The 62,821-nt window shown below is 38.1% G+C and overlaps 6 protein-coding genes and 1 long non-coding RNA gene across 7 annotated transcripts in view; 3 read left to right on the forward strand and 4 right to left on the reverse strand.

Annotated features, from left to right (window-relative positions):
• LOC139140068 (negative elongation factor A-like) overlaps nucleotides 1–2,069 on the forward strand; it is a 21,743-nt gene extending 19,674 nt beyond the window's left edge. The window contains exon 11 of the mRNA XM_070709075.1: nucleotides 101–2,069. Coding sequence (XP_070565176.1) covers nucleotides 101–258 — 158 coding nt within the window. The 3' untranslated portion in view covers nucleotides 259–2,069. The remainder of the gene's footprint in view (nucleotides 1–100) is intronic.
• Nucleotides 2,070–10,015: 7,946 nt separating this feature from the next.
• Nucleotides 10,016–21,270, forward strand: LOC139141177 (uncharacterized). Its single transcript, XM_070710800.1, has 4 exons — nucleotides 10,016–10,126; nucleotides 10,813–10,981; nucleotides 12,725–12,903; nucleotides 19,191–21,270. The coding sequence occupies exons 1-4, from the start codon at nucleotides 10,016–10,018 to the stop codon at nucleotides 19,428–19,430; spliced, it is 699 nt and encodes a 232-aa protein (XP_070566901.1). The 3' UTR covers nucleotides 19,431–21,270.
• A 1,695-nt stretch (nucleotides 21,271–22,965) lies between these two features.
• On the reverse strand, nucleotides 22,966–28,432 carry LOC139140069 (uracil-DNA glycosylase-like). The gene is given in 6 exon segments (XM_070709076.1): nucleotides 22,966–23,419; nucleotides 25,669–25,816; nucleotides 25,819–25,840; nucleotides 26,356–26,403; nucleotides 27,190–27,386; nucleotides 28,098–28,432. Coding segments are annotated over 6 exon segments (900 nt in total). The 5' UTR covers nucleotides 28,300–28,432; the 3' UTR covers nucleotides 22,966–23,136.
• A 2,726-nt stretch (nucleotides 28,433–31,158) lies between these two features.
• LOC139140070 (uncharacterized) lies at nucleotides 31,159–32,440 on the reverse strand. The gene is made up of 2 exons (XR_011553941.1): nucleotides 32,088–32,440; nucleotides 31,159–31,544 (listed from the first exon to the last, which is right to left on the reverse strand). It is a non-coding gene; the product is annotated as an uncharacterized lncRNA (long non-coding RNA).
• A 1,089-nt stretch (nucleotides 32,441–33,529) lies between these two features.
• Nucleotides 33,530–37,848, reverse strand: LOC139140071 (elongation factor 1-beta-like). The gene is made up of 7 exons (XM_070709078.1): nucleotides 37,687–37,848; nucleotides 36,792–36,914; nucleotides 36,054–36,192; nucleotides 35,541–35,610; nucleotides 35,051–35,176; nucleotides 34,637–34,704; nucleotides 33,530–33,801 (listed from the first exon to the last, which is right to left on the reverse strand). The coding sequence occupies exons 1-7, from the start codon at nucleotides 37,764–37,766 to the stop codon at nucleotides 33,715–33,717; spliced, it is 693 nt and encodes a 230-aa protein (XP_070565179.1). The 5' UTR covers nucleotides 37,767–37,848; the 3' UTR covers nucleotides 33,530–33,714.
• A 2,406-nt stretch (nucleotides 37,849–40,254) lies between these two features.
• Nucleotides 40,255–53,035, forward strand: LOC139140072 (NADH-ubiquinone oxidoreductase 75 kDa subunit, mitochondrial-like). Its single transcript, XM_070709079.1, is given in 16 exon segments — nucleotides 40,255–40,324; nucleotides 43,284–43,463; nucleotides 43,943–44,050; nucleotides 44,578–44,736; nucleotides 45,457–45,599; nucleotides 45,993–46,056; nucleotides 46,399–46,453; nucleotides 47,281–47,447; nucleotides 47,960–48,169; nucleotides 48,498–48,583; nucleotides 49,164–49,359; nucleotides 49,972–50,068; nucleotides 50,071–50,195; nucleotides 50,752–51,017; nucleotides 51,591–51,789; nucleotides 52,418–53,035. Coding segments are annotated over 15 exon segments (2,196 nt in total). The 5' UTR covers nucleotides 40,255–40,324; nucleotides 43,284–43,292; the 3' UTR covers nucleotides 52,568–53,035.
• Nucleotides 53,036–53,071: 36 nt separating this feature from the next.
• Nucleotides 53,072–60,523, reverse strand: LOC139140073 (potassium/sodium hyperpolarization-activated cyclic nucleotide-gated channel 2-like). The gene is made up of 11 exons (XM_070709080.1): nucleotides 60,383–60,523; nucleotides 59,747–59,936; nucleotides 58,935–59,086; nucleotides 58,425–58,500; nucleotides 57,823–57,972; nucleotides 57,013–57,231; nucleotides 56,589–56,735; nucleotides 55,507–55,747; nucleotides 54,893–54,988; nucleotides 54,494–54,602; nucleotides 53,072–53,503 (listed from the first exon to the last, which is right to left on the reverse strand). Exons 1-11 carry the CDS (start codon nucleotides 60,481–60,483, stop codon nucleotides 53,293–53,295), a joined length of 1,692 nt encoding a protein of 563 aa, XP_070565181.1. The 5' UTR covers nucleotides 60,484–60,523; the 3' UTR covers nucleotides 53,072–53,292.
• Nucleotides 60,524–62,821: the final 2,298 nt, after the last annotated feature.

Raw genomic sequence — 62,821 nt, forward strand, 5'->3', positions numbered from 1 at the left:
ATGCAGTCCTGGTTGTAGAATTTCTTCCACTGCTATTGTTCAAGGAAAGCTTCATGGTAGATGTGTGCTATAACTCTTTGTTTTGCATGTCTGTTCACAGAAAATCCATGTCCTCAACAAGGAGACATTGTCACTATAAAACTCAGTGAAAACCATGAGAACAGCAGTGATGGAACACCGATGACCGTTGACAGCTATTTTGAAATGAATTACAGCAATGGACAATGGAAGCGATACAAAACGCAGAGACCATTGTGATGTGCATCGGTATATTTATTGTGGCAAGATACACACACCATGAAATTCCAGACTGACAGTTTGTTGTCATCTGTACTGAGCAGTCTATAATGTCTGAAATATTTGTAGTGAAAAAGCCCTCAGAAGATAGGGGCTGTCATTTTTTGGTTACAGGTGCATAATTTGCTGCCTTTGAAAGGCATCCATGTGTACAACTAGAGAGTCACAAAATGATCATTATCATCAGTTATCACTATTTCTTTAATTTTCTGTCAATGTATGGCTTGTCAGATAAGATTTTTTTCCTTCTGTATTGAGATTCCATCCTTAAATGAAAGCATATTTCTCACCATGGTTATGTGCTGAGAATAGAAAACGAACCTTCAAATGAAACTCTTGCATTCTTGTGAAAATGCAGTGTTGTTCAGTTTTATAGCTTTTTGTGTAGACTTTCAGTCATGATACAATAACTGTTGCAGCAGTCAACATATTGCTGTAGCCCATGTCAATGAAAGCAACCCATTTGCTGAGGGCCAAGAGCACGCCGGTTGCTAAAATGACTGGCAAGTATCAATGTATCACTCCCATCTCAATATTTGACCTATGTATGTTTAGAACATCCATTCATATGACTGTAGAACCTGGTATATTTGACAGATACTTGTTCCGGGAACTCAAATTATATACAGACATACTGGCCATGTGCATCACCATTTACATGTTGCATTTTCTGTATTGGCGACTGCACTTGTCATAATATCTGAGAAACAATACTTTGATGTCAAATGGTCTTTCTTTGGTGGAGAAGATGCAGATAAATTATTATGGTAAATTATTATGGTTGACAAAATTCAAAATCAAATAATAACTAAGGTCTTTCACTGAAATCAAATCTTTCAAATAATCGTTTTCATGACATACACTCCTTTGATGAAAATTACATGATCAAGTGTTGATTTTGTGTTTTCCAGGTGTTTTAGAATGTATACACAATTTATAGATATTAGCAAGGGTTTAATATGTGTCAAGACATATTTATTTATTAAGCCTGTGATCATTTGTTGTTGACAGGTTATTCAGGATTAATTTGCTTCATAGTGATAAGACTTTTGCTGAAAATAAAGCATAATACTTAAAAAGTACCGGTAGTGTTAGAATTGAAAGTCAGTCACCAAAGTAGCCGACTTACGTCAGAGAAAATTTTATGAAAATCTGTATATGTAAATCAGAAAAAGGTGATAAAGCTTTTTCTGAGAGAATGGCTTTTATCATCAAATTTTTATTTTTTGTTTATTTTCAAATCAAGTAAATATAGTTAACATTGTTCCTGTTTGTTGTCAGAGAATATCCAAAGAAGGAGAAGAAATGAGACCCCATCCTGTCATAAATTTCACTCCAGTTCTGTATTTAACCATTGAAAACGACAGAAATTGCCCTTACAAAGAGGGAAATATGTTTAAACATGGCAAAATTTATTTCAGTTTGTGTCATTAATTTTGAAAGGAGCCATGTATTGACTTTTAGGTTGTATATGCAATGTAAAATTGCAAAGTGCTGAGAGTGATCAGGAATGGGTAGGGAGCCCTCACAGTCCAAACTTGATGAAAACTGCTGCAAAGTCTCATGTGAACCTTGCTTGCACAGACTCTGATCAGTAGATGAATTGAATAACTTTAGCTTCACTGTGAAATCATAAGTTAGATAGTACTTGAAATTGTAAAAAAAATTCATTATCATTGATGAAAGTTGTATTTATTCACTCTGCTGAGAGAGCTATCCTGCAGTCATGTGTGCTATTCAGAGAATAAAACATCATTGAATTTATCAAAGAAGGGATAACTTACATGAGTCCCTTTTTTTAACAAAAATGAGAAAGTTTAATAATTTTTGGTTAAGACATTTTCTTCCAGTCACTGTCCCTATTTCATGTACTCCCTTCTTCATAAATAGAAATTATTTCATACATTAATGAAATGATTGCCCAATACTTTCAATATTTGAATGTGATTGTAACAAATGACTTCACTACTCACTGAAGCCTTTGAATTGGAGCAATATTATTGAATTTTGCTGCGCATGTGTATAATAAGGCTGTATTAAGGTTTGCAGCGCACATTTTGTTCTTTTCTGCAAATGCTATCAACAACAACAAAAACAACAAATTTACTGAGTCCAAATGTATTTTTATTTTTCTTCATTTTTAGCTACTATAGACTATAGTCTATGGAAGCTATTTGGATGGTTATTGGCATCTGTCATCAGTCTGTATGTATGTATGTCCGTTTGTGAGGCGTCCGTCCACTCAAATATCTTGAGAACCGCAGTACTTACAGATTTGATATTTGTTGTGTAGATGAAAAATATGATTATGAGAGTTTTTAATTTTTTGATGTTGAAAATATGCAAATTAGCACCAAAAATGGTTGTTTTTGGTAAAAAATTGTCTTTTTCATAACCGCTGGTCAGACAGCTTTTTGTCAATTTTGGTCAAAACTTTACTTCATCAAAAATGCTCGTCTAACAGCTTTGATATTTGGTATACAGGTTACTACAGGTGAACTAAATATGATATATTGAATATATGATGAAATCTGCAATTTTGTAGTTTTGGTGCAATTTTTGCCATATTTGGTCAAAAAATGTGTTTCTCAAAAACTACTTGTCTGATGCCTTTGATATTTGGTATACAGGTTTCTAGGGGTTGTCTTTGTGTGATATATTGAAATTTGATGAAATCTTCAATTTCTGTATTTTGGGGTCGACTTTTGCCATTTTTTGTCAAAATATTTGTTTCTCAAAAGTTACTCATCTGATAGCTTTGATATTTGCTTAATGTAATATATTGAAATTATGATGACATCTTCAATTTTGTATTTTTGCAGCTAATTTTGCCAATTTTGGTCAGGCCATCCTGAAATGAGCTATCAAAGATATCCACCTTCTGCATCAATGCATGTGTCACAGAAAGTTATTATCTACATAACACAGCAGGCTCTGTCGACTGTTGGGTCGCTTCTTTTTTCAAAACCGGAGGTCAGACAGCTTTAATATTTGGTTTACAGGTCCCCATGGATAATACGTGATTTGTGCGATACTTTCCCGGGTAGCTCGCACAGATTTTGTTACGTTAACGTGAGACCACTACTGGGTATGGGGTAGCGCCATGCTGTTGCCGTAAAAAGGCGTGTGTTTACCACGATGCCAATGAACAGTTAACCAAGAACTTTATTGTATTGTTGTTATTGGTTAGTGAAACGAATTCTTTCAACTATTTCAATCAAATTCTGGGTCCTTGTCTATCACAAATTTATGAAGTAAAATATTAATCCAGCATATTAAACAATACACTAATTATGCAAGCCGCCAAGGGCAAACTATTTTCCCTGTCATTCATTTTTAGTCGGTAACTTCACGTGTACACCAAATTTAAGTTGTAATTTTCCTCATGTAACGGAGCCAATAGACAGACTTGGTGACAAAAAGACACACATACAGACAGACACACATACAGACTAGTGGACAGACAGGAGTGAAGCATCAGTGCTAATGCACTTAACACCTACATGCACTTCTCAGGTGCCGCCAACTAAGCTGTTCGTGCAAAAAGGTGTTCGTGCGCAGTTTTTCAGCGGGCGGGCAAATTTCAAAATTAATCAGCGGGCGGGGAAAAAATCGATATTTACTGTGGGCGGGGAAGAAATTTCATTATTTTCAGTGGGTGGGGAGAAAAATGTTGACAGTGGGTATCGGAAAATACGTAGAGGGAGGGAAAAGCCGTGGTTAATAGAACTAACTTAGAGGGGAGCAATGTTCCTAGGTATACTGCTAACTGCTCGCAAAGTTTTGTGTTGATCTGGGTTGCCTATTGGGTATCTTGTGGGCAATGCTGAATTTCAGTCGTGGGAGAGGGCAGTGGGGAGCTTGAATTGTTGCGGGGAGAGGGGAGCGGGCAGAACATAGATGCTGGAGGGCAGTCGGCATCAAAATTTAGTGGGGGGCACATTTTCCGTGTATGCCAGTGGGAGGGCAGTTACTAACAGCTCTATTTTCCCCCTCCAAATTTTGGGTCAAGGTCAAAAATAAATAAAATTTGTATATCAGCCTTCAAAACATGTTATTTGATGATTTTGCGAAATTGATGAAATTTACCAGTGGGCGGCACCTGACTTCTATTATTCTATTATTATCCCATTAGGATTGATATGAAACGTGAATTAAAGACAGGCGTTTGATCCAATGAGCTCTCATACATTTAGTGTCGGGAACTTTCTTACTTATCATTCATTGAGTGTATTCAAACTCACGATGGCCAGAGATATTGTTTACAAGACCAAGCAACGCATACATTGGACAACCTACAAACAATTCACAAAACTAACATATTAAGCACAGCCAAATCGATGAAATAAATGTATAATTTCTGAAATCAAGAAGAGATGCCAGGTAATTTGAAAAAAATGTTCGCATGTGTCAACCTCCTCATATCAAAGGATATAACAAATGGTCGCCCAATGTGCAATGTAATGGTGGGATCGAATTCGGTATTATTTGATGAACACATATTGTACGCGTATTAATCCACCTGCCTTTATAACATGTCAATTACGGGGACGGCGCTCATTCCTCTTTCAAGTATCAATTAAACGTGATTAATGATAATGAAATAGTTGCCATCTTATCGAAGTGTTACGAACAGAAACATACGTTGTATTTCTTAAACAACATAACACAAAAACATGTACATGAGAATTGTGCTGCACTGCATACTACGTTACCTCTGAGGGTGATAATCGGCCAATAATACAGACTTATGATAAACAACATAGAGTGTAGATTTAAGCTCACAGGTTTTCGATTAATAATGACTAAGCCTTTGTGTTCATTGTAGCCATTGAAAATGAACGCTGTTTTTTTTTGCGTGACAACATCTTAGCTTTTGTCGTATAAAAAGTAGGGGATGATAACTCTGTCGCGCCTGATCTGCTCTGAACCACATTTACAAGTTCGATTGATGACGAGCTTCGAATGCATTGTAAAGGAACACAGTGCTTGGGCACGGGTGACCTTTAATATAGCTAAATGTAACATGTATCAATCAAAGGAAGGGGATTTGTTATCTTGCTAATGACCATACACGTAATATGGAACTTCAAAAGGCCCTGAACTAAAAAGGCCCTAAACTATAAGCTTAGAATCAGTTCCTTTTCAGTGTATTTATACGATTGACAAGATAATTTTTGGTCAGATATGTTTACCCGATGACATTTAGGCCGCGTTCAAAAAAAATGGTGAGGGGGGCTGGAGGAATTCAGGGGGGGATTCGAAAATTTTTGGGGTAGTCGAGGGGGGAACTTGAAAGTTTTGCTCTGCCTATGGGGGGGACCTGAAAATATTTTGACTCCCAACATTTTGATGTCGTCCAATGGTTCTAATGTTAGTAATATTTAAACAAAATCTAGAACCGTTTTGTCATATTTTATGTCTTTAATCTCGAAAAAGTCTAAAAAAGTATGAATGCCATTAAATTTTCGTAGAACAAGTTGGCCTTGTAATGGGGCAGGAGCTACAACTGTTGATAATTTTTCAATATTTCTATGCAATGTATCAAACACAGTTTCTTGTATCTCTCTACAGCATGCTGCTGAAAAACACAATATTCAGTTTGTCAACAAAGCCCGTTTGCCTAAATATTGGTGATAATTGAATGATGCAAATGCACGGTACACGGAGGCTGTGTTGGCAAGCTGAATACTGGACAGCTCAACATGCTGTAGGGAGTAGGAAAGAACGCAATTGTATAAACTGAACAAAAATATTGTCAAAATAAAAAGTTAATACAACTACTGCCCTGCTACTACATACTGGTACTGTAGCTCTGACTCTGATGTAGTTTAAGAAGAGTTTCGGTCATAGGACATTCAATTTACAGTGAAACATACATCTACTTGTACACAAGATCCAGCCAGAGAGCAACACATAGAAGACTAGGGGACTAACAGTTACCATGGATTTTTGAATTCTGGCATATGAGAACAATCAAATATTAGAAAAAAAAGATGGGGTCACCATACTTGATCTTACACAAATGTACGATGAAAAGTCAGTTTTTCTAAAATCACTTAAAATCAATATATAAAACCATTCATTTCAAGTTCATGCAGTGAATGAAATTTTCACATCTCATTGTACCAATAACACAAAAGTAAAACTTTGAACAGTAAAGACTCTAATTTAAATGGAAAAATGTGTGACTAAATTGAATCTTTTATTTTTTATCAAATTTGCCGTTATTACACCCAAAATTTCTGAGATTAAAACATTAATTTCATGGAATATTTTAACCTTCCAGTATTGTCAATTTTGTAAAACATTTATAAGTGGCATCTAAGTTGTATATGTCTTGTACTTTTGCAAAAAAAATTCTGTAGGTCACTGTGCTCATTTTTTCACAATTTAGTTAAACATAGCTAGAAATACACAATTTTCATACTCTCATGACTGTCATTTTGTGTGCTTTTCAGCTGGTGCCATTGAACTGGCCAGAGTTGGATAAACTAAAGTCGGCTTAGACTGAGAAATCCAAAAAGTTCACTGATGCATTTAAAAATTAATCAATTTAAGAACTTGCCCTAGGTATATGGCTCTACAACCTGCTGATAAGAGGTAGTGTTGAACATCTGCGTGCAGAACGACACATTACATGTTTTTTTTTACTCTGCATGCATTCCTAATAAATATGCGGCTATTTGGTAATTGGGGGGGGACTTGAAAATTTTTGAGGGTATTGAGGGGGGACTTGAAAATTTTTGAGGGTATTGTGGGGGGGTCTGAAAAAAAATAAGATTTCAATCGCGATTCCTCCAGCACCCCCACCATTTTTTTTGAACGCGGCCTTTAACGTTCAGTTTACTGACATGCGCGACCCCATGTCTCGTCCACTGTACCATTCTATCGACTTTTTGAACTTTTAATCTTTACGGCCCTGATACGGCTTTTGCGGCCCGAGGTCGTACGGCGGAAGGGCCCGAGCGTGCGAGGGCCCGTACGCCGTACGACCAAGGGCCGCAAAAGCCGTATCAGTGCCGTAAAGGTTTTATCTTTACGGCCCTGATACGGCTTTTGCGGCCCGAGGTCGTACGGCGGAAGGGCCCGAGCGTGCGAGGGCCCCTACGCCGTACGACCAAGGGCCGCAAAAGCCGTATCAGGGCCGTAAAGGTTTTATCATATACCTTATGGAATGATAAATATGTAGTTGACATAATATTCAACGTTGTTGTGGAGATAAAAATGCGTGCGATATCAAAAATTCATCGCCATTTGATTAAATATTTAGAAAAGCGATGGCCGCTTCCCGTCGCGGATTGACATACATAATGACGTCATTTGTTTACCTGTAGAATTCTAGAACGCGCAGAGCAACGTTCGTAGGCTACTAGGCCTCAGTATAACTTACAATAAATTGACATACGCTTTTCTTACACCTCGATTTCAGCCTTGATCACAGGCACGCATGTAGTATTTAGTATACACAGGGTTTCACTAGAATTTAGAAATATAAGCCGATGTCACCAGCGCGGACCCACTGTCGGCGGCCACGCGCCACTACGATCTGAGCGAGCAGACGTTTTCCTAATCTCGCGCTGGCTTTGTGTACGAATGGAACGTTTGCGGATAGCAACGCGCGTAGTAACCAGAATCGAGTTAGTTCAGAAATGCACGCGATTGCCCATATTTGGGCACCGGGCCGGGCGTGATACGTAAAAAAAATGCACGGATCTGAGGGCGCTTCCTCCATAGGTTTACACAGGCACGTGAATGTAGGTATGATAATATCATATACCTTATGGAATGATAAATATGTAGTTTACATAATATTCAACGTTGTTGAGGAGATAAAAGTGCGTGCGATATCAAAAATTCATCTCCATTTGTGTCAGTTTTCATAAATACGATGGCCGCTTCTCGTCGGGGATTGACATACATAATGACATCATTTGTTTACCTGCTGAATTCTAGAACGCGCAAAGCAACATCCGTACTGTACGTGACCAACAGGGATCAAGGCTGAAATCAAAGTGTAATATGGACAAAAGCGTGATGTCAGTTTCTTGTAATTTATCCTGAACAGGTACGCACTTACTATACACAGGATTTCACTAGAATTTAGAAATAAAAGCCGATGTCACCGGCGCGGCTCCACTGTCACCACGCGCAACTACGATCTGAGCGAGCAGACGTTTTCCAAATCTCGCGCTGGCTTTGTGTACGAATGGAACGTTTGCGGATAGCAACGCGCGTAGTAACCAGAATCGAGATAGTTCAGAAATGCGCGCGGTTGCCCATATTTGGGCACCGGGCCGGGGCGTGATACGTAAAAAAAATGCACGGATCTGAGGGCGCTTTCTCCCATAGCTTTACACAGGCACGTGAATGTAGGTATATGATAATAGTTCTTAAAGCTTTCCGGAGACGTTCACCTTATATTTACTTCATTAACAGTATTGTTCTTACCGCCTTTACACTGATGCATGTGACGTATTTTCGTTACACTTGAGTTTATATTTATGGTGTTGGTCATTTATTCATTTACAATCATATGAAAAATGGACCTGATGTTACTATTCAGATTTTTTCTCCGTTTCCACTTTCCCAGACCTGTTCCATTGATCAGACGTCTGTTTGCCGCAGTGTCCATTCACAGAAGAAAACGTAGTTTAGACCATTTCCATTTACTATATTAATTGATATGAATCTTATCTTTGGCAATAGAAATACAGCGTACATGATGTACGATCATGAAAGTTGGGCTAGATAAACTAACTTTATCAAAATCAAAAAAGTATTTTCTTTTAGTGATAAAATGTATTGAAGATGGGTATAGGTAGTTTTGTCAAGAGAATCAAGGAGAATACTGGCCTTGGTTAAAGTCGGTTAATTAAAAATCATTTGCAATAGTTTTTCTTGTGTCTCTCCTATGGCAGGGCGCATTTGGCGAAACAAGATCAGGTGTTACTTACAAGTCTGCGCAGTGGTGAGTTTGTTTCTCCCGGATGTGATTCCGAATGAAAATCCCCTGTATTCTATGTTCATACAAAGTCACTTGCGTCAGTAAAATCTCTTAAACTACCACTTTAGCTACTCTTCCTCTTTCAGTGCGAATCTCTGAGTGTAATCGCTGGTACTATTATCGGTGAATTTGTGATCAATAGTGATCAGTCTTTTCATAACCTTCCTATGAGATGATTTGTCCAGCTCCATTATCAGTAACTTTTGATGTGGTTATCATCAATTTTTATAATGTTCGTGAAAAACACTCTTGCTCTACTGCCTATAGCATGCTGAAATGCAGTGTTCAACGTGTTTTCACAGTCTGTATATACGTGTAGTGTCCGACGCGTCATTGTTGAACTGAATTTCGGTACGGACGATTTATTTACCTTCGATAATAGCACGTATCATATTATGTTTGCAAAGCAGTGTAACATTTTGTATTTAAAAGTGCCTTAGTATAACAATAAAAATTAACATGATTGGAAGCATTTTGGGATAATAGGATCTTCATATTTTTCAAATTTCTCATAAGTGTTAAGACATTGTGTTCATTGTAGCCATTGAAAATGAACGCTGTTTGTAGCAATACTACAAATTACTCATAAAAACAAGTGAGAAAAGCAGATGAGATTACATTTGTAGATTAAATCGGCATTACTTAACCATCCAATTATCCCAAATTAGTTCCAATCGTGTTATCAGTAAGCATTGATTCTATCTATAGTCTATGGTGTCAGCACCACTCTCTAGGTCTACTATATTCAACTGTGTGTTGAAATACCCTGTACTCTGCTTGCCGACACTGACCGTGGACGAGTGTGCTGCATTGATAGTGTTGGTGATAAAATTCACTTGTCCTCAATGATAATGTGTGTCACCGTGTCACACACTGACTCGTGACGCTGCATTGACGAACCAAATACTGGGTATTTCAAAATGCTATGAGAAGTAGATCAATATACACTAAAGTACTGAAAATAAATACTGAAAACATTGTAAAAAGTTACACATGCCATCTACCCCTGACAAGCGACACAGACACTGAAAGAATCTTTAAGGATGAAATAATTTCTGTGAATTGTCAAGGTATAGAATCACGGTCCCTCCACAAGGGAGGGACCGTGAAAGAATTTATAGCTTTTGATGAATAATTTGCTGAAGACGTAAGTGTAGTTATTAAGAAGTACTGAGCATGCCAACAAGCTGTCAAGGGGAAGATGTATAGCAAACTAAACAGAAAAACACAGAGCGAAGGCAAGGCCGACCTAGTGAATTTTCTGCATGACTGGTAGCTCCTCAGATGCGATTAACATCATTCTGAGTTTGTAATGATTGCTGTCCGAGTCTTCACTGTGTGCCGATAACAATACCAACAATAGCTTCGCCTTCCCAACAGTTGAAATTTATTCTTTTTGTTCGCTTCTTTTATTATGTATGAGGCATAAAGACAAGGCCGCATTCAGCCTGGGGTTGAATGCACGTTTGTTGTGTGGTTGAATAGCTTAGGCAACCGTTTACCCATAGCTATCGGCAGCGCTCGGCGACAGATGTGTCCGCTCTACGGGAGCACAAACGCACACACTGAACTCCAATCAGGAGCGACGGGATCAAATATATGAAAAATCAACATGGCCGTCCAAACGCTGTCGTCTGTTCGGTGGTTTGACGGTGTTTTTGTTGTCGTCTCACGAAGGTGAGTGTCTGTTTCGTATACGGTGAATATCAGTAGTGCTTAAGCGATCTTATGTCCCATAATCCCCTGGTATTGACGAAACAATGCCTCACTAATTACTGTTAAGTCACCGAGAGACCCTTGTAATTCAACTCCGTAAAGGTGATAAGTGTTTGATTTCTACGACTGTCAAACCATGAACCAAAGAAAATTACGGAATGTTATTTTCGGGTGTGACATCGCATCTTTGGATTGAGGTTATACGAAGGAATGGGAACAAATACTGCATTTAGACGTTCGTGTACAGTATCCACAGTGAAAAGTAGGAAAGTGGTTTTTTGGCTTGCGAAACGTAACCTTTTGAACCCGGTAACAACCCTGAACGCTGTCTAACTGACACGGTTGTATTCCGTATATTACTCTGAAAAACCTTACCCTTGAAATGAAAAATCCCGCGGGTGATGGGATTTTAAACAAACAAAAATACGACACAGACTTCGGCTGACATTGGTACCCAAATTCATCTAGTTTCATGCAATTTTCATTCAATCAACTCCGAAGCTTTCAGTAGAAAATTGCTTTTGAATTAGGGATGATAGTCCGTGTCTTCTCGTAAAATGGAGACTGAACGAGCTATTTACTGTCGCCGAACAATAAGATGCCATTGTTTGCATAGGCGACGCTGAAAAATACAGTTAGCAACAAAAATGGCGGAGGTCGCTCCTACAGAGAACGGTCCCGCTAGCTTTCTTTACGGCAAAGAAGCGATGTAGTGTTTGCGAGACACTTTAATCGGCATTTTTCGAGTGGGCTTTCATAACTAAAAAGATGACACCCATGATTTTGGTGGAGAATGCGAGGCATCATCATGGGCTACTACGTTTTTCATTTTATACAGATTCGTATGCACTTGGTGTCAACAGTATAATGAATGGCACATACGGTAAAATCGAACAAAATGCATTTGATTTGATCATTGAAGCGCGAAAATCGCACACGTCATGTACATATTAATCGTTCGCAACCTCCTTTGAAAAGATATCCCATAAATTAAAGGAGGTATTCGCTTGGCCCCTAACGAGTGATATCAAAATGCAACGGTGAATTAATATTCGACTTACTTGCATCGGAAAGGGTTTATTTTTTGGACAATAATAATTGAGAAATTAAAATTGAAGAGACCGGCTTGTGTAAACATACAGGGAGTCAAATACGCATACGCATGTTTTTTTTATTTTAGTTTTAGTCTTTGTTTTTGTTTTGTTTTGTTTGTTTGATTGTTTTGTTTTTTCTGTTACTGTCATGTGCAAAAGCTAAGAAATATACACAGCCAGACCGGGGTAGATGTGGACAAACAGGTGAACAGACCAACAGATACACATCAGAACAAAGGTTCAATCAATAAGATGCACAGTAGGGGATAGATAGAGGGTATAGGATGGAGGCGTTCATGGAATAATGACCAAAGTGGGCAGTAGAGGAATGAAATATATTTTAGCAATTCAAGGATGTGAAGATCATGATCATGAAAGACATTTATCGGTGATGCCGTTGACAAAGTGAACAGCAAAGACAGTGCTCAGTCCCTGCATGGGTGATGGACTGACAGTGAACAATAAAACCCTATCGCATAACTGTATCGCTGTCAATTCACGCTGAGGGTTTGTATGAGATGATTGATAATTCATCGACTTGAGTGAACCTCAAGGGCAGAGAAGACAATGAAATCTCGGTACATCTCAAACATACTCGTTCCTGTTTCAGGGTTAGTGGAAGGCAACTCGGATTTCGAGGTCATCACAGAAGATGCGTTGAGCTGCTATGACTGCAGAGGTTACGACTCTTCGTCAATCGACAGATGCCTCAACAACCCAGCCAGTGTTTCGACGAAAGAGGTCTGCCCAACGGAGGTGGCTGGTACCCAAGTCTTCCCATCGTGCCATGTGAGTATTCCCCACTGTAACCATATATTTAACATTATTAAATGTAAAACTCCCCTACTGTCATTCTGCCCCCGTGTGGTTACGCCTAATTGATTCAAAAGGTGTGGCTGAACGTTGCAAACAAATTTCGGTGTCGATGCGTTAAACCTTGTTTAAAGCCTGCAGATAGAAGCAGTGCCTTAGATAAGTGCATGAGGAAATTTTTAAAGTTCATTTCTGTCGCCACAAAGAAGAATTGACACTCCCTTCCATCAAACGTCACCAAACAAGAGTAGAAAATCTCTTAATTTTGAAATTACGTTGACTGATGAATAAAACTGAGAAATTTCTACTTCTGCTGGTGAGACATTGCGCCTCTAAGGTTCTGCTGGCTTTTCGTTGAACATAGGAAAATCGATTCCATGATCTGCAGGCACGAATAGACGAACTTTTGCGTTTCTGTGAACATAATTTGCAAAATGCTGGCTTTCAACTTCTATCAATTCTATTCTGATCTACTACTTGTGGGGGTTCATTTAAAGCTCTTGGTGAAAGAAGAGTTTTCGCCGTCTTATTTTTTCGAAAATCGAAAATTTTATTTTTCCTTATGGACTTAGGTAATTTGTCTCTCTAGTATCAAATTTTGCACAGTGACCCCGAATCTTATTCTTCATTGGGTAAGAGAATAGTTAGGATTTTCACTGAGGAAAGTTTGAACAAAAGTTTAAGTCTTTCACTTCCGAGGTGCATTCTACCGTAACCAGATGCGCGCTTTTTAGAACACTTGAGTTAAAAACAAGTCATGAGTTTGAGTCGTGCGTCAATTTATTATGACGGGAAACACTACGATAATGCATTTGCATACACATTCATGATGATAGGACAAAGTGGTTAAACCATATACAGTAGAGGGGGAAGTGTCTTCCCCCTCTACTGTATATGGTTTAACTCACTGTTGACTGAATTCTCAATTATCACATTACAAATATCTATAGTACCGATGTTCTCAACTGAATGCTGTACTTTTTCCGTTCCTTCAACACTTATCTATTTACTTGTCGTTAAAAGTGGCACTCCCACTTGGTAACTTTTTAAAACACACTTTTTAATACCAACGGTCGATATTTGACGTGGCGACTGCGCGCGGATCGCGAGATATCGATAAAAACATGTCCTCAAAAACGTAAAAGTTTGAATTCCGGTGGCCCACCTAAATTCAGCTTCCGAACATCGAACGTTCGGCACTGGGGCCATTGTAAACTAAGCTGCTGGCACTGATCGGTCATGCCCTCTGGGAGAAAGCCGAGTCTTACTGACTCGGCAAAATAACGAAAAAGAAAGTTTGCTGATTCCACCAGAATTCGCATAGGTGACTAGTATAGCCGCTGGGGAAACTATCGGGAGCGCCTCTGCATTCTTACCTATTGATAATCGATGCATCGATGGTCTGTGACTCAATTCTGGTCGCACACAGATTAACCCTTTCTACAGGAAAACTGTCTAAATATTTAGAGTACATTTGACTTGAAAAAACCAACATTTCATCACGGAAACACCCTGGATAATCGCGGTCGGCACACCTAAGTATAACACATCTTTGCCTTGCTAAGAGCGCACTGCACGGATAGCCGACTCGAGTCGACAATGCAATACAATACAGTGGCAATGGACATTGACAGGATTTCAACATTTTGAAAAGTGAATATGGCAAAAAACTACCTTGACGCGGTAGGAGATGATATCAGTGATATAAATCTTAACTGTACATTTTCTTGCATATTCAAATTGGAAACATTTTCACGAAACGGAACTTAGTTTCGGCCGACAGGCGGTCTCAGCACTAGCAGACGACAAAATGTAGTCACCAGAGGCGGCTAATATTTTACTCGTAAAAACTAATATCTATGTGGTATTGATTAAAAATAGAATACAACTGATTGAGAACAATGAAAACGACAAAAACTAAGTAGAAGTTTAAAAATAAACTTACCTGAGGTAAAAGCATAATGCTGTATATAAAATCTTCGCAGAGGGAGGTAAAAAATTGCGTCATTCGAACTTATTTTGGACTCCCTAGAATATCGTCAATCAGCATTACAAGAACAAACTTTCGGGGGATTTCGGGTAATAATCAGAAACGATCGTAAAACTTTGGGATGTGAAATATCTCGCGATCCGCGCGCAGTCGCCAAGTCAAATATCGACCGTTGGCGTTAAAAATGTGTTAAAAATGTTACCAAGTGGGAGTACCACTTTAAAGTTCGATTAAAAAAAGAAAACTCGCGTAAAGTATGTGACTGAACAAAAACTAAGCGAGCAAAATCCAAATTAGATGACCGCGTGTTACAGGGTTTACGGCCATTTGACTTTCAGTCTCGGTAAGTTAAAGGTAATTTATCTTCTCTAGACAAACCGTTTTCAAGGTAACCCTGGTTTTTACTTTTGGTCATGAAAGAGAATAGTCTGAAGTTTTGGTTTTGAAGTTTGCGCAAAACTTAAAAGCTTCTTACTCTGAAGCGCGTATTACTATTATCTTAAAGGTCAGAAGCTGTAACTTGCGATGATGTTTTTCACTAATTTTTTTTTTAAGTTCAACCACGTTTTCTTGTAACTACTCCACAAAGCATAGTGAAACACTTTCTATTTTAGCTTGTCAGCACAACGTATATACGTGTAAAATGAAATAATTGTTTACGTTTGAATTCCAGTCCGGACCAGAATTCACTTGATAAGTCAACAATAACTAAATGCAGTTCGCACATGTTAAGACTCGGAGTTGACAAGCTGAATACTGTGTGTTTTGTCACCTTTAGAAAATATACTCCAGTCAATTTTTTCCAGATTTTTGTCAAAATTTTGATAACAAACTGTAGCCAATGAAATGTGATGTCCATTTGATCCAAAATTATCAAAAATTTACAGAAAAATTCATAAAAATTGGTAAAAATGTTTCACTAAAATTTTGATGGGAACAATTACAGCAGTCAAAGGGTTAAAGCTACTAGCCTCTACCACAGAGTAACATCAGAGACAGAGTGGCAACAGCTCTTGTTTAAGGCGTGAAGCGGTTACGTAAGCAATCCATGTTTGCCTCGCCTCACGAAGCTCTTGGCTCTCTTTTCCGTAGAGTGCCGACCATGCACCCGTCGGTAATTTTCGGATTTTCACCAATTGTTAATCGAAAGTATGTTCGACAAAGTTTGTGTTGTTGTTGTCGTGTGGTGCTGATCGGAATTGATGTGCTGGCAAAAACGGGAGTGTTTTGAGCTTCAAGAAAGTGGGTTTTGCCGTTTTAAAAATTCCTCTCATATTTTTATGAATATATAATGAGTGTGTTTGAACCAAATTTGAAAGTCTTTTATCGATACTGTCTGGTTTTACTCAATGGTTTACGGTAAGTCATACCGTCTTTTACACGTGCGTCAAGGAAGAACATGTTTATGAAACTGCTGGCGTGTTATGTTTTGATTGGCGTGAAGCAGTGTTTCTGGCCTGAGAGCTCACAAAGTAACTATGGTTGCTACGCGACTGGCAGTACGATGCCATCTCGTCGTATTTTTCGCATAATCTCGTGTAATTATTAACCACAAACAAAACCTCCAAAAAGTTTAACACCTTTGAAGCTCATTTTATATGAAAAGCTAATAGTCTACCGAGACGACCATGGAACAAAAGGCATGCAATTGTTGCCACTCTGTCTATCTTACTCTGTGGCCTCTACCAAGCAAGGTTCCGTCAATGATCTCTGTGACCAAACAAAGGAGCCATTCTTTGCGGAAAAAAACTCATCATACTTTGTCTGATCGGCTTTCCGATGAAATAATTATCGAGGGGTTAATGCTGTTGTTTATTGTCGTGTTAGATGTAATCAAAATTGAAAATGCAAATTATTCAATTAAATGCGAGTCGTAACAGGAGCAACAAGTCTGTACGGAATTGATAGCCTTGAAGTTGCGCAATCGTGGAAGTTATTACATGTAATGAGCTACGCTAAAATTAGGTGTTTTTTCTATCGCAGTTTGTTGACATCTTCTTTAAGGGACCGTCTAAGGTTGTCGCATAAGTTCAAAAAGCGAAATTAATTCGTTTACAGGGGAGGGGGTTTGACCTCTATTCAATTATTGAACTTCACTTTCGCATTTTTATTTTGTGATTACAAGTTCTCTTTAAATTATGTGTAAAAATAAACAAAAGCTGCACACTCTTACTAACAAATTTTGTTGTAACTGTTTCCAACTCGTTCGTTTCAGGCTACGGTTAGTACTCAAAGTTGGCCGATTACTTGATGATGTAATGTAGTCAGGGGATACATATTCTTCAGTAGCTAAAGCAAAATGCTACATTGTTCTCTCAGGCAGACATCAACATTTCGCACTTCTGCGATGACGTCTTTAATGTTTTTGTTCCTTTAATATGTATGATACGTTTTTCTGGAAATGTTGTGGCCAGTGTTTAATCGCCCCGAGCCCCTGAAAAGTGCATATTTGAAAATAAAAATATTCTGAAAAAAACATGCCGATCTACCTACCCTATTGTGGAAAACCATGTTATCAGAATAGCACAATTTATTTTTTGGCCTTAAATATAGCCAGACATTAGTTTTTATGGTGATAAAACAACTGTATTTTTTATATAGGTGACGCAGTTTTCTGTACATTAATACTAGTAACTTCAATTTCAAATATCATAAATAATGCAAAGTAACAATTAGCTGACATGGAACTGCAAAATGTCTTTCACTGCTTCCATAACTTAGCTGTAGTATCTGCAATACGTGTGTCAAATTTCATCAACTTCCGTAGAGTCCTTCTACGTATCTTCACTCATATGCAATCACAGGGTAGCCAGGCAGAAAAAACAAACAAACAAACAAACAAATAAAATAAACAAAAATATACAAACATACAAATAGGCATACAAATACATAAATAAATTACAAACAAAAATACAGACAAAAATAAACAAACAAACAATATCATGAATAAACAACAAACACACAAACAGATAGACATCTATATTATATTCTATCTATCCATAAAATATATATATATATATATATATATATATATATATATATATATATATATATATATATATTGTGTGTGTGTGTGTGTGTGTGTGTAAGAGACAACAGCATATCGAAAAAAAGACTGAAATAATTAACTGAACCGCTCATGCCAAATATTCTACCATGGCGGTATCACTCTTCCCTATGATACCGCCGTGGTAGAATATTTGGCATGAGCGGTTCAGTTAATTATTTCAGTCATTTTTTCGATATGCTGTTGTCTCTTACACACACATTATATATATATATATATATATATATATATATATATATATATATATATATATATATATATATATATATATATATATATATATATATGGAGAGATAGAATATAAATATAGATGTTTATCTGTGGGTATGTTTATTTATTCATGATATTGTTTGTTTATGTTTGTCTGTATTTTTGTTTGTTATTTATTTATGTATTTGTATGCCTATTTGTATGTTTGTATATTTTTGTTTATTTTGTTTGCTTGTTTGTTTGTTTGTTTGTTTTTTCTGCCTGGCTACCTGTGATGCAATAAGCATTATATGAACCGACTTATCATTTAGCTAGGTACAGTCGTAATTCGATTTATATTTTTGACTAAAATATTATTAAATATGCAAATTTGCTATCAGCTGACATGAAACTCCCACGTGTCCTTCAGTACTCATATCTTTATGATCTATCATCGGTATTCATTAGCCGTTTTTAATAAAATTAGGCAAAGTTCTTCCAAATACACATTCCCTTGTTGAGAAAGTTAGTTATAAAACATGCAAATCAGCAGTATCATTGATAGGAACTGTCTGTAGCAAGATTCATCAGATCTGATGCAGTCGTTCTGAGAATATCGGACTTTTGGATAATTACTCAAATTACTGATTATGCTAGCAGAGCCATTAAAATAGCAAACAGAATCTATATGTTTACCAGATTTGATTCGAAAGTAACGAACCGTTCTTGAGATATTGCGCCAACCGACATGCAGACGAACAGACACCATTACGATAATACCTCACCCGTGCGAATACGGGAGCTAAAATGTTCGGTGGAAATAATATTTTTTTTTTGGGGGGGGGGAATGAGGGTGCGATTATAATACAAATACGATTGTGACACACAATGCACCACGACACAGTCTCCGTTGTCTCTATATCTGGCATATGAAACGCTCATTATCTACGATGTCGCTTTTTTGATGTACCCCTTGAGGATTAATTAATTCCATTTCTCACTTCATTAAATTTTCAGAAAACCAAACAGACAGCGGCTGGTAAAATCACCAGTGTAACCAGGGGATGCCTCTACCATTACAACTGCACAGAGATTACTTCGTGCCTCAACAATAACGAAACGGGGGTGTGCGTAAACTGCTGCAACGATGTGGATTTGTGCAACACAGCATCGACGTCACAGAACGTACAGTTGGTCGTCATGGCAACATCGCTCTCTCTCTTCATTGCGGCCACAAGACTCGTTTGTGCGCAGTAGAAATATTGTGAACCCAGACAGTACTCAAATATCGCAATGTCGTCCAATTTCTTGTCGGGTAGTTTTATCTTGCCACCAAAGTATTAGATTTTTGTATTAATCCTCGCGAAAGCGAAGTATCCTACGTTATATAACCTTAGATACGCCATCGTATCTGATTATTTTCCTGCGAGAAGGACGAAATTTTCCAGTAGCTTATTTTACATTTAACTGAGCTATAGTTCAATAGAAGGTCACATCATAAAATGTATGAGGATTGTATTACGTTCCATTAATTTATTAATCTGTTATAGCGTACTCAGCGTGTAAAAACAAAACTTAAAGAAATCATCTCACTTATTCCAGCTGGCAATCTTTTAATGTCACTTAATTATACAAGCAGTTGAATAGTCGATAAGCAGCTCTGTAGAGCAGTCCTTGTGCCCAGGAAGATGTTATCTGTATGGAAAGGAAAAAATACCTGCCAGAACAGCGTAATGTTGGGCGAAGATATTAAATGAAGGCTTACAAATGCATAACTTTTAACAAGTGAGACTTTAAAGTGGAACATGATACTACATCTTAGTGACTTAGTATCGACCATCAGTAGTAGGAGTGATGGTCTAAATGTATAATTAAAACCGTCCCAAAATAAACAAATCCGGGCTGCCTTTTCTGAAAGTGTTGCCATGGCAGGACAGAAGGAGTGTGGAATCCTGGAGCAAAAGCATGCATGCCCCGCCCTGTCCGAAGAAGCTCTATCAATTTTTTGAACACCAGAAATTTTACGTCCATATTCATAACACACCCACAAGCATGAAATGGTCACATCATTCGAGTTTGTCAGCTGAATTTTTTAAAGCTTTTGCGGCATACAAACACATGGAGAAATACAGAGAATCGATCTAATAGTGCTGGGCGCTAAAGCAAATTCGATATTACTTTGGAAATACCCTACGCCATGTATTTTCATTATATTTTCATTTCTCAATATCATCAGCGAACTTGCTGGGTAATTAGCAAGTTTGGTGTCCGGATAAATCGTAAAAACACAGTAGGCCTATATCTACGCGTGAAGGTACCCTGATTATCAACCAACAATCCCAAATCTTTTAATATGCTGCATATGGGCCATGATTCATCATATGAAACTCATTTTAGGGCAAACTCTACCGTCATTCAGACCGAATGTACTTACTCACTGTATGTCAAATATTTGGGGTTTTATTTTATCACAAAAATGACTTGTGTCACGTGATTGTCGTACTTATCTTGCGATGGAGTTACTGTACTCAGTGGGAACTGTCCGCGTCTGTGTTAAGCTGATAAAAAAAAGCAACATCGGTGTTGAAGGCCGGATTTCCAGCTCATTTTTGTAGAACCGCACGCGCAAATGTGACTTTTATCTCATACATGTACAGAAAATTACTAGTCTTATGAACCGTAGAATATTTTACATTTCGACTTAAATTGACGGTCTGATACCAACACCAGCGTGATCCAAAAACATCACGACATCTCTTCCTTCTGAGGGGTCCTTTTCAACACTATGCCCCTCTTACTTGCTAACCAATTTCCTTAAATTTTGTAGCACAAACTGTAATATAGATTCCAACACAAGTCTCTGTGCCTATATTAAGCCTATGAATACGATCCTATGATCCTTGTAATAACATTGCCGTATATGTTGTCTTAGCTTGTGGAAATGCACTTTCTCCTTGTATATATAAAACCTAGGACTGTTGGTTTATAAACAAGCATTTTCATGACCATGTACTGATGTACATAAATATTATTTCTGTAAATATATTAACGTTATTTTACGCTCATATGACAAGACAATAAATACATTATAACATTATTTTGGTTTTCTGTCTGGTAATTTTGGTTTTCTGTCTGATATGGAGAAAAGGTTTCCCCTAGGAATACGGTATCCCAGCTGTCTTGGTATAAAAACGTGTAGTTACAAAATAAAAGTCTGAGATGACTATCCGATTTGCATAACGAGTAAAAAATAATTTTATGTAGACAAACTCACGCACACGGAATCCATCACCGTATCATCGATCATGTACAATTTAGCATTTCCCATGGGGCAATCCATTTTCTGGTCTACGTAACAGGAATATTAAAACAGCATCTGTTTGCCAGACATCTCAACATAGCAACCACCGATTCAATTTTCTTATTTTACTGAGGCAACCACTTAGTCAAACTAACAGTCATGCCACACTGTTAGTATACACCAGTAACGTGACAGATGGCTATTTTTACAGTTGAGGTCACTTTGGGGTCACACCACAGTCACTCACAGCTGGAGAAACACATGACAAAGCAATATTTTTTTTCTCCTGATAGTCATACTTTTATTAAGTATTTACACCTAAAGTGTGATAATTTATTATGTACACTATTAAAACTGCAGCTATGAATTTGATTTGCCAGATTCTAATAAATACTAAAAGTATACATTACATGAAGGTGATAGATCTCTATGTATTTATAAATTTATTTGTATCTAGAAAGTAGAGTTGCAACATACAAGAGTAATCTACATGGCATAAAACTTATAAATCTTTAGTTCATTTACAAACAAAACGAACACATTTCCCTCTTATCTTTTCATTGTAAAGTTTGAGTTTTGTCCTATAGTACTGAGCAGCATGGATAGGTTTCTACTATCAAACTAACATTAGTCCTTGCTTCAGATAAGAAAATAGACTCTTCTCTTACCAACTGTTTATGTCAGCTTCCACATTTACAAAATTATGACAAAAGCTTTTGTTCCTAAACTCCTAGAGTATTTCTAAACTGGTGAAGCTGTACAGCTGTGTTTCAGTTTCCAGCATCAGGTAATCAAAAGAATATTCAGACGTAGGATGTGACTGGATCACCGAGGAGAAGCAAAATATGATGTCAGCCTGTCTGTCCACGGTCCCTCCACAGTCCTTGCTTCAGATAAGAAAATAGACTCCTCTCTTACTAACTGTTTATGTTAGCTTCCACATTTACATAATTATGACAAAAGCTTTTGTTCCTAAACTCCTAGAGTATTTCTAAACTGGTGAAGCTGTACAGCTGTGTTTCAGTTTCCAGCATCAGGTAATCAAAAGAATATTTCAGACGTAGGATGTGACTGGATCACCGAGGAGAAGCAAAATATGTCAGCCTGTCTGTCCACAGTCCCTCCACTCCTGGGAGGGACCGTGGTCTGTCATAAATCTGTCTATCACTCTTTCTAGTCTTTCCACAGGGGTTATTGAAATGATACTGGGAAGTGAATGTGTTCTGTTCTCCATTTTCAATCAGTGATGTGTCCAGTGAAGACCTGTATTTGCCACAAACATCTTCTCTCCTTGACACTTTCATTGCAATCCTTGACAACGCACTACTGTTATCAGTCCTTAAACATTACAGAATCACCTATCCTGTTGACCTTATCAGAGCACTGTATCAATCAGTATAGTGCCACAGACTGGGGAAGTGACAAGAGAGTGTATACATGGATTTAATCCTGATGAGGTCAATAGTCAGATGATCCTGGGGCGATGTTTGTTGACTGATAATGGAAGTATGTGATCATGTGATCAAGGATCGCAATTACAGTATTGAGTATAGGGGGAGAAGACTATTGGAAGCAAATACATGTCTATATAGCACAGATTGAAAAAGGGAAAACAGAGCACCCTGGGTAATTTTCACTAAACCCCTGACCCCTTTCCCAAATCTATAAGTCAGTCCAATCAATCTGGCTTTGACCTGCTTTCTTCAGGGCCTTATTTGCCTGGACGAAGCATCCGCAGTTCAAGAACTTATTCAGTGACAGGGGTGAGGGGTGAGCTGTGTTGATGACGTGGTGTTTTGCCTGGTCGATTATTTTGCCTTTCTTTTGAGCAAAGCCACCCCAGAGTATGAAGGCAATATCTCTGCAGTTGTTGTTGATGATCTTGATGACCGCATCAGTGAACTTCTGCCATCCTATCTTGGAATGGGAATTCGGTTGATGTGCTCTGCGAATAAAACAAGATTGGTCATGAATTTTTTACATTTAGTGAATGGACAGAGTTTGAGAAGAGAGCTTTTACACTCTTTGGATTCTTGCTAATCTGGCAAACATTCATTTCTGAAGGCCAATGAACTGCATTTCTTTGTAATTACTTGACATCAAAATATTGCTCAACTTTGTCAGCTTTTCTTTGAATTCTACCCATCAAGGAAGATAGCCTTTTGCAGCAGCGCATCAACATTTATTTGTAAAAGAATACTCAGGTACATTTGAGGTTTCAACTTCATTGCAAATTTTCCACCTAGTCCCCCTCCCCCCAAAAAACTAGCCAAATTACACAGACAACTGAGAATCAGCATCTGAGAGGGAACATTCAGTGCCGTGTATTCGAAAGGATGACATTGTGTTGTTTCTGTGGAAATCCCAATGCCTGTATGCACCACATTTACTTTCTTAACAAATAAACAAGGGCGCGGCCATATGTGAATTAGGCACCTGTTTTATTAATCTTGTTCAAAGTTGCACCTGCTGTTCTAGTCTGTGGTTGATACTACATGTACATACGGACACATCTTTCAGTATGTTTACACATTGACTAATTTTACTTTGAAAGTTAAATCCAGAAAATAACACAAAAAAGATGCAACTGAATATACATCAGGCCATATATGTCCCTCTCTCTATTTAATTCACTTAGCTTTAGATCTATTGGGACACTACAGAGTGTTAAAATGTGTGTCCCTCATACAAAGTATGGTTTGTACATGATATGAAAAGGAGGTTGTTCAGAGGTAGTACCCTATACATTGATGAGAAAATTTGGATTGACAGACAGCCTACCAAATTCAGTAAATGGCTCAATTTGACCTGTGTCTTGCTAAACCATGAACACATTCAGAGCTCTAACCTGTGGTACCTTTACCAGCAATTCTGTACCACAAGGCAAGTGTTGCAATCCTCTTGGTAAAGGATGAGGAACATATTTGACATTGTGTACAGATGTACAAAGTAAGATATAACTGTGATATCTTACAGGTGCAGCCAACGGAGCTATTCATTGAAAAAGCTATTCCTTGAGCACTTTTGAGGGCAGGGGAAATTTTAATTTTGCTTGGGCAGGGGACATATTTTTGGGTTGCAGGGGAGCAAATTTTAGATTTTTTTGCCGGGCAGGGCAGATATCGGTTGATTGTCCTGGGGACAGGGCTTGGCGAAAAACAAGGAGAGAGGGGAAGCTACAGGAGAAGTTGAGCCATGGTGTTTCCGGTAGAAGGCCACTGCAGTATGTGTCTGCATGCATAGAAATGTTAATTTTTAGGGGAAATTTTTTCACAGGGCAGGGAAAAATGGACAGGTTTTCACATCTCGGGGTAGGATAGCTTTATGTCTGCAGGGGAAATGGAATGACAAATATTGAGGGGAATTTTTTGGAGGGAAGGGGAAATCGGCAAGTTTTTTTCGCCACAGGGCAGTGGAGCTTCAAAAATTGACAGTGGGGAGGGGAAACAGGCAAAAATAAGTGGGGAGTGGGTAAAAATGAAGTTTGAGTGCGGGAGGGTAAGTCGAAAAATTTTCAGTGGGAGGGCAAATTATGAACAGCTAATTAATTACCCCCATGACTTAAAATTAGTCAGTTCACATTACTTGTCATGCACAATATATCTTGTCATAGTAAAGACCACTTTAAAAGTGCATTGTTGGTTGGCTGCACCTGATCTTACTTTGTACATTGCTAATCATACCTATCTTTCATGCATGAGAGTACACAGCCTGATTTGCTATAATGCAAAACAAATCATAGTATACAAATTCTGTTGATTATTATCGTGTTTCAGACTGTAGAATCAGTGATCTAACCTACCTTACAAAGGGTATTGTTCATTAAGCTAAGTGTACAAATTAAAATCCAATCATTTGTCTCAGAAATTCCAATAATTACAACTGTGAAATAGGATCACAGGCATAGAAATTTGCAAGCAGACGGTTTTGTCAAACCTTGTCTCCCATAGGAATTTAATCCACAAATTCTGATCTGAGCTTCATAAATTACAGTATTGATGTATACCTATGCAAAATATTGGTATGTCCGACATGGGTTTAGATCTAGGATCTAGATTCAAGCATATCCTATATGGAGTAAGGAGAATTGGAGATTGTACATGATTTCAGATCATTGCAAGAGAGCTGCAATATTTGGGATGTTATTGCTTTTTTAAATGATCAATATTCTTCCAAATCATAGTAATTACTCACTCTACTGTCAGTGTCGCATTTAGGAGTAACACCCCCTGTTCTGCCCATCTTTCCAAGGAGCCATGGTCAGGAGCAGTGAATGTAGGATATTCAATTTTTAACTCCTTGTAGATGTTTTTCAACGACGGGGGAGGAGGTACACCTTTGGAACGGAGAATGCCAATCCCATGGCCTGCAATAATGGAAGAAATACAATTATCATGATGGTTGAAATAAAGAACATATTTCTGTTAATCTTAAGTAAACATGTTCATTCCAACATGCACATCTTTGAATATGTTTGTCCCTGTGAGCTTTTATTGACTGCAGAATATTTCACCATTGGTTGCCCTGTCTTTATAAGCCTGCAGGAGTGGCACAGTTTATTGATCTAAATATTTGATTGTATTAAGCAAGATGTCACACTTTTCCTAAATAATATAAATTTGTAGGATCGTGTAATGATTCAGGTGGCCAAGAACACTAAATGGAGTTTCTGACGGTTAAAGTTTTGCGCTATGAACAGATGTACTATGCGTAGGATTAGAAATGATCAAAAAGCAGGTGTCAAAGTGCGCCCTCTATAGGAAAGGTCCGCAGCTTATGATGATGTCTTCCCAACCACTATCTCCAATGGTGATCCAAGTGCACAGGTGGCAGGTTCACAGACTCTGAGATATTAGTATTTATCAGTTCGAAAACCTTTACCTGTCCGTCATCATGGTAGGGATCTTGACCAAGGATAACCACTTTCAACTGTAAAAAAATAGGGGAAATTCATAAATGTTAAAGTCTTATTTGGCTTTGAGAGTTTCAAAATATATGCGAAATTAATTGGGATATAATCTTGAGCTATAACAAATCTGAGAACACACTAGATTGGAATTCTCAGTAGGGATGTAGTTCAAAAGAAGTTTTTCAGTAAAGTTAAAAAAGCAAAGAGGATATAGATGGTGAGGTGATTTATTGATGAGTCGACAATGTTGTTTTCAGAAGTATCAAAAATCCACTTCATCCACCAGTTATATGATTGGAACTAATTTGGGATAATTGGATGGTGAAGTGATGTCCGTTTAATCTGCAAATGTAAGCTCATCTGCTTTTCTTTTTAAAGGGACATTATCTTTTGACCTTTTTTCACCAATATTGTTGCAAACAAGCAGTTGATGTTGTAGCCTACCTGAAACCCCTGACCCGAGGTTTTTCTACACAATGTAGGCAAGATGGGATGGAAGTTGTCTATGGTTGACCATTTTTTAGATATCTTTCAATAAGTCGAACAACATCAGCAACTGCTCGTTTGCAACAATATTGGTGAAAAAAAGATCAAAAGATAGCGATAATGTCCCTTTAAGTAATACACTTGTTTTTATGTGTAATTTGTAATATTGGAACAATTAGCTATAGGGCACTTAACAATTTTGAGAAATTTGAAAAATATGAAGATCCAATAATTCAAAATCAGTTCCAATTGTGTTCAGTGATTTCAGATGAAAGCCATGTAAAAATTCTTTTGCATGAACATACAACTATAAAGCTTACTTTGTTGAGGGGGGTCAGGTGAAATGCATGAAATATATTTTCTTTTGGTGGAAATATTGTTTTCTTCTTCCTGTATTCCACACCCAGGGATTTTTCTATCTCTTTGAATATGCTGTTTAGTTTTTCATCTTCAGCTAATGCTTCTTCAATCTTTGTTTTCCAGCTGTTCTCCGTCAAGTATGACAGCAAGCAGAGACCTGTTTTATCGAGAAAAGAATATCTGTAGGATCAACTCGACCATTTACATCTTTGAAAGGGGTGTAGGCAAGCTTTTCTTTGCGCCCATAATTTGAGACATAGATTTTTGAGAACTCTCATCATGTCTTTCTGCCCAAATTCCACGTCGTTTGCAATTCCCAGTCACCTTTTTTCAGACGTAGCAGGGCTTAAAAAGTTTGATATTTTATTGCTCTCGGGCTGAAATATATTTTCTCCAACTGGACCACATTGGAAAATATTTCACAGTGTACACGATCCAGCATCTGTCATTAACTGTCAATTTTGAAAATGGCAAGTATGAATTTGTTATAAAAAAAGGATAAAAAAGGACAGCCGTGAATAGTTGTGATATTTAAGTGGTTTTCGGAAGCACGTGACGTTATTATTCACGGGCAGACAACGAATACTCCAAAATGCGGAGAGAAACAGAAAAAACATTATTTTCTCAATGTTAAGCAATTTTGTTCTGGGATTATGCTAAACATGTGCTATAAATGAGTACTTCTAAAGTTTACACTGGTGGCGTGCATTCGTTGTTTTGACAAGTTCGCATAATAAAATAATAGATGACCCCTGTGACCCGACGCTAACTCATTCACTATAACCATGGATAACAAATGACAACAAACGTCGATCTGCAAGACGTTTAGGGCTAGAAGCTGCTCACCGATCACGGTCGTTTACGTTACCTGCAGCATCGGCACTTTTCTTCGTTGCTTTCTTCTCGCTTGGAGCTTTTGGCAGTTTTGCTTTCTTCGGCTTCTTCAAGTTCTTTGCGGGGACACCCTTGGATTTACGGGCAGCCTTTCCTTTACTCGGCGAGGCTGACTTCCTGGGCTTTTTCGCGCTACTAGTCGACAACTGTTTGGCAGCACGTCGTTTTGGTGGCATTGTCAGTCTGTTATTGCCTTAGCAACGTGCAAACTGTTGATCTCCGCTCTGTAATACCTAATGGGCGTCGCGTTGCGCCTGTTTCTGCTGTTTGTTGATGTTGGTTGATACTCTCCCCGCACACACCAGCCAGTGTAGTGAGTACGCCGCCAACCTTGTGTGTCGATTAACCTTCCGCACACATAGTCCCGAGTCGAGACCCTGCCAAGGGACCCAGTCCTGCAGCACTTTGGCAAGTAATCCGCAACTTACAAGGTGCAAAGTGAGCAGAAGTTTGTCAGTAAGGTTCTCTCGAACAACCTGCACCGCTAAGGGATATTATTCGGTGACTCACTGCACAGATGCGCGTATTGATCGTTCATGCCCATCAACGCATTTTCATATATCCTCTTTTGTTCCACTACCGATATATCCCCAGGCTACATACGTCTGACCGTTATACAACTACATAGTATACTAGTTCTCTGATCAGCTGCTGAGACAAGATATATATATATATATATATATATATATATATATATATATATATATATATATATATATATATATATATATATATATATTTATATATACCACAGTCACCTCTTTGGTCTATTCCGCTCTGCTCTATATACTATGCGGCCCATAGACGTGTGTACATTTGCCTTCTACTCAGGCATTTGTACACACGTCTATGGGGCGCATATATAGACGCAGAGCGGAATATATATATATATATATATATATATATATATATATATATATATATATATATATATATATACATGCATGTATATATCTCTATCTCTTCCGGAAATGCCACGTCCACCTGTCGGTTTATGTTATGTTGTATGTTGACCCTAGAACAATGTCACGATTTACGATTGCTTCGGGATACCTACCCAGCTGATGACTCCGCTTTTGAAAGTTTCAATAAAGCAGACAGAGGCCTTAATTTATACCATAAATTTGAACACGTGAAACTCAAATCCAAACCACAGATTGTAAAATTCCGAATATGACATCGCCATTGATTGGTATCTGTACGGGCATGATTGCTGAATATATTTCCAAGTCGAAACCACGGTCGAGAGACTGTATCGGAGCATAGGTATGTTTGTCCTACGAAAAAGGGGAAGATGGTCAAATTGCGTATGCAGATCTCACGAAAGGGGAAAGATGGTAAAACAGTTTGTGCAAACAGTCCAACCAGTTCATAGTACGTGAAAGAACGTTGCACAAAAACCTCAAAAACACATCTTGGATCCCAAATGTCATCTCAGAAACCATCCAGCCCTACACTTGTAATCACACACTCGTAGCGTCAGCTTTCTTTAGGCTCCAGCAAAACTTGAAGGAGCACTTTCTTGGCATATTCAAAAGTTGCGTAGAGCTCAGGAACAGGCACAGAATGATATTTAAATTATAAGACCTTAATGGCGCTTGCCTCGAAATCAAACTTTCAAAATCTTATGATCATTTTTCTCAAAATGTAAAACTTGTCCAACTGTATGCGACTTAAATGTGGTGCTTCGCTAAATGCACATAGGCCCTATAGTCTACAATTCTACATCATAATCATTCATAAGAAAGGAAACAACTTTTCTTTAGTAAATCATGAGCGATTAAAATTCTAAATTTTTGGATGCTTAAAATTACAGCTTCTGGAGACTTATCGGGAATCAAATGTATGGTAAAGCTCCGCCACTGGGCATGTCGTGAATTACGCGTCTTTCTTAGATAATCATGATTATTCATTTTATAATGTATATATAGACCTGTGGTATTAATAAAGGTCAGACTTTATATGGTCGTTCACCGACAAAATCACGTGACAAAAATACACAGAGCTATCTTTGGCCCGTTGCATTGTGAGGTGAAAAGCCTGTCCTTCTTTGACCCGCGGTTTCTCCACCCACTGTGATTGACCTTTGACAAATTAACGTTCATACTCAGGCTGGTGCGTACTTTCAGGTGGTATGCGCCTCGAAAGTGAATCTTTAAATTTTTGTTCAAACTTTCCAAAATGATATTTTCAACCATTATTACTATAAATCAAGAAAAAATCGATAATCAAGCAGAGAGTTTGGTGCTAGAGAAACCAGTTGACTAAACGTTTACCGATATTTGAAATTCAAAATGGCCATCATCCAAAAGTTTTTATTCGAAAAAACTGTGAGTTTTATCTTATTCCAAGAGCTTTAAAATGAGCTCCCACGAAAATTAGAGTCCGAATGTGTCTTTATGGCAGAATGCAACAAGGGGAAAGATAGACTTCCAAATTTTCATAACCTTTTGACCTACCACTTACGGAGGAATCATTTTGAAGCTTTGGGGAAAATAAAATTTTCACAGGCTTTGTTTTATGAAAATTGGAAATTTTTATTTCCCCCTTATAGAGTTAACAAAGGGATGATGGCAATTTTTTATTTCAAATACCATGAAATATTGTGCAATTTGTTTCTCTGGTACCAAAATTTGCACAATGACCCAAATTTTTATTCTTGATTTTGAAAGCTATTGGTCGAAAGCTTGCTGGAGGAAAGTTTGGGTATAGATTTAAGTCTTTCAATTTTGAAGTGCGAACCAACATGAATCGTTTTATCTCGTAGATCGATTCAGACAATTGTGCGGATCGTGGCTGTGAAAAATTTCCTTTTGAGGGCTTTGCTTTCCAGCAAGTCAACACTGTGTCATTGTGCATGCATGTCCTTCCAGTGTGTTTACCTAGGGTAGGCCTCTTCTGTCCATCTATTCATGCGGCCAAAATCGTGCAAGGCTATGTATTTTGGTTGTATTTCCACAGCTAATACTGCAGTCATTACGTTACTGTGATATAATAAACGACATCTCACATACAAAGAGCAGAGATTCTGCAGATTATATGAGTAAAATACTAGTGTATTTATTTCACAAAATGTAGGTTTAACCTAATGAAGATTTTTCATTTTTAGGCTGGTGAAATCTTTGTCAAGTGGAAAGAAAGCTTCCACAATCGTCCTTGAAATGTTCCCCAGACTTTTAATTTATTCCTTGTCGCCAAAAACACATCACTATTGAGTCCTTACATATTCGGGTTCGAAAAACATAGGCATAATACATTCTGCTTAGAATAGTGCTCCATGGTCAGCAACTTAGTCCATTCTTGTAGCAAATGTCTGGACGTCGACAGAGTTCCAGCACTATTTGATTTTCTTTTTTAACTCCATCATCATCATCATCATCATCGTCAACTTCCGGTCCCTTGATCAAGTCAGTCGAATTGTCTGAAAATCGAGGAAAAAAGGAAAATAATTCATAGCGTTTCAGACTCGCTCGGCGTCAACAAACGTGGCGCGACATGCGTCAATCTGAATGAGGTTGGACTACGGAAGACATGTGCAAAGCTATACGTAAAGCATGTGCACGTGGTAGGTAACCTCCGTCATTCTGAAGGCGAGGCGTTGACCTTCGAAAACAAAACTCTTGGCGATGATGGCAGACCGTATATTTTTGCACTGGATAAAACCATATTAAAATTGAGCTGTGATAAAACAACATGCGACAATTATAAAATCCAAACTACCGGTAACATATTGTGTTGCTTAACATGGTAGAACTTTGACCATCGATATCGCCGAACGCTATCTGCAATCTAGTTGCCACGTCGCGTCGTGTCGCTTGGACTATGAAACAACCAGACCATAGAGGCCTCGAGGGTCTATGACAGCACTCAGAGCTGCAGAGTTACTCCAGCTTTGCCATATGGCATGGTTCTCATCTTTCCGTGTGTTACAATGAATCATTCCTCAAACTATAGGTTCCCTTACCTTAATTTTTTGTCTGTTTCTTAAGTTCTTTTTGTTTTTGCTTCTGCTCTGTATTTTGTATCTGAGTGACGGTTTTCCGAACGTCTGCATTTGGATCAGGTCGCTTGTTCTCAACGACTTCCTTTTTCGACCTTCCTTTTCCACTGGAACCACTGTGCACCTTTTCGAAATTGTATTCGTCATATTCGTCGACGAAATATTCAGCGTCTGCGTCCGTCATTTTGCGGGTCTTTCGGCGTGGAAATAATTATAAATCTTACGATGATTGTTGCAACGCACGTACGTATGGAGCTCGGATTGTTCTCACGACAGTATGTGCACGCAGTGATGCTATGTTTACAGTACAATGGCAGTCACATGGTTGAAACTGAAGAGTACGTATATCGTTGCGTGATTGGTCAGTAACCCCTGTCCCAGCTGATTTATAGGGGGGCGCACTATGCACTAGACATCTTGCAATCTGCTATCTTCGCAGCCAGACATGCAAATGATCGGAAGCTCGCGCTCCCAAGTTGGTAGAATGAGAAAAGTCTTTTCATAATGATTATGTTGTTTTGTCTGTTTGCTTTTTAATTACGTTGTTTGCATCTGCTGGCGTTCTTATAACTTTTGACAAATTTTAATGTAAATTTCATCCGTTTTTTCTAACACCTTGATTGCAGCATAGCTGTACATGTACTATTTCAATTTTACTCTGGAAGATGCATTTTCTCGTTCTGGCTATCAACTCAACGTCCCTTACTGGATGTACGATAGTCGTTCCCATAGGGATTGAAGACATGGAAAAACATATCATATTTTATCGATATTCAGTTTTGCTAACAATTCAGCAATGTTTGCAAAACCGCAGGCATCAACTGGGCGTGTTGCTAAATGCCCAACACGGAAACAATAGATTCACCTCGGCACAGTCCCTCTATCAACTGTGACCTGTTATTAAAAGGGGCATATTACACCAAATGACCCACTGTTCCCAGTGTATACCCATAAAATTCACGTCTTGTAAACCATTGTTTTCCATTCATGTTGCAAGTTAACTCAAACAATTTGCTTTCTTTTAATCTATTCAGGAATATACTTCTTTAATGGAAAGATTACATTCAAAAGAAAACTGTCCCTTTACTGTTAATTACCTGTGTGGAGGATTGTCTTCAGATTCATGAGATTAAACAGTTCATTCACAGCTCCTTAGTTGCCTTAGGAGCTTTTACCAAATTTTCTAGATGGGGCACCTGATACATATTTTACCTTATGAGTTGTTTACCTGGGGCCAAGTTTGCTGACCCTAGTTACATTCTTTACACTGCAAACAGCACTTGTATTCACCAATCCATTTGAGTCTTGGAAAGGTAAACTCACTAAGGAGTGAAATTTGGAAGTATACACATTTGCCAATTGGGTTGGCATTCCGTTTACATACTGCTTACAGACACATGACAATATTCTCATTTTACACTGAGGTTCTTTATTGACCTTTGCTTCAAGAAAACACTTTTCCAGATTCAAAGAGGATGGAATCAGTATAATACAGCCAGATGGACTCAGATTATAAGACAAACGTCCAGGTTCATTCATATACTATCAGGTGGTGATGACATGACTATTCACACGGTATCGTCAACATTCCTTAGAGCTTGTTGAACGCCGCGACATCAACAGACTGGACCATGTCTTCATTAGCTGTGATCTCGTCTTCCAAAAATTCTGTACCAACCTGAAACAGAATATAAGTGATGCTGGTGAATAACTGGCTCTGCAGTGTAGCAATATTCATCACACAGCTTTGACATGATCTTGCCCTCTGTTGATGCACACCTCTAAGACAGCATTGAGAGATGAAAATCCTTGAAAATTGTGCAACTCATCACAAAAGTACACCTTAAATCGGACATTTTTAAAATTGAAATGATAATAAAGTCCATCTTTCGCTAAAATCATTATTCGTTCTTGTAAAAGAGGGAACGGAAAATTTTTTTTAGTTACATTTACTGATAAACGGCCCTTTCGATTTTTTCCACAACCACAACAGCAATTTTTTCAACCACTTTCAATAGTATAGTTTTTTACAGTCTGTAGTATTTTTCATTCTTTCACATAATTGCACAAACCATCAAATAGGCAATGTTACTCTTGACTTTGATTCCTTCGCTATATTTTTTTCAACCATGATTTCTTGTTCTACTCCCAAAATCATGTTGAGATACACAGTATTCAGCTTGTCAACTCAGCCTGTACATGTATACACTGCATTGTTATTGTTGTCAAGTGAATTCTGGTCTGGACTAGAATTCAAATGTAAACAATAACAGTGCACTTTACACATATATAGAAGCTATGTTGACAAGCTAAAATAGCAGATATTTCAACATGCTTTTGGGAGTAGAACAAGAACTTACATTTGACATGCAAAATAAAAATAAGGCAAAAATCAACAAACATTAGAGTTACGGGCCCTTTCAAGTTTGATAGGGTCAGACCAAACAATGAAGAAATATATGGTGTTAAAATGAAAATAAAGGCATGAAATATCAGTTACTACTGCTACATACTTTATCATCTTCTATTACACAGGCAATCTGTAGTTTTTTGATTCCATAACCAACAGGCACCAACTTGGCTGTAGGAAAAATGAAATTTAGACATTCTAATGAAAGCAGTTTTTGGCGATGTAGGCAATTTCTTTTTGCTCCCTCTAGACTAACCAGCCACCAAGACAATCAAGGGAAGCTGATAATGAGTTCAATCAAGACTGTTGCCAAAATTGGCACTACCGGTACTATACATCTTCCATGATCTATTTTCCATGAAAAGTTACCTTGTCATCTCAGAAACTGAACATAGCATATGAAAATATTGAGGAAGCAATACATCTGGAGGCTTGCTTTGGTCAATTTCTCATCATGATGTTGAAAATTACACATTTTACAATTGATCTGTGACAGCTCTCTCAAATGAATACTTACATGCTCCCCACACAAGACCATCTGTTTCAATCTCTCTGACTTTCTTTTCAACTTCAGCCATATCAGTTTCATCATCCCATGGCTTCACGTCAAGGATAATCATAGATTTAGCAATAACTGCCTTTTCTGGATGACAAGAACAAAAAGTCGCTTTTTGAGTTTTGCAGTGGATGGATAGATATATAGATATAATTCCATGCATGTATGCATACATAGACGGAGACAAACATACATTAAATACATACATACAGACAACCAGACTGGGCTGTCGTCCTCTAATATGAGCTCATATTGTCATACAAGTACGACAAAAAGTGAAGCAACACAATGCTACAATCCAACCAAATTTTATAATTTTCTGTGCACGACCACCATAACATGTGTTGTCCCATATACCATGACATGAAATTATGAAAGTCTGCTGACAGAATTTAACAAGAGAGAATGAAAATGAAGATGTGCAGAATAATGATTTTCAAACTGCACTCACTTTTTGATTTCTTTTCTTGATATTCCCGAAGACGTTCTTCTTTCAATTTTTCTGCTGCAGCATCAGCTTCCTGTTGAAAAGATCAAAATAGCATTACAGTTTTCACTAACGACAGTGTTTGGACTGTTTGTAATGGAGGGACGTCTTTGTAAATTTAGCCTGTGACAGGTACTTGACAGGTACGGACAAATTTAGAGATCAACTTCACCTACTGGAAAAATACTCTTCTAGCTCTGATGCTGAGGTGTTCAAAAAGGTGAATTTCACCCATACAAATCATCATGGCAAGTTGATGTGGTGGAAAGTATTCAAGTAACAAGTAGGAACACTCATTTCAGAAATTTTGTGCTTTGTTTAAAAAATTAACTAAACCACGATTGCTATGATGTAGCAAAATATACAACTTGTATCCTTTGTCAATGCTTGCAGTCAAAAACAAAAGAAACTGGATCATTTGGAAGAAAACGTTTTGGTAAAGAGAGAAAGAGAGAGAGATTGGTTTCATGAACTTACCTCATCTGATCCAAACAGATCAATATCATCATCATCATCACTGTCATCATCATCACCATCATCACCGCCACCAGCTGAAGCTGCAGCAGGTGTGCCAGCAGGACCATATTCAGCCACTGGTTTCTTTACTCCTGGTAGGCTGAGAAACAAGACCAACAATACTCAAACCGGGAAAAGATGACATAAAATGGAAGGGAAGTATCTCTATACAAGCTTTCCAAGTCAATGTCTGTCAGGCCAGTATGAAGCTAACAGTTTGGCCTGGGTTGATCAGTATATTCTGAAAACTTAAACTATGTGAAGACGGTGGCTCGAGAGGGGTCAGACCATTAGAAGACTTAAGAGATTCTCAGTTTCATTCACAAGACGACTGAAACTAGTGTTGGAGTGTATATCTTGTAATATATTTTTTCAAACATCACAAATCAAAGTTGTGTTTGAAAGCATTACACAGCAAAGAGTGTACAGCATATTACTAAGTTGTCAAACTTGATAACATTGCATTGTTCATACATACAGTAGTATTTACCTTCAGTTACGCACACAGAGTTCTGATTAGTAACTTGGGAATGAAAACAGGAATAGCTGGGGATGAGGAAACCATGCCTAAACGCATCATTTCACAGTCACAATATATTACTCATCAAGAAAAGTGTTTAAAGTTCACTTTGTCTGTTGGTGTCCTATGGCCACAGAATGGATACACTGTGATATGTACAAATCATAACCCTTTCTTACCTATCAAATTGGCTTGCATACGACTTGACATGGTTGTACCATCTGAGGGCATGGAAAAGGTCAGCTGAAGGTGCACCAGACAAGGCTTTATACACAACAACATCAGCCTGAGACACTGTATACCTGTCAAACAGGATTTAATACAGGGAATTTAAATGCCGTGTATGGTAATAGATAATCACCACAGCCTATTAATTAACTCGATTGGGAAAATGCATTTTTCTCTGATAAGTCAGATATAATGCAATCTTCTTTTGGCCTTCTTTAAGTTAACTGTATTTTGGAGAGCTTCCTTCAGTGCTCATATACTATTACAGGTTTTTAAGCATGTATATGCAACATAAACTCAAGTGATGTTTAATAAATTACTGAACTGAACAATAAAGATACAACCATAGGGATCAATCTACTCTTTCTATCTTTCTTTTCCTCTATCTATCTGTCCATCTATTTTGCATAAATGACACATAATGGAATAAATACAATGAAAAGGGGGATATTGGATGTTTGCAGTTGCAGTACAATGGTTAAACAATGGGAGTAGCTCCATGGTTTACTATAAAACTCAATCAGCAACTTAATTCATTTGGAGATAATGGCAAAGGCCAAACTTTCCCAAAGTAATAGCTAATACCAAGAATGAATCGTATGTGTGATGACATACAACAATGCCCCATTGGGATTCTAAAAGAAAAAATCGTGAATACTAGCACGAAACTCTCTTCTATTAATTTTAAAGTTCATAATTTAGGTGAGAGTAGCGCTTGCGCAAAAGACTGAAGCCACTGCCCGGGCGGTACCGACACTGTCAAAACGAGGATCAGTTGCACGGCCGCAATATGCCGGCGACTCTACGGTGTATCTCAATTAAATGATTTCAACGGGTATACCTTACCCTTCAATGTAGCTACGGTCTGCTAAGAAGTCATTGAGAGCCTTAAGGCCGGCTTGGCTCTTCAAGTCACTGAACCCCATGATTTTTAGACGACTCTTTCACCGGCTGGATCAACAGACAACGTGGTCTCGCTGGAGATACTTTGCGAAAGGACCAGACCATAGTTGACCACCTAGAACGTTAATAAAAATCCACGATACTTAATAATACACGATGGAATGCTCATTGGGTTGAGTTGAATTTTTAAGTTATTGGAACCTTTCAAATTATGTTTTTCCCTATTAAAACCAAATATTCCGCAAGCTTCTTGTTCATCTGAATTTCTTCAGTTTCAAAAGTTCGGTGTATAAAGGCAGCCACACAATGGTACGTGGCAGATTAACGGCTGCTTAGAGTGCCTTATACATAACTGACCTCAATCGAAGGAAGTCGGAAAGTACCTGTATATTCCGCAAGACACTATTTATCGGGCTGAAAATTTATGACAAGACTTTGCATTCCGGTGTACTTTTCAAACTTTGTTGCAAACATCAGATTAATGTATTCGAATTAAACACAAAAAGACAATGACATCGCGTTTTGCAGCTCATTTATGCATTTGTATACATAGACACAAAAAACCTTTTAAACGGTTCACCGTTGCTTTCCATTCACACGCGCATTGTACAGTTGTCAATTCAAGGGAATGTCGCCTAAACAGGCTCTAAGCTTGATTTACCATCAAAAGACATTGGTATCACATTAATTAAAACGTTTCGTACAAATTTAAAGAAAAACGAAGATCAATTTATTATCATGTAGGCCTAGGCCTATATGAAAGGAAACAAGTGCCTATTTATGAGGTGATCTTACCCGTGAAATTATGCTTCATCAAATAAACATTATGCAACGTGTGGTTATAATCTGTGGAAATAATTATTTCCTGTCAATCATTGGGCCCTAACACAATTTACATATAAGAGGACGGCTGATGCGATTATTTGGAAGGTTACCATTTTATATGAGGAGGGTTATTTCATTTCTTGCACGAAGCGGGGGAGGGGGTACCAATGTTTGTGCAAGGATAGGGAAAAGATCAACTGATATTTTAAAACAGTGCGCTTGGACGTGAATGCACAAGAGCAAATTAAGTGTGTGGGGGATATTATGAAAGATCTGCAAGAATGTATAGATAGAGCACTGTAATTTTGCGATAGGCTTTCAAATAAATCCTCTGTGACACAGTTAAAAATACACACATTTACATGACTTTTCAAAGTGTAAATAAAGCTTTAATACATTTTTATAAAAAATATTGTAAAACATTGAATCATCCAACATAACTTGCGTAAAAGAAAATTATAAACTCTGCTGCGTTCCAGTAAAATAACCTTATCAAGTCTGTACTTCATCATGATATCGTAAGCATACTTTTGTACTTACAACATCAAATGAAAAACATTGAGAAAGGACACATTTTTTAGTTAATAAATCTCTGTCACCGCAACGGCACTCAGAAAAAAATAATGAAGAACTGAATCACTTTCTATCGATGTAACAGCAATTTGTAAAGAAACAAACCAACCAACACGGAAAGTAATGAATCGTTCTCTATCACTTCTGCTGCAATTAGTGAAAAAAGTACAGAATCAGTCTCTACCACTGCTAAATTTACAGACGTCGCCACTTCCATCACCTTCAGAAGCACTGCTACCACCCTCGTAACTTCCATCAATATCCTATTCATCGTCACTATCTTCCTTCACCTCCTCTTTCCCCTCCTCCTTCTTTTCTCCTCCCTTCATTATCATCATGTATTTTTCAATTAGTATTTATACCACACTATATTTTGCGAGGTATCGAGTTTTTGAAAAGTACCAAACCTCCCCATCCCAATGTTAATTATGTCCAGGCCCTTATCTTTTCTTTTCGTTTCACCACAATCCCTTCTACCCACGGAACTGAGGAAAAAGCCAATATCTGTTGTGACCATAGACGTAAAAGTAAGTCTGCGATTCTTTTCTTTTTTTTTTGAAAAATATAACCGCTTTATTCTAACAAGGTAGCAGATAAAACAAATCTACATAACTGTGAATGTGTCAAAATTACATTGCAACTTGTCTTGAAAAATCAGACTAAAGATCATCATATAAATGCATTCAGGGTGCATCCTCCTCCTTCAAGTCTTACAAGGCTTGAAAACTTTGTAAACTTTGATAACGTGGTGATTATTTTTTTTTTTTTTTTTTTTTTTTTTTTTTTTTTTTGAAAAAGATAAATTTATTTCAAAATAGTCACAAATAAAACACATCTACATAACTGTGAATGCATTAAAATTACAATGTGTCTTGTCTGTAAAACAAATAATTAGCTGTTTAATTACATAGATCATCATATGAATGCATTCAGGATGCATTCTTCTCCTTCAAGTCTTACAAGACTTGAAAACTTTGTGATAAAATACTCAGTTTTGTTCATCATCTTATAAGTGAAATATAATGTATTTGCATTCAATGTATTAACGCGGTGATTCGTGACGCACGTCGAGGTAAACTGCGCCCCCAAGGTCGAAGGCAGTATATTAGATAACGTCCCGGCATTCAGTGCGTCGCTGTCGCCATTTTGGTGTTAAACTCTGCGCTGGTCAGAAGCCAGGCAGGTGAGTAGTTCATATTGAGAAAGCCACCGGTAAATTTATGAAATGCCTGCATCAAAACTGTAGTAACTATACTATGTTTAACCGTTTGACGGAAAACCATGGAATTTAGCTCAATGAAGTGCAAATGTCTGTTGTGCAACGCGACAACGAACCCAAATTTTGGCTAGGGTTGTGTCGCAGTCTGCAGCCATGACCAGCAAAGATGTATTGCACGTCTGCTGCCTAAGTGACCATCATATACTTCTGTGTGATTTCAGCGTGCTTTCCTACTGATGGTTAAATTATATTGCTAATAGGAAACTCCTTGCTTAAGAAAACGTAGCTATACTCCATGCAACCTGTTGTGTTTCTACCTCTGCCTCCATTTTAACTGATGACCTTCTCTCTGGGTCAAGTATGAAGTCAGGTTCCAGATCTAATTCGGAGCAGTGTCATTAAGATTTCATTACGATTTTGATTACCGTTGCAATAGAAGAAACCCATGACTTCCGTTAGGCCCTATTGTAACTAAAGGCACAGTAATGCTCTTGAGAATTCCCCGGCGGAAGCATATCACAAGTATCCTTGAAAGAGTTTTAGAAGTAGCTGGTTAGTGCTGGCTCAGCATAGCAGGGCTGTTACCAGCTGCGCCTCACCACAGCACTGCTGACTGCCAAAGGCTAAGCCATGGACTCTCACATCACTTTCATGGATGTATGCCTGTTTACTACAGCTGATTTTGAATCCATAACTTGTGTTGATCTTCGTTTTAAGCACACCTACATCATCTAGGTGCATGATGTGCTCAGCCATGGTTGTAAACTTAGCAAAGCCCACAGTAAGTTTTGGATTCAAACCCGCCTGTTTTCATTGGGCAAACCGCCCTCCATGAAAATGATGCAAGAGTCAGCAGTTTAGCCTATGGCAGTGAGCAAGGCTGTGGTGGGAGGCGTAGCCAATAACATACAGCTCTATTCTGCTGTGCTACATGTGGATTTAGGTTTGTTTAGGATGCTTATTAATTAGGTATGTGGTGTATACCGTAGAAAGAAGAAAGTTGCCGAGGGGGCATGCAGGAATCCTTTCTGAGGTGGTACACAGTGAAACTTAAAAGAAAATGCTTTCAATAGTAGTGATTCCGTTCTTCAATTTGAAATTTGTGTTCATGCAATCTTAAGTAAACACACCAGTTAACTGGAACAGATGATCAGGACTTCCAACCAATATTTCTGCCATGCCCAACAACTTTTGTGCACTTTACAAATGGTTGACCATTAAGTTGCAGTTAGAGCTGAAAGATACAATATTCAGTTTTCAAAAAATCACAATGTCTCGAAGCAGCTGTGCTCATCAGGGATGATACTAATTCCCAGATGAGGTCTTGCTTTACAGGAAGGCCCTATATGTCATCATTGATTTTGTCCAGAAACTTTTCTCACCTTTGACCCTTGTTCTGCCAAGTTCATATGCCATCATCAGGTCAAGTTGGTCAAAAACCAGTGAGGCATAGCATGTGTCATGTTTTGCATTTTAACAAAAGACTTGATCATTTGAACTGCTATATCATGCCATGCTAAGTAGGTCAAAACGTGTAGTTTTATCTCAATACAACTGACTCAACAGATGGGGAAGTAATAAGTTAATGACAACTCTTTGACTTACATGAACAGAAAAGTTTTGGGTTGCATTCACAGCAGAGATATAAAGGTACAACACTGAAGTAAGTCATGGCTGTCATGCAGTGTACAAATCAAATATAATTTGTTCACTTACCTGTCATATCCAGGGCCTGAAAATTTTCCTTTTTTCCCACTGGTCCCAGGACCAGTGACCTGTTTTTTTGCACTGGTCCGAAGGTTCAATCCAATGGTCCTCAAAAATTTGCATAACAATACAAGAATGATTCATTTCTCGTACTTGTGTTATATACGCATTTCTATCAGATTTGCTTGGGATTTACATACAGCAAAAACTGTCAATCTTTGTAATACAGACACACTGCTTAAACATTTACTTGGTAGTTTTCTCAAGTTCTTGTACACATACTTAACATGTTTTGTTTTAACTATTACTTCATTTTTATAACTGCCCAGCAGTTGATTCTTTTCCACTTAAATTGCAAAAAATAGGTTGAAAACACAAAATATCTGAGAGGAACTTCTTTTCCCTTTGATAGCAATAGCAAATTGCCATTACACTGTTTTGAGTAGCTAGGCAGTTCTTGTTCAGGTCAGCTACAATCAAGCTAGGGGGTCTTGACTATATACCGGTATAAGGAATTCAGCATGGTGACCTTCTAAATTCTGAAGCTTGCTTGCAAAGTTGCTATGGACGATCGGAAAGTTATAATGAGACTCCTTCCAGAGAAATTTATCGCAAAATACTATATTGATGGACAGAGATATAATGTTTTCACACAATTTTGGAGTTGATGATATTTTTAGGTGAGGCTATGGTCTGGTTTTTACCACGCTACATTTTACATATAAAATGAGTACGTGGCCTGGCATTTGATTTTTGTCCCAGGGCCCAGTGCAGTGACTAGTGGACGCACATCGCCTTGCTCATATAATGAATCGCAGACTGTAACAGAGTAACTGATTTTCCTTTAGAGTTTACGTTGTGATGAAAGAAATAGACTACATTTTAAATGTTTGATTGACTTAAAAGAAGCAATAACCTGTAAGAGCTAGTAGAAGACGTAGTCTCACAATGGACTCTTAAGTGAAATTCTCGGCCTGATATTAATGCGTCCCACGTATTTTGGGGGACGTAGTTTCTAATTTTGCATCAAAAGACACTAGAACACAACCGGGAAAAACACTGGAAATTCCCTAGCGAAATAAATTGGCTCCCGTTTGTACTGGTCCGCGGACTTTTTAGGGGTAATTTTATACTGGTCTGGGATAAAAAATTGCTGGTCCGGGAACTCGGACCAGCGTTATTTTAAGGCCCTGATATCTTACTCAATACATTACAGGTTATCATCATGTTGAGGGCGTGCTCACCTTTAGCCAGACTCTGGAGTACCTCCTCCAGACTGGCCATCTTACCGGCTAGTCAGAGGCTAAACTCTACCGCAGCACCTGCTCCAGAGAAGGTTGAAGTGTTTATCGATGACAAACGTGTACTGGTGGATCCTGGCACAACCATTCTACAGGTAAGAACTTTGTAAAAAATGAATTCGCCAATAAATATTGTCATATTTATTCACTGTTAATTGAGCTATTCAACTAGTTTTAGTGACTGTATTTTTTTACTGCATCACATATAACAGGTCAAAGACATCAAAGGGTACTGTTAATAATCTTTTCATACTTCTTGAACATAATTGCTTCCAAATGATCAAGTACTTTTGTATAATTTGGTTACTTTGATACAGGGTGTGTAAAATACAAATTTGTATATACATGTAAGATATCCTTCAGTACAAAATTCATTAATGTGGACTATCATCCATTTTATTGAATATTTTGGGTGGGTTTTGTGTAGGGATGACCTTTCTGACATAAAGTGGCTGTCATTATCCTGAATATCAGAACTAGTGCTTCTCAAGGCAGGTTTCATAGCTCATCATTCTCACAAGGGAATATTCCATGTGACTGTTTCCTAACATACTTTGCTCTGTTACTGCTACAGGCTTGTGCAATGGTCGGTGTAGAGATCCCAAGGTTTTGCTTTCATGACCGGCTGTCCGTTGCTGGTAACTGCAGAATGTGTCTGGTAGAGGTGGAGAAGATACCCAAGGTAATACAAAGCTTGCAGTGTAATGATACAACAGTGATATTTCTCATAATCTTATGTAACTTCCAGTTGTTGTAACTGGAATGTAAAACAGGTGGCATATGTATCAGTACTGTGTTGCAATTTATCAAGAATAATCACCTACACAAGGCCATCTTCATCAAATGTTTATTCCAGTTTCCTTCCCATGCAACTAAGAATGAGGCTCATATCCGTATTATTTTCAAACTTAATTCTCTGACCAGCCTCCATATGTTTGCTGTGTGTGAGTTCTGCATTTTCTCATCCATTCATCCTGCAGTGAAATCATTCTAGAAATGTGGGACACCTGCTTAACCCTTTCACCCCCAGCTCCCTGTGTACAGGTCCAACTTTACCATAGAAAACAATGGATTTGAGACAAACCATGGTGGTGAAAGGGTTAAGCAGTGTTTCACAGTGGTAATACTTCGGTAGTGAAATTTAAATTTTTTACCTCCGATGTGAACTTGACAAGTGATCTGATTTTATAACTTCGTGATTGCTTCCAGCCACAAGCAGCCTGTGCCATGCCCGTGATGAAAGGCTGGCGTATCAAAACCAATTCTGAGATGACCAAGAGAGCCAGAGAGGGCATAATGGAGTTCTTGTTGGTCAACCACCCACTTGACTGTCCAATCTGTGATCAGGGCGGAGAGTGTGATCTGCAGGTTTGTATTTGCCTTGTCTAACTAAATGATAGGTACCAGTGTGTGATTGTAATGAAAAGGCAAAAAACCCTGAAGATTGAAAATTGTCAAAACACTTTTCAGCCTTGCTCTTTACAAGAAAAATTTTCACAAGTTGGAAAATAAGTGAGTGAGTATGGAATTCTAGATAGTAAAGTTATGCATGTTCTGCTACGCTGGAAAAAAATATACATACATGTATATTAAATCTAAGAAGACAGAATTTGGTCTTTTTCTGACCTGTCAGGGGTCTTTGATTTCCAGTTTTGGCAAAAAACAGTTAATCTTTCATTCTCCTGACTTGGCAGACTTGTACAATTTAGTGTTAATAGCCACAGAGATTAGACTCAAATGCAGGATCTCTCTGGATACCTTTGAATCTGTCCTGTTGATTGATGGTCAGTGTGTTGGCCAGTTAGTAATAAATGTACATGATTTAGGAACCACAGTTACACTTTTGCTGTCTCCAAGTGTGACTTCACTGGCAAACTAAATGACAGGATACCATTAGTAACATGATTTATTCTCATGGTGCCTAAATTATCAACTTTTAATAGTAAATTTGCACAACCAAAATTTTACCAACATTTGAATGTAAAATGTCAACTGCCTATTTCAGTGAAAGATTGATTGAGCATGACCTGGAACAGCTGCTTGATAACAGGTTTGCTATAAATTAAAATTGCACCCAATTTATTTCAGGACCAGTCAATGGCATTTGGCAGTGATCGCAGCAGATTTGTTGACAATGCATTTACCGGCAAAAGAGCTGTTGAAGACAAAAATATAGGACCCTTAGTTAAAACAATAATGACCCGATGCATTCACTGTACAAGATGTGTCAGGTAAGGCATTAGCTGTATTGTAACATAGCTTGTAGTACACAGAGATGTACTTACAAGCACTTAGATTAGATCAAGACACTGTTGTTAAGAATTTATGGTTGGTGTGTTTAACAATGTAATATGAGTTCATTTAGGCAGCGACACAAAGAATTTATAATCAATACTTCTCATAAATTGATGCATTTTCTCATGTCTTCATAACTTTCTTAAGAATAAGATCAACATTATCTGTATACAAGAAATGATATTTTGTACCCTGCCATGCATATGCAACAAGATCTTTCATATGAAAATGAAAGCCCATAATAGTGTTTGTAGGGTAGAACTTTGAAGTACAAGAAATCACAGCATCGATATCAGCTTGACAATATTGATTATGTTTATATCTGTTAGATTTGGGAATGAAATTGCAGGTGTAGAAGATCTTGGAACCACTGGAAGGGGAGGCAGCATACAGGTTAGTGTTTTGCATGAGTTTGTGCAGAATTCTTGATTTGTGTCAGAGGTATATGTGTGTGAAAGGCAAACCGTTGAATTCCTAGTAAACACAGCCTTGTAGAGCCTGCTTAGCAAAGATTATTTGCCTGTATAGCAAAACTGCCAATATTCATAATTTACTGTTGACACACTTGATTTTTGACATAATGAAATATTGACATGAAAAGTGATGATTTGATATTAACAGATTTTTTTGTCATGTTGAATATTTGAACCACCCACTTCTCATTTGAAAGTCTAGTCATTTGTTGTTTATCAGCCAATTTCCACTGAAGTACATTCAAATGAATTTCTCTCATAGATTGGCACCTACGTAGAAAAGATGTTTATGTCAGAAATGTCTGGAAATATTATTGGTGAGTAAACATACAATGTGGTTAACTGCAAAAGATCACAAAGATGTTGGTAAATACAATGTTGTGCATTCAGTTAATAAATCTCAGGAGAGAAAGTGCTGCCGACCATATCTAAAACCAAGAGTTGCTTCCAGAAATACAATTGTACGTTTGCTTTCTCAGCCAATCAAAATTAAGGTAGTACACACCTTAATGTACAGGGGCCAGAACATTTGAATTCTTTCAAACCCACAAACAGCTCATTTTAATTTGCATTGGTTAGTTTTTGACTTACAAAAATCAAAATTAAGGTAGTACACACCTTGATGTAGAGGGGCCAGAACATTTGAATTCTTTCAAACCCACAAACTGCTCATTTTAATTTGCATTGGTTAGTTTTTGACTTACAAAATAAACAATGTATATTAGACATCTCAGGTAAAAGACTTTATATGAAAAATTTAGACAATCAAAATTCTGAACAATGCGACATTAGTGACATCAGACTAGCCAATGTACACCAATCACCACACAATGAAGCAATACAATTAGTTAGCTAAGTATTGAATCAAGAAACATCACTGAAAAAAAATTATCTAACAATATAAATCACTTTACTACCAGGTCCTGTGTTCTGAACTTGCTCCAAAATGACTTCATAACAGACTCTACCTGCTTGATTCCAAGAAATGAATTTCACACAATGTAATTTCATCATGCTTATTACCCCTGTAGGTTCAAGCATTGCCATAGACTACAATATGAATGGACCTAGTGTTGATTGAGTTAAGGCCCCTAATGCCCTTTGTGAGGGCAAAACATTTACTTTTTCCACTTATTTTGCTTAGATTTATGTCCCGTTGGAGCATTGACATCCAAACCGTACGCATTCACATCAAGACCGTGGGAAACAAGGAAAACAGAATCAGTGGATGTTCTTGATGCTGTTGGCAGTAACATTGTGGTCAGTACAAGAACTGGTGAAGTCATGAGAATTCTACCCAGGCTGCATGAGGTGGGTGGTGTAATTGAGGCTATTGCAAGGTTTAAAATTCAATAAAGAAGGTCCACTCACACCACATGTGTTTCCAGAAAGATTTAATGCCAGGCAAAATCTTTGTCAGAAAGTGGATGAATTCTGTGACTTGTGGGCCCTCAGTTTTCGCAGGTTTGAACACAGATGCACTTAGGAAGATAAGCTGCATTTGGTATTACATAAACCTGGCATTACATGTTGAATCATGTAAGATATGACATGAATTAAATGACAGAAATCAGTCTCCTTGAATACCTTATGTTCCTATGTTTATTTGCCTAGTAACAAAAGTATATTGTATAAAATCAGTGAAAGGATATTATTGTTTGAAAAATGCGTGTTTTTGCAAACAGCTTCACCCTAAGGAAATTTGAAACAATTGGACACTGGCCTGATCTTTCTGATCATTCTTTTCTGATCATTTTCAAAACAATGTCATAGAATATGACCAGAAATATCACTTTGCACATCATTATTCCTGTTATGTCCAGGACATCAACGAAGAGTGGATTTCTGATAAGACAAGATTTGCATATGACGGTCTGAAACGGCAGAGACTGACGTCCCCGATGGTGAAGAACAACGAGGGCCTCCTAACACCATGCTCCTGGGAAGATGCCTTGGTGGTGGTTGCCAACGTGATGTCAAAGGTCAGCGGCGATGAAGTGGCTGCCATTGCTGGTGGATTGGTTGATGCTGAGGTATGGCTACTACTGATACCTACCCTTTCATCTCTTATCAGCTCTTGACGTTCTAAAACGTTTACATAAAATTCCTTCAAGGCAGCAAGCCCGTGCAGAAATAGTGTACATCTTATCATGGTTACCTTTCTTTGAACAAAAAAATTTCTATCAAAAGAATCTCTGTGGTCATTTTTTCTTCTATCATTTCTGAATTCTCATCAGGAAAACCTTCAAATACAAGCATCAGAAGTCAGCCAAAGTTTTCTTCTGTCACTCTTTTCTTTTATGTAGGTTTATTTTTTTCTCTTCAATGGGTAAAATTTTGCCTGGTGTGTTTTCTTTTCAGGCACTTGTATCCCTGAAAGATCTTCTCAACAAACTGGACAGTGAAGCACTTTGTACAGAGGAAATATTCCCAATGGATGGAGCTGGGTAAGCACAGTTTATCCTTAAATGTTTGTCAATCACTTGTCTTTCCTCAGGCATGATTTTGAAACCTGGTTTCCTTTACCACAGACACTGACTTAAATTTCTGCCCTATGCTTAGAGGATCGATTCTTTAATAAGCCCATTTTTCCAATGTCATAGTAAAAAATTAATATGTAAAAGTGACAAGGCATTTAACAGATTCAAAATTATAACAAAACAATCTCATTTAATCTTCAAGTTTCATGAAGTTTATCATTTTTCTGGTTATTAAAAACCCAGAAACATCACAGATTCAAGTTTCAAGTTAAAAAGTGTACAGTTAACGTAATTTTTTTATATCAATTAACGGTCCACATTTGGAGTAGTGATGGCATTGAAAGGATAATCAATAGTAACTTGTAGGAGATAATTCTAACTTTAGCAATGTCAAATATTAGCCAGTCTTTGAACAAACCTTGACCTTAGGATGGTTAACTGTCGCCATATTGTAGGAAGGGGATTTCACTCTAAATCTAGGGAGGAGAATACAGGTGAATATTTCATGCATTGTTTCATTACAAACTTCATGGCGTTTGTGTTGTAGCACTGACCTGAGATCTAGCTACCTACTGAACACCAGTATTGCTGGTGTGGAAGAAGCAGACTTGGTGCTACTAGTTGGCACCAACCCCAGGTATGAAGCACCGCTGTTCAATGCAAGGCTCAGGAAGTGCTGGATGCATAATGAGTTAGATGTGGCTGTGGTTGGCTCTCAAGTTGATCTGACATACACATATGAGGTAAGATCCCTATCAGCATACTCCCAAATAGAATGTCACTCTGACCACGACTGTGCTATGTGGAAAATGGACCCTGAAGATATGTATTATAGCGGTACAAACAAATATATGTTGATAAACTAAAGCACAGGAATACACATTGATCTCCTTGCATTTCTGCGGGTGATTTTGTTTGTACCATGGTCCATTGAATTTCTGGGTTTTACCCATTCTGTCTGCAGTGTAAACCCCTCTCTGAAAGCAAGCGCTCAGATCCATAATTCAGCTCCAATTTTGATGTCAATGTCTTTTTGTAAAGAGCAAAAACCACCTTCTATTTTATCTTAACAAGCGAAGAAGGTTATGTTCTTCACTCAAGTTCTGTTAAACAAACAATTTTTGAATCATTTGCATTAGTTAAATTAGTGAATATTTTTCTCTGTGTGAGGCCTTCATCACTACTTGTAATAATTTTGCTAAATAAAAGAGATTTATTACAGTTAAGTTAGTATATATATTCAATCGCATTGTGTCTTGAAATTACTATCTATGATAGCATTTGCACTTATGCAGCTTCTGGCTGAAAATTCCAATAAAGTGTGCTAATTCGAACTCTCATTTCCACCATCCTAGCATCTCGGTGACTCCACCAATATTCTCAGTGACATAGCCTCTGGAAAGCACCCCTTCTCCAAGAAGCTAGCTGCTGCCAAGCGTCCAATGGTTGTTGTTGCAGTGGTGCTTTGCAGCGAGCTGACGGCCAGTCTATCCTCAGTTCAGTGACATCCATAGCACAGAATGCAAGGTCATCCAGTCAGGCTGGTGACGACTGGAGAGTGCTCAACGTACTCCACAGGGTGAGTCATCCCTGATAAATTTCAAGACTATCCTTGAATTTAGACATATTGGACACAGGTCAAACATGGATACCCGGAAAAATTAAAACTTAATATTAATTTAAAAGATAGTAGCTTTCTTTTCAAATTGTTTTTCTGCTTTCTGAAACTTGTTGAATAGTCAATCATCAGAGCTCACAACATATATATACACTATAACACGTTACTTATGCTGATGACATGATTTCCGATATCAATTACAGATTATGTCATTGAAACATTTACACTCATGTGTGACAAATGCAAGTGCAAGAATTTGACTACTGCAAAAATGCCTTCATGTAAATTCATCAGGTATTGGTTCAGATTCCATAATTTAGATGTCTAAAATGACAATTAGGCTGTGTTATCAGCAATACATTTTCATACATCATGGAATATTTGTAATGTATGACAAGAGGTGTATCTGTGGAGTTGACAAAAACTTGACAGTGATGAACTTATATTGGTAAAAGAGAGATGGGCTTTTGGCATATAGTGTCAAGTGATTAAAGGTGTTACAATCTGTGTCCCACAGGTGGCCAGTCAAGTGGCTGCTCTTGACCTTGGATACAAAACAGGTGTTGATGCCATCCGCAACAACCCACCAAAAGTACTTTTCTTGCTTGGAGCTGATGAGGGCACCATAACCAGAGATGATCTTCCAGAGGACTGCTTTGTGATTTACCAAGGCCACCACGGCGATGCCGGAGCGTCGATGGCTGACGCCATTTTGCCCGGTGCTGCTTACACAGAGAAGACAGGGACGTACGTCAACACAGAGGGCAGAGCACAGCAAACAAAGTAGGTTTTCACTAGCCGTCAGACAGATAGTGTCACTATAAACCCATTAGTTGGTGGACTGCTGTAGTGTCTGTACACACAGTACAATCTATTTAATAGTAATGACATGCCCAACCTTAACATCTTGATTAGCATTGCCAATGTAACCCTATACACCAAAGGTAAAAGATAACATCTTACGATCTCACTGGAATTTCCGGCACTCAAGGTGTACGATAATATATTATGGCGCAGGAAATTTCCAGCATTCAAGGTAGTCAAGGGATTTATTTTCACTTTTGCAATGGACAAACCTTGCATACAAATATAAATTTAAAATGAACTGATCTGCTCTTTGCAGCAGACAGAGTTTCTCTTTTCGTATAAGCTGAATCAGTTCATTTGCATCTGATTTGTTTCAAGCTGTAAACAATTTTTACATTCTGAGTATAGTTGCATAAAAATGGGAATATAATGGTAAAGTTTTCAGGTTCAAGAAATATTACCAGTATATTTAACTGTATTATTGTGTGTCGTATCTTTTACATTAATCAGTGTCGTGACTCATTCATCAATATCTCTCCTTCTTTCCAGACTTGCCGTTTCGCCACCAGGCTTTGCCAGAGAGGACTGGAAGATCATCCGAGCCCTGTCGGAAGTGTTGGGTCATGCCCTGCCTTACGATGAACTGCATGAAGTCAGGAGACGGCTGACCGAAGTCTCCCCTAATCTGACCAGATATGGTGATGTGGAGGAAGCCAACTATTTCAAACAAGCACATGATTTAGCCAAAGTAAGCACAGACTGTCTCAGCAATGTGTTGAAAAGATTTTGTAATGCACTACTTCACATTGAAAATTTCAGTAAATAATAAAGTATTTAGAATGGTATTCTTCGACATGGCAGAATTCTACCATGTGTGTTAACATCATGTACAATGGGTAAAGAGTCTTCTCTGTGCATAAGGTGATTTGAAGCTCAGGATTTAGTTGCGATGATTTTTGTGTCCATGAGTCAGTGTTGTGTAGTTACTGAATACTTTAATCCTTCCCTTGTATAGGAATGACTGTTCTGTAACACAAATCTTTTTGATGTTTTGCCATGAAGTCAATATGTTTCATAGAGACAATTGACTGTAAGTCTGTGTTTTTGCCAAGGTTTAAAGACACAGGTATATGGTTTTGGTAATTCCAGTAGCATTCCTACTGTCATCTAATATGATTGCATCGATACATTATAGGGATCCCAGGTTTACATGATAAGGGAAACTTGGTAAAATTTACCTAGGTACAGCATGTAACAAAACACTGTAAGAGTTCTTTAAAAAAACACGACATGTTATATGAATTTTCACAACTACATGTCAATTATCCTGTTTGACATAAACAAAAAGTGACATTTCTTTTCAATTCTGCCAACAGAGTGTAGCACCAAAGATGTCAAGTTCACCCTTAGAACCAAGCCAGCTACATCTGAAAGACTTCTACATGACTAATAGTATCAGCCGGGCGTCCCAGACCATGGCCAAGTGTGTACAGGCAGTGTCAGCTCAAACAAGCAAAGCAAACTGAAAGTCCTCAAAATGGAAAATGAAAACTTAAAATGTACATATTAGAATTTTTTGCATGAATTCATCAGTGTAAAAGTTATGTATATTGTTTGCAACCAACCAACCATGCACTTTCTTTGTTGGACGACATCCATGAAGGCTCCTTCATGTCCTCAGTGGGCGAATGACATTTGGCATTTTGTAGGTTCTTTGTGTTTGACCAAAAGAATGATACCTAATTTTGGATGTTAGTGAGTGAATCTAAAGCAAATACTGCGTCCAAGTGTTTTCGGATAGTCTTTCTTATCATGATAAAATACTATGTAACAACAACATAGATCACCCATTTTACATTGTGAATAGCAGAGATAATTTCACAAGTGTGTGCAGAGATGTTCAAGATTTCTACTTTATTGACGAGTAGTTATGTATGCATGTGTTCAATGTTCAGTTTCTCAATTGAATAAAGAACGCAGATTTATCAAAAAAACTTTTTTTTTATTTTTTATTTGAAGTTGGACAAACTTTGATTACTGGAATTTTTACTCCCCATAGAAAATCTATTTGCATTACATTTCTGATGAGTTGGGGTATTAGATTCATATTTCAGGAGTTACTTGTGTTTGATGAAAAGCTGTCCACAATCAGTTTTTGCTGGCCATAGTTAGCTATTCTGCACTACCTAATTATGTCGTTACAGCTCATCACCATACTGTCATTGACCACCAGAGGGAGTATTATCACATCTCAATTGTCCACTGGAGGGGTGACTTCATTGACTGTTTGGGACTCTTCTGTATGTCTTACAATGATAGGTGGTAGGACTCTGTTGTGGCTTGCCTGGTTCATCACAAGCTCATCTTCCTCGTCTATCAAGCTGCTCAACTCCCCCAGACGCTGACTCTGAGGCTCAAGAGTGCCACGAAATCTCATTGAGCTTGTAGTACTAGCTGTATCACTGTTGAGGAAATTGTATGTTAATAACGATTTGTCATAGAGGATGAAATGAGCTACAATTAAAGGATATTTTTTGCATATCTGACCACTGGAAATTTCCCATAGATAGGGTCCTCCAACATTTATTCAACGCTAGAGTCTTATGGTAAGGTAGATTGCGTCTTAGGCATATATCAAGACTCAAATTTTACAATTCTTTTCTGGTCTACCACTGGGGGGGGGGGGGGGGGGGCTCCCTTCAAAGCTCATACAGTAACTGAAGTTTGGACAGGCTTATTTTTGTGAAAATCGAAAATTTTACTTTTCCTTGTAGAGCTAGCACAGAGATTGCAGTAGTTTTGAATTTCTCGAGTCTGTAAATGCCAGGCAATTTTCTTCTGTTGAACCAAAATTAGCACAGTAACCCCAGATTTTCATTCTTGATATGTCAAAGCAGTGGTTGAAAGTTTTGTTCAGGAAAGTTGGAGCAAACAAATGTCTTTCAGTGTCAAGGTGCGTACCATCAGAAATACAGTTTCAGATTTTCATTAGTCATAGCAAGAGCAATACTTCCTGAATGATTCGTGGTTTGGCTTGACAAACCCGTCCGATTTTTAGTATTCCTATGAAAATCACCAATAGGGAATGATGGTTCTACATTTTTCCAGCTGTTTCATCGGCTTTGCCCTGGGTAATCAAGCCTTGGAGAGAACTTGTAATTATTGAGCAAATAATCTACAAGTTTCTTCAAGTATAAATCTTTTGATGTGATTACAACAGCCATGAGGTTTGCCGACAAGAGTTGTCTCCCAGGGGTTGTCAGATAAAGCAAATATCTTTTCGCTCGGGACAAACGATTTTCGTGTACTGTCCCCAACTTTACATCGCATTCACTAACACTTCAATTTCACTGAGGATATCAGCATTTAATTGTTATGTACTCGCTTTGGTATCATCATTTGCCGACTGGTGGCAGCTGTCAAACATAAATGAAAACAGTGGGACAACTTACTTGTTATCGGCTGCAGGGGGCGCCACATTTGGCAATTTGCCAATCTTCGTCAGGCGCTCTCTGGCAACGACTTCCATCTGAGCGCGCATTTCGGGATAGTCCGCCAACACTGTTTTGCAAAATTTTTTTTCAAAATGAAATAGCAAAGAGTAATTTTAGGGTTAAATGATTTCTAAAGAAACAAATTATTGTTGTACGATGTTAGGCAGCCAATGGAATGACACAAAAGAAAAAAATATTTATAACTATTGCCATATGAAAAGGGTAAGCCTGTTTCTGGATTAGAAAGACATCGATATACGGGACGATTCAAACGAAGCATTCGATTTTTAACATCTGCAAATAAAAACACACACCCTGATATTCAAGAGGAATTCGAAGCGAGCATTTCACACTTACCGTCTTCAAAGTCGGCACGTTTCAAATAAAAGACGTAGCTGGTAGCCACGGCAACCACCGAGGCGACGCGTCTATCGTCAACCAGCAGTGCGATTTCTGCGAATGAATCAAGGCAGAGAGTAAACCATCATGTCCAATGGTTTGATCTTATTTGCGACTGAGATCATGAGTAACCTCGCAAGCAACACTTTGATGACAGAGTTCAAATGTACCACATTTATGTGATCATTATCATTTTCATCATCAATATTTACACCTGTACACGTGTGATAACGACGCGCACTGCCTTACCGCGCCTAAATTTTCCTCGACACACTCTATCACGGGAAGTTCCCCATCAAGTATCCTTCCCTTCGCAAATGCATGAATTTTACCTGAACAGGCGAGATTTTGTCTCAATCTTTCATTGCAACAGCACGTAGAGAAAATGGAGAAGTGCTTCATGAAAGGGTTATGTTAATTGTAAAGGCGATGACGACGACGATAATGGTGACAATTGATGTGATGATGATGATGATGATGATAATAATAATGATATTACAACTGAGCCCCTTATATCGCTTTGAACTTATGATGATATTTTCGAAGTGGTAGTTAACACAATAGTACAGTACCTCCAAAGTGATCTCCATCGGCTAACTGAGCCACTACTTCGCCCCCAACGAGAACGTCCACAATGCCGTGCTCAATGAAGTACATTCTATCCCCTCGACCGCCAACTTTGACAATGTGGTCGTCCGGTAAATAGACCTCGTAGTGTAACTTCTTGATGACGTCATAGGTAAAGTCCGGGGACGCCTGGCTCAAAAAGTCGACTTTGCCGACCAGCTGCTTGCAGTTCATTTGGATAATTTCCTAAAAGAAATTACAAGAAAACGGAAAGTGCCACAACGATCGTTGTCAGTGCATTCACCTTTGTGAAGACAAGCAATTCGCAAACTCGCAGACAAGCTAGTACTGGGAATGGTTGGTCGAACAGACATTTTGTTAAAAGTGCTAATCGGAATCTCCCTGACCATCTGTGATTTCAGGCTTAAACAAGAGTTTCATAGGCAAAGCCAGGCTTGCATCTACCATGGAGGTTCCTAACTATATGCATCTACACTGCATTCAACGTTTACAATTATTAGATTATCGGTGAACTCCATTAAAACGCAAAGAATTGCGATAAACATGACTGGTTGGTTGGGAGCTTACTGACTTACACGATTGGAACTAATTTGGGATAATTGGATATTCATATTTTTCAAATTTCTCAAAAATGTTAGGTGCCCTATAGCTGAATGTTGCAATATTACAAATTACTCATTAAGTAACTTAAAAGCAGATAAGCTTACACATGCAGATTAACTAGACATTACTTCACCATACAGTTATCCAAAATTAGTTCCAATCGTGTTGACTTGTTTATGTGTAATGTCAGTGTTTTTCTTTCTTTCTCTTTCTTTCTTTCTTTCTTTATTTATTTATTGCTTACTGTGGCCACATGACCCGATGAACTATAGTGACTTCACAAGTTATTTCTGAAAATGTTTTCCATCGTAGTCTTGTGTTAAAGCTCATGCTCAGGCCCGCCAATCCTGATTATAATGCTTTCACGTGTAACAATTTAAAACTGCAAAAAATGGAAGATGAAATGAATGGAATAAATTTCACAAAACCAAAAACCAAATCAATGACTTGGATGGACCAATACCTTTCTAAGTGGATGATTCTGTTCATGCAGAATCGATTCCTCGTCGAAGTAATGTCTTTGATAACGACTCTCGTAGTAGTCGAGTATACGCCTCTGGGTTTCTATCGGCAGTTTGCGATATCTCATGTATTCTTTGACTTGATTGATCTAATACGAAATCAAGAGAAATTGTTTATTGAAGACATTTACTCTGTATAAGGCAAACTATGTAGGCTATAGTGATTTAATATTTACTAAGGTTTCCATACTTACAGAAACTCACGACTTATTATATATTTATTTGGTATCTTTAGTGTTCGTATGTATGTATGTATGTATGTATGTATGTATGTATGTTATTTAATCTGAGAACTCTGTGGCTCTACTGGCGTGATAAGCATGTTTAGGTACGGATGCACAGTTTCAATGTAATGTATAAATGTACCCTTTCGTTGTAGAATCGACCTGAGGCGTCGATTGACAGCAGCAGAGTCGACATGTGACCGATGAAGAGAGCATAGAAGGTGGCGCCAACCATCATACTGAGAGTCGTGGCCCACATCTCGGCTATGTTGTCTGGCGGGTACTTGCCGAAACCGATGCTCAGGGTTTGTGATATCGCCTTGAAAAAACACCAAGAGTACTGCTCCCACTTGGTGGCATTCTGTCGGGCGAAAGAGAAGACGCAGGTTGTCAATCTCCCACGATATGTCATTGACATGGAACGGCTGCATTATTGAAGTTGTATATTTCAAAACGAGTAATTATATTGAGACTTGCACATGCAGAGATATGGTGATATTGTATTTATTTATTTATTTATTTATTTATTTATTTATTTCGGCAAACCTACGGGCGAGAGGCCCATTTACAGGCACCGTAAAAATCAACTTTACAAAAAGTAAATCCGAAAAATACAAACAAAGAAAAACACTGAAAACGAAGGACAAAAAAGCAACGATATTCACAACAAATATTAAGATAATAAGCATTAAAAAGTTTAAAGCAGGCTTTACAGATAGATCTACGAAAGGCAGAAGCTGAACAGGACAAATCAATGAGAGGTCTGCTTCACAAATCTAATTAAAATTGCTTGTACACCGTAAAATAACCGTATTTTCTCAAGTTAATTCTACTTGTGCAGCTTCCATTTAAAGGTTTTCGTTGGATGGCAGAATAATTGTTTGATAAAGCATGACTAATGTCAATGACGAAAATGAAAAATTGGGGCTTTCTAGTAGCATGGTATACTTACGACGAGATCGTCCCTGACGAGCCATGAGTCCGAGGGAAATTCCATGAGGAACGGGATTAGGAACTGTATGCACCCATTCCAGTGCGTCAACATCAAAATCACAAGCACTAGATTGATTATGCGTATGACTGCACTTTCGATTTGCAGTACCTGTTAGCGAGAGAGAGAGAGAGAGAGAGAGAGAGAGAGAGAGAGAGAGAGAGAGAGAGAGAGAGAGATTGGTGGGAAGGTGTCATTGAATTATTATCATTCTATCCTGATCTCAACTCTGTACAATGTTAGTCACAAGAGAACGTTGTTTATAAGTTGATAAGCACATCTGTTATATCAGTCCGATTATATGTAAATCGAATGCAACGACGTTCCCGACTTTGTGTGTTCTTTGCTGTTCTCGGTAAAAGCTATTAATGGTGAGGCGATTATCAGCCGATGAGAACATCAAAGAGCAAGTGGAAATGTCGCCATCGCTGCTGAGATGTCTACCAAGTCTGACTATTATTGGTATGGTTTGTCAGACGTTGTGCTTCGTATGCTGGACAAGTACAAGTGTTGTCGTACAATTCAATGTCAACATTGGCTTCGTTTTACGACGTTTATCTTACCTCTTCGAGACGATGTACGTATCTCAGCAGCCGAGACAGTCGGAGAAGTCGCAATAAGCTGATGACTTTCGTCAACCTCAATAAATTAGAAAAATAAGAAAGAAGTTAATGTGAATTTGTAGAATACAAGTATCAGGTTTACATTATGTACCAACTCAGAAACATCATGTGGAAGTTATATTCCAGTGATATGGTGTGATGGATAATAATTTGATAGACTATCCTTGCACGCGTACCGTTTCATAATTCATCAATAGGGGGTGGATGGAAGGGTTATTTAAGTTTCACAAGGCTATGAAATCAACATACTATGTAGCTCATCGAAGTTCTCTTTGCCCATCACTACATGTTCAACGTCGATAACAAGACAATTGTGAAAAACGCTTCAAGAAAATAACCGACGTGTATAGCAATACTTCGTAGGTATTCCACCTAGTGCAAATATCACCGCTCAGTTTGACGATCTATACTGCATCTGCTATAATCTAGTGGGCGAGTAACATAGCTTACCTCAGCGCTCTCAGTGTCAGGGCCGTTTGGTTGTAATCACTGTCGCCTTTGAATCCAATGTACAAATAGTCAAATGGAAAAGATGATAGCAAATCCAGTACGAACCAGCCTTTGAGATAACTGCAAGCTATCGTTTGCCGGGACAAAATTATCTGTATGAAACCAAAAATCACTGGTTCGTAGTCTGCGACAAGTCATCAGATTGAGCTGAGTAATCGTTCATTTCTCTCTCTCTCTCTCTCTCTCTCTCTCTCTCTCTCTCTCTCTCTCTCATGATGACAATGCGATCAACATCATTGTTACCCATTTTGTTGGTTCACATTCAAATGAAACCGACCTGAGGTTAACGGAAACACAACATTTTTATGCTTTATTTGAAGGAAAATACATGCTGTTTTTGTTTTCGTTAGTTTGTCTGGGATGCATATTTCAAACCATGCGACAGCCAAACTTTAATGAGCTCCACTAGACTTTACATAATGCACTCTGTAACCAGATTTAACCATTTTCTGAACACAATAACCATGAAAATCTCCCGTCAAACTTGTGAATCAAAACAAGTAATTGATATACGAATCCCGAAATATACCTGGATATAATTATTGCTGTTCAGAATTGAATGTCTATCGGCTTATTGCAATACAATACTTTGAACAAAATTTGGGGTGAACAAAATCATGGTAACGGTGATTTTGAACAGGTTGTGAGGCGACAAAGATCCTACAAATGAGGTTTTTATCCCCATACTAGGTTCAAATGCGCCAACCACCTGTGACTTGTTGTGCGCGTGAGGGCGCTTTTCCCCTACCAACCTCTTCGTTCTGATGGTGCACGATTCCCGTGAAAAAGTTGAGGAGAATGTCGATCATGAACACGGTGTCCGTGATGCAGTTGATGATGACCCACTCCAAGTTGAAGCCGTCGCTAAAGAAGGCTATGTTCACAGGTAGGAGGATCAGCGTCACAATCAGCAGTAAAACCAAAAACATGTCCCAGTACCATCTGACGGGCAGAACATATCAATGGAACGTCAAAAAAGGTGGCAGATTTTTGTGTTGCCACGGTGTGTGCATCAAAAGGCACTTTGCAATATAGAGCCTTCACAGTTTACAATGTTTTTAAAGCGTTGATTAGTTTTTGTAGTAATTTGTAAAAGACTGTTAGTTTAAAAAACAGCAATCTCATGATATAAAAACTGAAAATATTACAAGTCAATGATATGTCGGGTACGTTAAAAAATATCACTCGATTTTAAACACATTCCATAACATCAACTCCCCGCCTCCCTCTATATACCTCTTTAGAAACTTAATTTCGATATGCAAGTGTATATAGGATTTCGGCGAAATCTTCGAAAGTTTCGACATGCTCTTAGGCATTAAAACTTATCGAGAAATGTTTCATCAAAATTATCTAGACTCTTTTGCCAAAACAGTGAGTAATTTTACCTAAATGAACTGAACGGATGGATAACAAACTTGTTCGTGGCTTCTTGTCTCTTCTGTTCCTCTTCCAGGGCTCTGTGACTTCGAAACATTTTCATTCCCATTTTACTGCTGGCTGACGCCTGGAATAATCCCCTGGTCGTCCTTACCCACATGCTAGCCGTTCTGGCAAGGCTGGTTTTCCTAAAGGAGACATGCTGTGGTACACCGAGCTGGTCCACTACCATACTTACTTTCACTTCTAGCGGGATATCTGTGAATGAGAGAGTTCAGAATGGGATGCGGGTTAAAGTATTTTGACTCGTTTTATCGAAGGGTAATCGAGACGGAACACGCAATAAATTTTTAGACAATGCAAAATGTTAAAAACGTTTCCCGATTTTCTTGACAAGAAGCGGTGAGCTTTTCTTTCATTTTTTCAACAGCTGAATTTACCCGACACCGAAAAATGCCGGTGACTTTTCTTCCTAGCAAGGTATACATCTAAATGTAGATGAAATGGTGAAGCAACGAGCACACAATCACCGAAGCAATGAGAAAATTGCCTTGACGGGTTTTCTAAAAACATATAAAGGTATATAAGCGGCGATTCCAACAACAATTGTAAAAGCTTATATCGGATAACGTGACTAAAATTATTAAACGGCTACTATCTCGATGTTTACCTTGCGTTAGGTTGTTGGAGTTTGTGTCGGTTCCTTCAGGACTCAGTTTGCGCGCCATCTTGGAATTGTCGTTCTCGTCACTTGTCGAGTGATTGGTGACTTTTGAACTCCACCTATTCATTTCAGATCTGGATAGTCGTTCTGAACGAGTGTAACGTATCAAGTGGGTAAAATTCTACCGAGTTTTCTTTTCAAGTTATTTCGTCCATCATGGTGGTATAAAGGAAGCAGAAAGAAACAGCATGAATATTCTTTGAAACAACTTTGTTCCACAATCTCTCCAGTCGTTCCAAACCAAAACGGGTATTTGCGGCCCTTGTTCCATTGAGCGTTCTCAGAATTTTCGACCGGAATTTTTGCGTAAAAGGCATACGCTAACGCGTAAGTGCACCCGAGCGTACGCGTGTCCTTTCCGCATAAATGCGTGCACAGTAAAAATCACCATTGATACAGAAGGTACAGGAAGAGACTGCTTGCTGTAACCGTTGCTTTTAGCTGGTTTACTTTAATCTTTAGCAAAGATTCGCCCCAACAATCTTCACATCGCCAAATCACTTTTGATGAGCAACAATAGATGGGGACGTGTTGATTCACGATTCCTCAGACTGTTCTGGAAGCATACACATCTTCTGTAGACCATATAACATTTCTGCTTGTTCATGTATTTTCGACGTAAATAAGTCCGGATAACAGCTCAACTTTTTGGTACGGTTCATGGAAAAGTTAAGCTATACGTAAGATTAAGAGTTCTCAAATTTAACCAGCTTACACTTGACAAAGTTACAAAGGTAAACCGTGTCAAAAATTTCATAAAAATCACTAGTTTTAGCCATTGTCATGTATACCAGAGGCGCAAACACAAGACGATAGAGAGCCCGAATAAAAGTAGCTTGTATTTCAATAATTTATCTCGACAAGAAACACGTACAGTAAATTACAATTCCATCAAGATAGCGTTGAATGTTCGGCACACCTTTTCCTTCGCCGACAACACTGATCACGCGTTGGCGTACGTGCGCGGATCTTGCAATTATTTACAATCGTCAGCAATATCTTCAAATTAGTTAACTGTTTCCTGACCAGGTGCGCTTTCTCTTCCTTTCTTTCTATTCATATACAAAATCATACCTCAAAAGAATGCGTGTTAGGCCACAGAGGGCGCTGTTGTGCACGAATTTCGGCCAACAAGCAATATTCCAAAATAAAAGCCAATTATTTGGTGTAAATGGTTAATAAAGATCTTCTATAAAATCCATTATTCTCATAATGATTATCAAAATAAATCTTAGGATATGCAAGGCACCCACACAAATCTAACGTACGCTAGCTGGCGTACATTTTTGATTAACATTTACACAAATTCACTGCATACATACATACATATTCATAAACCTCACATTTGAAAACATACAATTCATGATGATAGCACTCATTTGGCATCTTGTGGTGATGTCATAAAAAAATACACAAAATGACTTTTTAACTTTTGAATGACAGTTTATTAAGTGTGGCAATACTTAAAGGGACACAAGTTTTTCAGTATTCTGCTTCCGAATATCAATTACAGTGTCTGGCCCTTCTTGTCAACACAGCTTGTATGTGTGTAGCGATCATTGTTTATTGTTTACAAATGAATTCTAGTCCGGACTTGAATGCAATTTTCAACAATAATTATGTAGATTATACTCATATAGGTTGTGTTGATATGCTAAATAGGGATTCAATGCAGAAATTGTAGGAAAACCACAAAGCAAAAGTTCTGAAAAAATAGCCAAAA

The sequence above is a fragment of the Ptychodera flava genome, chromosome 9 (assembly GCF_041260155.1).
Source record: "Ptychodera flava strain L36383 chromosome 9, AS_Pfla_20210202, whole genome shotgun sequence".
Classification (NCBI taxonomy): Eukaryota; Metazoa; Hemichordata; class Enteropneusta; family Ptychoderidae; genus Ptychodera; species Ptychodera flava.

What these genes read in the sequence shown, in the direction of transcription:
- LOC139141177 (XM_070710800.1), top strand. Translation starts at nt 10,016, where the DNA reads ATGGTGTCAGCACCACTCTCTAGGTCTACTATATTCAACTGTGTGTTG. An exon ending in TTTGTTGTCGTCTCACGAAG is followed by an intron (nt 10,982 to 12,724) that starts GTGAGTGTCTGT and finishes TTCCTGTTTCAG; the next exon opens with GGTTAGTGGAAGGCAACTCG. An exon ending in AAGTCTTCCCATCGTGCCAT is followed by an intron (nt 12,904 to 19,190) that starts GTGAGTATTCCC and finishes TTAAATTTTCAG; the next exon opens with AAAACCAAACAGACAGCGGC.
- LOC139140071 (XM_070709078.1), bottom strand. Translation starts at nt 37,766, where the DNA reads ATGGGGTTCAGTGACTTGAAGAGCCAAGCCGGCCTTAAGGCTCTCAAT. An exon ending in GACCGTAGCTACATTGAAGG is followed by an intron (nt 36,915 to 37,686) that starts GTAAGGTATACC and finishes CCTGTTTGACAG; the next exon opens with GTATACAGTGTCTCAGGCTG. An exon ending in GTGTAATAGAAGATGATAAA is followed by an intron (nt 33,802 to 34,636) that starts GTATGTAGCAGT and finishes ATTCTGTTTCAG; the next exon opens with GTTGGTACAGAATTTTTGGA.
- LOC139140073 (XM_070709080.1), bottom strand. Translation starts at nt 60,483, where the DNA reads ATGGGAATGAAAATGTTTCGAAGTCACAGAGCCCTGGAAGAGGAACAG. An exon ending in CATCCGTTCAGTTCATTTAG is followed by an intron (nt 59,937 to 60,382) that starts GTAAAATTACTC and finishes TCTGCCCGTCAG; the next exon opens with ATGGTACTGGGACATGTTTT. An exon ending in ACGTGCCGACTTTGAAGACG is followed by an intron (nt 54,603 to 54,892) that starts GTAAGTGTGAAA and finishes TTTGCAAAACAG; the next exon opens with TGTTGGCGGACTATCCCGAA.